General features: G+C 35.8%; 1 protein-coding gene across 4 annotated transcripts; it reads right to left on the bottom strand.

The window, feature by feature from the left end:
• Positions 1-9942: 9942 nt before the first annotated feature.
• On the bottom strand, positions 9943-57552 carry NBN (nibrin). 4 transcript variants are annotated; one of them, XM_045806003.2, is made up of 16 exons: positions 57397-57552; positions 55233-55363; positions 53964-54112; positions 53360-53519; positions 50898-51001; positions 41475-41592; positions 40279-40472; positions 37093-37190; positions 34107-34233; positions 32296-32571; positions 29901-30345; positions 23993-24064; positions 22692-22847; positions 19618-19731; positions 11502-11551; positions 9943-10146 (listed from the first exon to the last, which is right to left on the bottom strand). In XM_045806003.2, the coding sequence occupies exons 1-16, from the start codon at positions 57431-57433 to the stop codon at positions 10116-10118; spliced, it is 2262 nt and encodes a 753-aa protein (XP_045661959.1). In that variant the 5' UTR covers positions 57434-57552; the 3' UTR covers positions 9943-10115. The 4 variants fall into 4 exon arrangements, with proteins under 4 accessions (XP_045661959.1, XP_045661962.1, XP_045661961.1 ...); XM_045806006.2 differs by having other exon boundaries at positions 55295-55363; positions 57397-57480; XM_045806005.2 differs by lacking the exon at positions 57397-57552 and adding an exon at positions 56508-57333 and having other exon boundaries at positions 55295-55363.
• Between the last annotated feature and the right edge of the window lie 5488 nt (positions 57553-63040).

The raw sequence follows: 63040 nt of genomic DNA, 5'->3' as shown, positions 1-63040 counted from the left end.
TCCCTCCAACCTAGCTCTCCTGGGGTAAAGATAACATTATAGCCTTTTCTCTGATATACTATACTCTTGTACTCTTAACCAGTTTCTGTCCCATAATTGTAAATCTTTTATTCAATATCAGCTAGCTATTCAGGGGGTGGGGGGAGCACTAAATAACTGACTGTTCATACCATGGATGTCTCCTTCATCCCTGAAAAGTCTGGCTCTCGAAAAAATGTTTAAAAAGCAGAATCTCTGTGGGGTTTGAAAAATAAAATTTAGGCACAGCTCTTAGTGTTTTAGGCAGTCTTGAGTATGTGAACTTAGTTCATCTTTAGAAACTATCCAGACAGAAGCATAGAGAAGTTTAAAAGGATTAAAAAAACAGACTTAATAACATCCGGGATAAACAGCAAGTGATCTAACATGTACAGCTGGAACCCAGGAGAGGAAGACAGACGAAGGCAGAAAGGTAGATGTGGAGAAATAAAAGTTGAAAATTTTCCCAATTTGATTTAAAAAATAAGCAGTGCACAGACCCAAGAAATTCATACTGCAAACAAGATAAATACAAAGGAAATCACACCTATGCACATCATTACCAAACTGCTGGGAAACAAGATGAGAAATTTTAAAAGACAGGAAAAAAGACACATAGGGAAAAATGATAATGAACAAATGACCGGAAGAAATGTACAAATGGACAATTGTCTTCACAGTGCTTAAAAAAAACTGTCAAACTAAAACTCTGAATGCCGATCTTTACATAAAATTCTATATCCTTTAAATGTAATGAAAATAATCTGATTCCAGAAGACATGCACTACACAAAATATTAAAGGAAATTCTGCACGTTGAAGGTACACAATATCTGATGAAACCTATATTTTCGTTAAGGAAAAAAGTGCCAGAAATGATAAATAAAAATTATTTTTCTAGTACCTAAATTATTTTAAATCCAATTAACTTTAAATTCAGTTAACATAGTTTCAGGGGTACAGGTCTGTGGTTCATCAGTCTTCTATAATACCTAGTGCTCATTATAACACATACCTTCCCTAGTGTCCAACACCCAATTACTCCATCCCTCCAACCCCCTCCACTCCAGCAACACTGAGTTTGTTTCCTATGATAAGAGTTTTTTTTTTTTTTAAGATTTGACAGAGATAGAGACAGCCATTGAGAGAGGGAACACAAGCAGGGGGAGTGGGAGAGGAAGAAGCAGGCTCATAGCGGAGGAGCCTGATGTGGGGCTCGATCCCATAACGCCGGGATCACGCCCTGAGCCAAAGGCAGACGCTTAACCGCTGTGCCACCCAGGCGCCCCTATGATAAGAGTGTCTTAGGGTTTGTCTCCCTCTCTGGTTTTGTCTTGTTTCATTTTTTCCTCTCTTCCCCTACGATCCTCTGCCCCGTTTCTTAAATTCAATAATATTAGTGCAATCATAATAATTGTCTTTCTTTGATTGACTTATTTTGCTTAGCATAATATCCTCTAGTTCCGTTCAAGTCGTTGCAAATGGCAAGACTTCATTTTTTTATTGCTCTGTAATATTCCACACTGTGTCTTTCATCTATCTATACCACATCTTCTTTAGCCATTCATCTGTCAATGGACATCTGGGCTCTTTCCATAGTTTGGCTATTGTGGACATTGCTGCTATAAACATTGGGGTGCAGGTGCCCCTTCGGATCACAACATTTGTATCTTTGGGGTAAATACCCTATAGTTCAATTGCTGGGTCAGAGAGTAGCTCTATTTCCAATTAACTTTTGAAAGGAAAATAGTGTATTTAAAGCAATTTAAAGCAAAGTTTAAAAAACTAAAATTAAGGACATGTAGAAGTAAAATATATAATTACACCATAAAGGGATAAGTGGAGTACACATTTATGACATATATATTATACTGGCATAAATGGTACCTTATTTAAGGTAGGCTGTATTAAGTAAAGAATGTATATCCTTCCAGCGAGTATTAAGAAAATGTAAATGGTGTAGTTATAAAGCCAATAGAAGCAATAAAATATTAAAAAAATACTTGATTAATCCAAAGGAAAAAAAAATGGGACAAAGAGAAAAACATGGTAACAGACCTTACCCCAACCATAAATTATGTAAGTAAATTAAGCATCACCAATTTAAATGCAAATATCATCATACTGGATAAAAAGCTTCAACAATACTGTGTTTAAAGAGACAAAAATATAAAGACACCCAGAGGTTAAAAAAGGATTAAGAGAGACAGACATAGGATGCAAACACTTAAAGAGGTGACTTCAAGACAAGTAATACTAGAGATGGGTATTTCATAACAAAAGATACAGTAAGCCCAGATGATGGACCTATCTTATATATGCACCTAATTACTGAGTTTTAAGATAAATGAAGTTCTGGTCAAGACACTGACACAGGAGGCTCCTGAATTCATCTCCTTCCATGGACACAGCAAATCTACAGCTACACATGGGATAATTCCTTCTGAAAGACATCCAGAAACTAGCTGAGAAACTCCAACATGGACAAACAGGGAAAAACACACACACACCCCCGAAGTGGTTGGAGAGGCTTACACACTCTTGCCATAAACTCCACTTCTGGCACAGCAGCAAGCAGGAAGGAACTTACACTGCTGGAGGACTGAAGGGTGTGGCTGCAACATCTCCTGTCCCAATTTTTAAGATTTCCATCCGAGGAATGAGCCCCTGAAACACCTAGGTCTGAAAGCTAACAAGCCTGGTGCCCTTACGACCCAAAGGACTATAGCAAACAAAGAATGGTTCTTAACTGGCTTGGATTTACTGTGGATAACCCACCAGAGCAGCAGAGAAAAAAGCCCATTTCCCTCCTGTCTTTCCCTAAAGGAGACTTATTTGCATATCTCACAAGCCGCAGCCTGAAAGTCTGGTTGCTAATTTAGCACCCATCTAGGAACAGACTGCTATCTTCTCCGAGCCCGGCAGGTGTCGTGTCTGCATTCTCCTTCGCTCTGCTCTAAGTCACTCAGGTCTTCCTAAAAGAGGCTGGCACACGTATCTGGTGCAATAGCTCTTGTAGCTGCCACCCAGAAAACACACTCCTTGATAGCCTGGGACTGGTGGCCAGCAGGGCTTGTGTTTGTGGGTTAAACAAGACTATGGCTAACAAACAGTTTTTAACCAGCTATATGTCCAGGGCTCAATGAAAAATCAGTAGGCAAAAATGCCCTTATCTCAGTCTTTCTGTGACAGAGGTCTATTTGCATATCTTAAAAGCTAGAGCGTAAGGGTTAGGCTTCTAATTTACCTCACATCTAGGGAGAGACTGCCATCCTACTCAGACACCAGGCAAGCCAGCAGACACCATGGCTGCATTCTCTCTGTAGCCCAACCCACATCACCAACATCACTGAAGGAGTTTGTGTTTATGGGTCACACAGGACTGAGCTAAACAGAAACAATTCTTAACTAGCTACTCCCCCAGGGTTCAGTGCAGAAGCAGCAGACAGAAACACCCCGCTCACAGTTCCATGAAAGAGGGCTACTTAAAATACTTTAAAAGCTTCTGCCTGAGGGTCCAGCTTCCAGTCAGCCTGCATCTAGATGCTAAGATCCTCCCCTTCAAGACACTTATAGAACTTGGCACACCTTCAACTATGTTGTCTAATACTCAGAATCAACACAGGGAGTCAAGGAAAATGAAGAAATATAGAAACACGTTCCACATAGAATAACAAGATAAAAATTTAGAAGTAGACATTGGAGATTAGTGATTTATCTCATAAAAATTAATAAAAATTATGGTCATAGAGATTCTCACCAAGGTCAGAATAATACATGCACAAAGTGAATATTTCAACAAAGAAAAAAGAAGAACCAAGCATATCACAAGGCTGAAGAATACAAAACTGAAAAATTCAACAGGGGGTTCAAAAGAGACTCGACAGATGAAACAGGAAGAAAGAGTAAACTCGAAGATAGAGCATGAAATTAATCAAATCAGAGACGAAAAAAGAAAAAAATAATGAAAAAGAGTGGAGACAGCTTATGGGACTCATGGGACCAATATTTGCATTGTAGGGATCTCAAAAGAAGAAAGAGATAAGGGGGCAGAAAGCTTATTCAAAGAAAAAATGTCTGGAAATATCCCTAACCTGGGGAATGAAACTGACATCCAGTTCCAAGAAAACCAAAAAGTTTCAGGTAAAATACCCACACCAACAGATTAAATGAACTGTCAAAAGTTAAAGAAAAAGAGAGAATCTTAAAGGCAGAATAACAAAAGCAATTTGCTACTTACAAGGGAACCCCTAATAGATTATGAGATTATTCAGCAAAAATAAGACAGGCCAGAAGAGAATAGAGTGATATATTTTAATTGCTAAAAGAAAAAAATCTGTCAATCAAGAATAGCCTCCGGAGCAAAGCTGTCCAGAATTGATGGAGAGATTGAGTTTTCCAGATACAAAAACTGAAGCTTATCATCACTCAACCAGCTTTACAATAAATGCTAAAGGGACTCCTTCAAGCTGAAAAGAAAGAATGGTAACTAGTGACAGGATAATATGTGAAATTATAAATCTCACTGGTAAAGGTAAACACATAAATTGATAATACTACAATGTTGTAATGGTGATAGGTAAATCACTTATAAATCTAATATGAAGGTTAAAAGACAAAGCAGAAAATGTAAGTACAATAATTTGTTAATAGTTACACAAGGTAAAAAGATGTAAATTGTGACATCAAAAACATAAGGCACAGGGGAAGAGTAAAAATGTGGAGCTTTAGTATGCATTCAAAGTTTTAAGTTCTTATGGGTTTAAATTAGATTGTGTATAGGTGTTTTATTTAAGCCTCATGGTAAATGCAAAGCAAGTATCTACATTAGATATGCAAAAGATAAAAAGAAAGGAATCTAAATATACCATTACAGAAAACTGCCAAATCACAAAGGAAGACATCAAGAGGGACTAAAGGAATTTTAAAGCAATTTACAGAAATTAATTAGCCAGGGGCCCCTGAGTAGCGCAGTCGTTAAGCGTCTGCCTTCGGCTCAGGGCGTGATCCCGGCGTTCCCAGATCCAGTCCCACATCACGCTCCTCGGCTAGGAGCCTGCTTCTTCCTCTCCCACTCCCCCTGCTTGTGTTCCCTCTCTCGCTGGCTGTCACATAAATAAATAAAAAAAATTTATTAAAAAAAAAAAATTAGCCAGAATACAATTAGCCAAATGACAATAATAAGTTCACACATATCCATAATTACTTTAAATGTAAATGGTCTAAATCCTCCAATGAAGACAGAGAGTGGCTCAAGAGATTAAAACAAAACAAAACAAAGACGACCCAACTATATGCTGCTTACGAAAGACTCACGTCAGCTTTAAAGACATACATAGACTGAAAGTGAAGGGATGGGAAAAGGTATTCCTCGGAGATGGAAACAAAAAGAAAGCAGGAGTAGCTACCCAAAAAGTATAATAAGAAACAAAGAAGGTCATTATATAATATTAAGGGTCAATTCAACAATAGGAATAACAAATGTAAGTATTTATGCACCCAACATATAATTACCTAAATATGTAGAATAAATATTAATAGACTTGAAGGAAGAAATGGACAGCAATACAATAATAGCTGGAGACTTCAATGCACCATTTTATGCAATGGATAGATCAGACAGAAAATCAGGAAATACGGGGCTGAAGTGATGCATTAGACCAGATGGACTTAACAGACATTTACAGAACATTCCATTCAACAGCAGCAGAATACATATTCTTTTCAAGGACACACAAATATTCTATAGGACAGATCACATATGTTAGACCACAAAACAAGTCTCAAAATATTTAAGACTGAAATCCTACCAAGCAATCACAATGTGAAACCAAAATTCAATTACAAGAAGAAAATTGGAAAACTCACAATTTGTGAAGATAAAACAGCATACTATTGAACAACCACTGGATCAAAGAAGAGATCAAAAGAGAAATAAAAGTACCTTGAGACAAATTAAAATGTAAGAAAGTATACCAAAATTTATGGGATGCAGCAAAAGCAATTCTAAGAAAGAAGTTCATACCAATAAGCTGCCTACACCCAGAAACAAGAAAGATCTCAAACAAACAACCTAAATTTATACTTCAAGGAGCTCAAAAAGAACAAACTAAGCCTAAAGTTAGTAGAAGGGAGGAAATAACAAAGATCAGAACAGAAATGAGACTAAACACAACAGGAAAGATCAATGAAACTAAGCCTGTTTTTTTTTTCCCTCTCAAAAGATTAACAAAACTTTAGCTAAACAGAAAAAAGAAAAAAGAAAAAAAGAAAAAGGGAGAGAGAAGGGACTCTACAAAGTAATATTAGAAATCATAGAGGAGACATTGAAACTGATACCACATAAAGGATCATAACCGACTATAATGAACAATTATATGCCAAAAAATTGTAGAACTTTGCAACAGTGGCTAAATTTGTAGGAGGATATAATCAACACAGGTGCAGTCATGAAGAAATAGAATATATGAATAGATCGAGTGTTCCTAAGGAAATTGAATCAGTACTCAAATACCTATCAACAAAGAAAAGCCCAGGACTAGGTGACTTCACTGGTGAATTCTACAAAACATTTAACAAGAATTGAAGTCAATCCTTCTCAAACTCTTCCAAAAAACAGAAGTGAAAGAAACACTCATTTTATGAGGCCTGCATTATTCTGATGGCAAAAGCAAAAAATTAGCACTACAAGAAAATAAAATTACAGGCCAATATCCCTGGTGAACACAGACGCAAAAAAATCCTCAACAAAACAGCAAACTCAACTCAACAATACATTAAAAAGATCATATACCACGACCAGGGACACAAGGATGGTTCAACATTTGCAAATAACTCCATGTGATACATAACTTTAAGAAAATGAAGGTTAAAAATCATATAGTCATCTGAATAGATGCAGAAAAGCCATTTGACAAAATCTGACATCCATTCATGATACAAATTCTTAACAAGGTAGGTACAGAGGGAATGTAACTCCACATAATAAAGGCCATTCATGACAAGCACACAGCTAATATCCCACTCAATGGTGACAGGCTGAAAGCTTTCCCTCTAAGATCAGGAACAAGATGAGGGTGTCCACTCTCACCACTCCTCTACGACATAACATTAGAAGTGCTAGCTAGAGCAGTCAGGCAAGAAAAAGGAATAAAAGGTTATTGGGGGCACCTGGGTGGCTCAGGTCATGATCCCAGGGTCCAGGGGTGGAGCCTCACATTGGGCTCCCTACTCAGCGGGGAGGCTGCTTCTCCTTCTGCCCCTCCCCTTGCTCATGCTCTTTCTCTCTTTCAAATAAATAAAATCTTTTAAAAAAAGGTATCAGAATTAGGAAGAAATAAAATTGTATTTATTTGCAGACATCATTTTATAAAAAATACTAAAGACTCAACCAAAAAATTGTTACATCTAATCAATTAATTTGGTAAAACTACAGGCTACAAAACAAAATTAACTTACAAAAACGGGGGCACCTGGGTGGCTCAGTCGTTAAGCATCTGCCTTCGGCTCAGGGCGTGATCCCAGTGTTCTGGGATAGAGCCCCATCAGGCTCCTCTGCTAAGAGCCTGCTTCTTCCTCTCCCACTCCCCCTGCTTGTGTTCCCTCTCTCACTGGCTGTCTCTATCTCTGTCTCTGTCAAATAAATAAATAAAATCTTAAAAAAAAAAAAAAAACTTACAAAAACAAGTAGCATTCCTATACAGTAATAGCAAATTTTCTTAAGTAGATCCAATCTGAAATGGCACCAAAAACAAAATACTTAGGAACAAATTTAACTAAGGAGGTAAAAGATCTCTACTTTGAAAACTACAAAACACCAATGACATAAATTGAAGAAGATACAAATAGAAAAGTATCCCTTGTTTGTGGATTGGAAGAATTAATATTGTTAAAGTGTCAATACTACTAAAAGGCATCTACAGATTCAATGCAAACCCTATCAAGATTCCAATGGCATTTTTTAGAGAAGTAGAAAAAGCACTCCTAAAATTTGTGTGGAACCACAAAAGATCCCAAATAGCCCAAAACATCCTGAGAAAGAACAAAGCAGTAGGCACCCCATTTCCTTATTTCAAGCTATACTATAAAGCTATAGTCCTCAGAACAGTATGGTACTGGCATAAAAAGAAATACACCAAGACAAATATAAAATTGAGAGCCCAAAAATAAACCCACGTATATATGCCAACTAGTATTTGCCAAGGGAGCCAAGAACACTCAATGGAAGAGTCTCTTCAATAAATTGTGCTGGAATAATTGCATATTCACATGTGAAAAAATAAAGCTGGACCCATAAGAAAACTCCAAATGACCAAAGCAGTCTTGAGAAAGAACAAAGCTGGAGGCACCATACTTCCTGATTTCAAAGTATATTACACAGCTGTATTAATCAAAACTATTTGGCACTAGCATAAAAAGCCACATAGAGGAATCAAACATGATAGAGAGCCCAGAAATAAAGTCAAACGTTTTATAGTCAATTAATTCTTGACAAAGGATCCATGAGAATACAACAGGGAAAAGATAGTCTCTTCATAAATGGTTGCAGGAAAACTGAATAGCCACATGCAGAAGAATGAAACTGGACTACCATCTTGTTCCATATACAAAAATCCAACTAAAAATGGATTAAAGACTTAAATGTAAGACCTGAAAGTATGAAACTCCTAGAAGAAAACATAGGAGGGTAAGCTTCTTGACATGAGTCATGACAATGATTTTTTTGGATTTGATACCAAAAGCAAAATCAATGAAATAAAAAATAAAGAAGTGGAACTACATCAAACTAAAAAGCTTCCACACGTGAAAGGCAGCAATCAACAAAAAGGCAACCAATGGAATGGGAGAAAATAAATGCATATTATCATATAACTGATAAGGGATTCATATCCAAAATATATAAAGAACTCCTACAATTCAACAGCAAAAAACAAACCAATTTAAAAAATGGGCAGAGGAGCTGAATAGACTTTTTTTTCAAAGAAGATATACAAATGGCCAACAAGTACATGAAAAGGTGTTCAACATCAATAATCTTCCATGAGGATCTAGCAACAGTACATAGTAACTTACAATATAATTTTTCATGCTAGGCTATCTCTAACAACCTAAAATGTTTAGCTCATTAGGGTGGCAGAACCTATGTGAGACCATTAAGATTTGTTCTATTTCCCATAACTTAATGCATCAGTCCTTAGAGTTGATAAAATGTCTACTATAATTCTAATGTACATCCAAAGTTGTCTATATTACAAAATTTGGAAAAAAGATATTTTTTCTTACCATCTCCCTTTAACAAAGAAAGAAGACAATCTTATCATTTCTATTTTGCAGACAGGAAAACCAGGACTCTAAGAAGCTCAAGAGATACACACCCAGCTCAGTAAGACCACCAAATAAATCTTCCCATTCTAGTAAAATCCATCTACAAGCTTGATGAAGTCTTCCATATTGTCTTTTCTAGTACTAGAATAATATGTGGGTGACATCTTCACCCTTGAAATCCACTTCATTTGTGTCACTTCAGCTCAAGGAAGACTATGGTATAATGAGGGGAAAATGTATGCTCTGATGTGTGTATGATCTTCCAACCCATTTGGCCAAAAAGAACAACATCCAGAATACTGCATATGCTATGCTATCATTTTTGTAGGAAATTACTGGAAAATAATATGCATAGAAATTTAAAGAGGCAGCAAAAATCTCTGGAAAGACTCATAAGAAATGAGTATCATGGATTTTCTCGGAGGAGGGGAACCAAACCGCCAGACCAGTGGTGGAAGGGAGACTTTTTCATTTACTATCCTTTTATACTTTTAAAATTTTGAATTGTGACTATATTAAATATTCAATAAGTAAAAAACCACATTTAGAAATGAAAAAATTACCCTAAGAGATGAGACAACAAAGACTGAAAACTGGATAATACTGTCACATACAAAAGAATGGAGTTTTGTGCATTTTATTCAACAAATTAAGGCCATAAAACCTTTGGAATTTAAATCCTTTCTATATACTTAATGAATGTATCCCAGAGGAAACTTGATGTAAATGCTTGATAGGAAATGTTTTTCTCTGGCTTCTTTACAAAATCCTCAGTTACCGTCTCCTTTTTACATTAGGATTGTATCTGCAAAGAAAGAAATAATGTTAAAGGGTTTTCAAAACATAGTCACACTTTGGCAAACACAATGAGAATGCCAATTTTATCCTTAGGATCTGATATGAAGCACTGATGTTTTTACTTTCATTTATCCTTTTGATGTTGGTTTGATGAATATTTGGTAAAAATAAAACATCAACAATAGAAAAATTACTGTAAAAGCATTAAAATAATTAATGAAAACAGTTTAAAAATACATGGTTACACATATCCCAGTATGGCTTCAAACTTCTTCCACTCCCAAGTAAAGTATAACAATTGCATAAAAGAGTATAATGAGCCTAAAACACACACTTTATAGAATTTTCTCCTACAGTAATTAAACAAATTTTGCAACCAGATATTCTTAACTATTTATGAAAGATCAGCACCATTTGTCAACATTTTGACCAATGATACATACACTGTCAATAATGAAATTAAAGAATCAAACTGGCTGCAAAACAGATTCAAAAATATTTAGGAAAATGTTATTCTCCCCTAGTCAGTACCTACCTATAAGTAGATAAATAGTTGATAATTTTATTTTATACTATTTGCATTTGAGAGCTAATTATTATAAGGTTTTGGGCCTGGAGAAATGCTGAAAACGTGTTAAATCAGAATTAAATTGTAACCACCCATTATAACTCCTCTAAACCTCCCACAAAAACCCAATTTGAAACTCTAATTCGGCCTCTTGTTTTTATGCTTGTGCCAACTAAAACTGAACAAATGCTCTGGTATTTTATTTGTGTTAACTCAAAACCCATTCATTCATAATTCAACTCAGAGCTGAAAATCTCACAAATGTATCAGCCAAATTTACCAGTTCAGGACCCTTCTTCTGTGTGAATGCCTTCACAACAATTTTAAGTATCTTGAGATACAGTTCAACTGAATACCCCCAAACCTCAAAGATATATCCAGCAAACCCAACTGAGAGGTGCTCAAGCAATAAAAAGCAAAATAACACAAAACCATACATACATTAAAAACAAAACATTCCTTAGGTGAAGGGACTAAGTGTCTATTTTTTTTTAAGATTTTATTTTTTTTATTTATTTGAGAGAGAGAGCATGTGTGCCTGTCAGGGGAGGAGCAGAGGTGAAAAAAACAAGCAGACTCCTCAGAGCACAGAGCCTGATGCGGGGGCTCAATCCCATGACTCTGAGATCACGACCTGAGCTGAAATCAAGAGTCAGCTGCTTAACCAACTGAGCCACCCAGGCACCCTGTGTCTATTTCTAAAGACAGAAGAAATGAATATTTAATCTCTATGAATAAAACTGAAATTTATACACATCTCAAAGATTCATGAGAAAGATGAAATTAAACTTTACCTGAAGAGATCATCAGCAAGAGATTCTTCTTTCGCATGTTGATTTTGCACCTGTCAAAATTAACATAATTTCAAACATGTGTTCAATGATGAATGTGTGGTTAATCAACTGCCGTACCGGGTGGTCAGTCATCTCGGGGATTTCCACATCCAGGAAGTGACCACGTCTATGAGTTCTTGCTCTGCAGTATTTCCCTCATTCATCAAATCCTACTTTCACTTCATGCCAAGACTACTGCAAAAGTCCTCTAATCAAACAACTTTCTCCAGCCAATCCCCTCTCCATCAAAGGCAACCAACGTATGTATGTACTGCTAGCTTGAGTCTTTAATTTTTTTTTTCCAGAAAAACCCTTCTATTGAATGAAATATCATTGTTTTGAGGTCATAGGACTGATGAAGGGGATGAGAGGGCAAAATCTACCCCACTTTCAACTAGAGCAGTTCTACGGGTGAAGTGGCTCTCTTCCCCAAGGTCCCAAGTCAGGGCTCTGCAGCTGCGGCGTAACAAAGTAATTATAAACACAAACTCGTTAAACTCCTAACGCACCTTTGAGAGTTAGGACCAGAATAACTCTGTGCTGGGTGCCTCTTTCTAAAGTCTAGGTCCTATCATATGCCGATCAAAACCCTTCAATGACTTTTTTTTTGAACCTATCAAAGAAAACACAAATTCCTGAGTTTGACCCCTAACATGGGAAAGGCTCTTATAACCTGGCGCCTTTCTACATTCTCAATCACTTCTCACACCCCTATTCACGAACACTGTATGCCAGTTTAAAACTTAACCACAAAACAACCAACCAACCAGACTTCCTCTTAACAAATACCCTGTGTCCCTCTGCTTGTATTCACGTTTTCCCCTCTGCCCAGAAAATTACCTTTTCCTCCTCTTTCCATATCTGACAATCTCTCAGTGTGTATTCATTTCAATAATAATTTAGTGCCTACTATCTGTCCAGGAACATGTTCTTCACTACTTTACCAATGTTTTTTCAATCCTCTCCATTTAAAAAATAAAAATAACACCTGCTATGAAGAACTCCCATAAAACTTCAGCTATACAACACATAGATGCCTACCTATTTCCCTGTTATAATTCTGTATATCTTATCTTTGCTAAAAGACCATAAGCTCCTTAAAGGTACATACTATTTATTTTTACTGTTAATAACTTACATTTGTGTATTTCCAGATACTGTCTTAAAACTCCTTCTAAAAGCATCTCACTTAATCTTCATATAACTTCATTATTACTATTAGACTATTATCCCAGTTTTAACCAATAAGGAAGCAAAGACTTAGTTTAAGTAACTTGCAGAAGATCAAAAGGTTGTCAGATGGAAGAACTGGGATTTGACCAGGTCTCAACCATGCTATTATACTGATTCTGAATCTTTGGAAAGGGCCGAGAAGAATGTCTTGCAGGGATTCTTACAGAATGATTTTCTACTCAGAAGGTGATCAAAATGACATTACATTTTTCCACATTTTCTAATAGGTATAGCAGAACATAAATGGAAAGACAATATTTTCATAAACCAGCCATCAGTAAGCAAAAATCAGCTTTATTTTATGTCTTAGTAAAAACATTAAGTAATATTGTTTTAAGAAACAGAAATACTCATATTACTGGCATTTTTATAAAGGGTTGGGGAGAATTACATATCCAGTCTTTCGAAATTCAAATCAGGTTGGACAGTGTCTCAAAGAGTTATTACGTTTAACGCACAAAATGAAAATATCCTACATCGAAGGAAACTTCAGGAATGGATTAGGTAATTATGAAAAAGAAGACTGGTCTGAAGCAGAAGTAGAGCAAAAAAAACTGAAAAAGAATGAAAGGCAAAAAATACTTAAGAAGAGCAGCTGGGAAAAGCCTCGGGAAATGGGACATCAAGGCAGTAGCATACTTATACACAGACACCGTAAGTGCGTGAGAAAGTTAACTCTATTGTCTTACAGAGTAAATCCAAACTAATGCACCTAAAATTGCTTTAGCAAAAAGAGAGATCTGGTGGAATAAATCTACAACACAGGCTCCCTACTAATTCTAATCAAATAAACTAAAGACAGAAAAAAGTCAGCAGCGCCACTGTCATTCTCTCAACTCCTCTGTAGCTAGAAAGAAACAAAACCTTACAGCCATGGTAATCAAGAAGCCACAGACTTGAGAAAAGTAGCCTGCAGAGAACCAAAAGATTGCTGCAACATGTTCCTAACATTAAACAAACTAAAACCAAACCTGAGAATGCTTAGTAATGCTCCAAATTTGGGAAAAAGGCTGAGCAGAAAAAACACGGCTGATGGACTGCTGGAAAGGGACAAACGGCACAGGGAAGTGAGTGGGACTGACACTGACCCAAGCACAGGCTCCATGCAGCCCTCACAAATTAAGGTAAACAACCTACAATGGCAGGTTGTTGTCTTCTGGGATTAGATACACCCCATGGTACACATTTAATTCCAGTTCCAGGAAGGAGCAGCACACAGCTCCAGCTGAACCCTTCCTTTCCTGGATTCATAGTCTCCAGACAACAGAAATTAGATGGTACATGCAATTCGCCTCTGATTGAGCACAATGCCATACTAATGGTATGGAGCCACCAAGATAATTCTGTTCTCTACCAGAACACAAAGAGCTTGGGTAGGATTAATTCTGACTACATTCACTTTTGCCTCATAAACGGTCTTTATTTTTTTTTTAATTTTTTATTTAAATTCAACTTAGTTAACATATAGTGTATTATTAGTTTCAGAGGTAGAATTTAGTGATACATTAGTTGCATATAACACCCACTGCTCATTACATTAAGTGCCCTCCTTAATGCCCACCACCCAATTACCCCATCCCCCCCACCCAACTCCCCTCCAGCAACCCTCAGTTTGTGTCCTATAATTAAGAGTTTTTTCTGGTTCCCCTCCCTCTCTGATTTATCTTATTTTATTTTTCCTTCCCTTTCCCTATGTTCATCAGTTTTGCTTCTTATATTTCATATATGAGTGAAATCATATGGTATGTGTCTTTCTCTGGCTGACTTATTTTGCTTAGCATAATACACTCTAGCTCCAACCACATCATTGCAAATGGCAAGATTTCATTCTTTAACAGCTGAGTATACATACCACATCTTCTTTATCCATTCATCTGTTTTTTAATTTAAATTCAATTAGCCAACATATAGTACATCACTAGTTTCAGATGTAGAGTTCAATAATTCATCAGTTGCACAACCTGTCTTTAGATTGTAATTCCTGCACAAGATAGCATACGATGCTTCACAAAGCAGAGTACCTGGACAGGGTATTTTACTCTAAACAACTGCAAGATGAAAGAAACTGCAAACTACTCTACATACTAAAGGGGAAAAAAAGGACAGCAACTGGAATAGAACATGCAGGACAGATGAAGAACCTAGTCTGTAAGAAATAACCCAAGGATAAAAAAATGAAGTTACTAAGAACATGAAAGCAATAAAATAAAAACCAAAAAGTTAGATGACAAAAAACCACAATGACAATGAAAAGGAAACAAATGCTAAGTAAACAAACTGAGACTTATTAATAACACTATTTCAGAATCAAATAAATTGGAAATACCTAATAGTGACTGTTTCCACTGTTATAAATGCTTTACAAGTAGCGTCTTATTTAATCCTCACAAATATTCTGTGAAACAGAGGTATTATTATTGTTCCCATTCTACCCAGGAAGAAATGCAAAGCATAAGAAAGTAATCTGCCCAAGATCACATAGCTGATGAGGAACAGAACAGACACAACTGAAATGTGAATTTCTGACAGAGTAAAAAGAGCTTAGGAAAACCACAGTGAATGCAGAAGAAATGGATGTGGAGGGCAAAGGTGATCTAATAAAAGGACAGTTATGTCTTAAATGTGGAGAACCCAACAAATACAAAAATGCTTTCGAAAATGTATTAGAAGAGTTCTTTGAAATAAAAAGACCTGCATCTGCAAATCAAAATAACATACTGTATTCCAGGAAAACTGATCAACACTCAGACATATTCTCATTGTTACTAACTTGCAAGCCTAAGGAATGGGGCAGGCATGCCAGTCACCTTCTAAAAAGGGAGAAAAGGAAGGACTGTGGGATGGGGGGGCGGTTGGGAAGGGAGGAAGTACAAATAATTTCCTCACTGTTTACAGCAGGGAGCCAAAAAATATATATAAAATCAAAATAGGCAGTTTGAAACAAATATGGATTCTAACCTGACGATGGTTTTTTTTGGTTTTTTTTTTTTTTTTTTTGGTTATATTTATCACCCCTTGGTCTTAGAGGAATCTCAGGAAATAAAATACCTTGAAAAGAAGAAACATCTGCAAAAATTCAGCAATGCTTTCAGCTTTACTTCCTTCTATCAATCTCTCTCCTTCTCTTTCCACTCCCTGGCTATTACTCCTCTTCAATAAAGAAATATCTGGAATAATTCACTTCATGTTTAAATGGGTCATTTCTTGGCTTCAGGATTTTAACTTCATCATTCTTTTGTGTACCACCGTAATTCTTTGAAATGTACATTTTAAATAAGGCCATTTATTCATTCACAAAAGAAAGGAGGAAAGGATATGACTTCCATTCTTTCATTTTTTGACACTAAATACCCTGAGTGACCTTAAAAACCCTACTTTTTTTGGTGACCTTCCTAACAATTTTTTGATTAAAAAGCATTTTTAAACACAAATTGCTGAAGACTACATTAACCCACAATGAAGCAAAATAAAAACCCTCAGAAGTTAACAAGTACCATGGTCAGCTTTTGCTTTGCCCTGTGGGTATCTGCAAAGCATAAAAAAACTGGGCTCTGCTTTAATCTTTGTATGGGGGAGGAGCGATATGATAGAAAATCAAAGATGGGGAATCTAAGAAAAGACTCCAGTATTAGAGAAAAAGAGGAATAAACTGTATAACGCAAAAAGCAGGTAAGAAAGAAACTTGCCTGCCTCGACCCTAACACAGGGTGAAGGAAAATTTTTAAAAACTCTTAAGTTTATAGTGCCAAGCTGGCCTTTACTCAGGCTTCTGGTCCAAATACTTATTAACTACATAGGTGATCCAAAAAAATCACAAGTGGAGGCTAAAATGGTCTCATACTGGTAGAACAAGACTGGCAGACACAAATATATCTTTTCTAGAGGAAATAAACTTGAACTTTGGACTCAAGGAATTCCCACAGATCAAATTCCAAGGAAAATGAGCAGTTCACAACTATCACAAAATATATACTTGGAAACAAGGCTCCATAAGAGAAGAGTAGTATATTAACAAACACTTTAGGCAAAGAATACAAGAGAAGCTTAAAAATATCAGTAGGGAACAATAAGACCTAGAGATGAATGAAACAGACAACCAGAACTGAAAAAATATAATAGGCTGAATGAAAACTCAGTGGATGCGTGGGAATACCAACAAGACAGAGTGGAAAGAAAAAGTACCAAACTGGAAGATAATCTAGAGAAGTGACCAAAAAATACAATCCAGAGGAAAAAAGAGATAAAGTATATAGAAAATAAGATAGAGAAGAAAATGAAATTTGGCTTCTGTCAAACTGGAGTTCAAGAAAGATATAATACCCCTACCCACCAATTACCAAACAGCCCTACTTCAAATAGTCTGCTGACAGGACCTATCTGGAACCCACCTTTGGGTTCCAGGAGCACTGGATAATCAGGTAATACAAAGGCTAAGAAGAAAACTTTCTAACTTTGGAAGAGACCTCTGATTATCTCTCAATTCAATAGTCATGTGTTTCTGAAATCTTAACTTCCACGCAGTAACTTCCTCTATAGCAAAAAGTTGCTACTTTAATAAATTTTATTAAATTCTCTAGTTAAAAGTAAAGGGGCAGAAGGAATTATGAATCAGGTAGATGGTTGTTTTACATAATATCCACTAGGACTTTAAATACCCAAGAAGAAAGTAAAAAAAGAGAAGCATATTTTTATAATCTTCCCTGCGAGTTCTCATTACAGGGTATATAAATATATGTAGCTGATATATGTAAACAATGAATTCTTGAAAATCACATTCTAACACGGAGGGCTGTAAAGCAGTTCATATCTTCCCAGAAGACCAATGTTATAACTGAGGTTTGGTTTCCTGAGACTTAGGCAACATATTAGTTATAGATATGATCAAAGACATGCCATAAAACAAGTATGCAAAATTATAAAACTCTAAAGCAATTTCAAGTATCAAACTGATGCTGCTGGTCCTAGTCTAGGATTTCAAACAACATGAACTGATTATATAAGTATCCTACAATAAAAGTATATAGAAAAGCACACTCTGACATAATACATATTTGATCAGAAATTGGTGTATGTTTGAACATATAAATATAAATGAATTGATAAAATGACTGGGATTTGCTTTAAAATCCAGAAAGAAAAAAAGCTGGGAAAGAGAACAGATGAAGCAAGATGTGCAAATGCTGATACTTGTTGAAGCTGTGTTTTGGGTTTGTTTTACTACTCTCTTTATTTTGTATATGTTTGACAAGTTTTCATAGCAAAAAGTTTAAGAATTTGAACTAAATATAGTTACCACTTAATAATTTATCAACATTATTTAACAATTTCTCTTACTTTCTTAAAACTTAGAAAGACTCTGGGGAAAAATGAGATAGATCAGTAACAAGTGCCCATGGGAGGAGGCATTAAGGTGAGTTTCCCACAGGAATCTGTTGCCTATAGTATAACTGACTTAAGACTCACTCCCTCACCTTCGAGATGGTGTGCTCATTGATCATTAAACCAAAGTGTTAAAGTATATAACAGAGAACGAAGTTAAACTAACCTTATAACACCTATGCAAATTAACTCAAAATCAATTCAAGATCTAAATATAAGAGCTAAAACTATAAACACTTAGAAGAAAAAAGGGAAAAACTTCCTGATATTGGATTTGGCAATGATTTTTTGGATATGATGCCAAAAGCACAGGTATCAACAAGAAAATTGATAACCTGAACTATATCAAAATTTAAAATTTCTGTGCATCAAAATACACAAACAACAGAGTGAAAAGGCAACCCAGAGAAAGGGAGAAAACACCTGCAAATCATACATCTGATAAGGGACTATTATTCAGACTACATAAAGAACACTTCTAATTCAACAACAGAAAAGAAACAATCTGATTAATAATGGGAAGTGATTTTTAAATAGATATTTCTCCAAAAACGATATACGGCCAACAAGCATTTGAGAAGATGCACGACCTCACTAATCATTAGGAAAGTGCAAATCAAAACCACAATAAGGTTCACACCAGTTAGATGCCCACTATCAAAAACAAGAGAATAACAAGTGTTGAAGAGTATATGGAGAAACTGGACCCTTGTGCACTATTAGTGAGAATGTAAAATGGTGCAGTTACTTTGGAAAACAGTATGGCAGTTCTTTAAAAAATTAATCATAGGGGGGAAAAAAAGATACAAGAGAACAGGAAAAAGGTAATAACTCAATAAAATAATGACAGAAATTCTCAGAGCCACTGAAAGGTAATTTCCAGATCGGGAAAGCCCAGTACATTCATATACTATGTAATTGGTATTATTTGCAATAACCCCCATATGACTGCACAACCATCTTTTAATTGTTATCCTTTAGCTTTCTTTTACATTTTTTTTTTTTTAATATTTTATTTATGTATTTGACAGAGATAGAGACAGCCAGCGGGAGAGGGAACACAAGCAGGGGGAGCGGGAGAGGAAGAAGCAGGTTCATAGCTGAAGAGCCTGATGTGGGGCTCGATCCCATAACGCCGGGATCACGCCCTGAAGTGAAGGCAGGCGCTTAACCGCTGTGCCACCCAGGCGCCCCTCTTTTACATTTTTGTAGGCTAAGTCTCTCTTCTCCCCCTTACATTAGGATATAAACTTAATTCATTTGTTTTTTTAATAAGTCTAAAAGTCTCTTAAAGAAGTATTATGGAAAGGTACAAATTATCTTAATGCTCTGTAACTTAGGAATTTTCCTCAATGAAAGACCTTAGGTCAATTATCTTTAAGTCTGGTTTTAAGGATTTGCTCTAAAGAAACCATGAGGGACCAAAACGTAACAAGCAAATTACCAGGCCTCACTTCCTACTGACCTCCATTTCCTGCCTTAACCATTCTTCTAATTCTGTATTCTTCCGAGCATGATGAGCTATTAGATCTGATCCTCCAATGATGTGTGGAAGTTTTCCTGCTCCAAGGAATGTGACCTGTTATATAGTAAAAATAGTAAGGTTAAATGCATTAACAAATTAAGACCACCTCATTTTTTTTTTCTTTTAAGAGAGAGTGTGAACAAGGGGCGGGGAATGGCGCAGGGGGAGAGGGAAAGAGAGAATCCCAAGCAGACTTGCCACCAAGGCAGAATCTGATGTGGGGCTCAATCTCACAACCCTGAAATCATGGCCTGCGCAGAAATCAAGAGTCACACACCTAACCAACTGAGCCCCCCAGGCACCCTCAAAACCATCATTTTTTTTTTTTTTAAGATTTTATTTATTTATTCGACAGAGATAGAGACAGCCAGCGAGAGAGGGAACACAAGCAGGGGAAGTGGGAGAGGAAGAAGCAGGCTCATAGCGGAAGAGCCTGATGTGGGGCTCGATCCCATAACACTGGGATCACGCCCTGAGCTGAAGGCAGACGCTTAACCGCCGTGCCACCCAGGCGCCCCAAAACCATCATTTTTTTTAAAAAGCCAAATAAAAAAGCACGGTATAAATCATGTATAAGTGCCATCCATGGACGGGACTGGAGGAGATTATGCTAAGTGAAATAAGTCAAGCAGAGAAAAACAATTATCATATGGTTTCACTCATTTGTGGAATGTAAGAAATAGCAGGGAGATCGGTAGAAGGAAGGGAAGAATGAAGGGGGAGTAAACAGAAGGAGGAATGAACCACAAGAGACTATGGACTCTGGGAAACAAACTGAGGGCTTCAGAGGGGAAGGGGGTGGGGGATTGGTATAGGCCAGTGATGGGTATTAAGGAGGGCACATATTGCATGGAGCACTGGGTGTTATACGCAAACAATGAATCATGGAACACTACCTCAAAAACTAAGGATGTACTGTATGGTGACTAACATAACATAATAAAAAATAAAATAAAAAAACAGAAAAGACATAAGTGCCAAAGATGTTTATATCCTACAAATAGGAGTGAGTGAGAGAGAAGCACTATGCTAGATCCATGTTTTTGCCCTATTTTTTTTGGCTATTGCTATACCCAGATTTAGTGACTGTCACTGGGATTTATGTACAAGAATTTAACTAAGATTTTTAATTGGGAGTTTTTATTAAAAAATGGCCTTAGCTCATCATTTGGCAGTTAAAGCAACTTAAGGTGCATATAGAGACTATAAAGTATCATATTTTGTTCTGAAGATTTCAAGGTTTAAGCCTTGTCTAGAACTCATGAAAATTTATGTCTTCAAAACTTTCTAATTTATAGATCTAGCAAAAGATGCTGGAGATGGCAACAGTTTATATTTTTAATTAAAACTTTAATGGCTTATATAAAGAGGTGCTAAAAATATTGTGAAAATGCAAATGAAGCACACTGCTAATATTGTATTTAGGAAATAATAAATCCTTAATATCTATGGAACATACCTTTAAAATTTCAATATATGAAGTGGAAAGGGAATTTTATTTTAAGATTTTTAAATTAAATTTATCAGAGAAAGAGAGGGAGAGGGACAGAGGAACCAGGAGCAGGAGGAGGGGCAAAAGGAGAAGCAGATTCCCTGCTGAGCAGGGAGTCCAATGCGAGGCTCCATCCCAGGACCCTAGGAATCATGACCTTGGAATCATGACCTGAGCTGAAGGCAGACGCTTAACCAACTGAGCCACCCAGATGCCCCAGAAAGGGAATTTTAAAATAGTTTTCATCATTAAACACTGTTTTAAAAGCACAAATAGACGCACGTCATTGAATTTGGGCATATAAAGAAAAACAGACAAATTCTTTCATTAGAGCCAATCTAGTTAAATCATCCTGCTATATAATTTCGGTTTGAAATTCTTTTACAGTCTCAAAAAAATTCCTTAGTCAAAGATAGTAATATTTTTAAGAGTTTAAAAATTTTCCAAACTACTTTCAGAAATTTGTACTACTCTATACTTCTTTACCATGCCTGGGTCAACAGTGAGTATTACTACTTTATCTTTGGTTATTTCATTAAAAACAAAAAAATACTATGTCTTTTGAATTTTAATTTAACAATGAGACTCAGTAACATACTGAACATGAAGTAACCAAACAGTTAAGAATAACCCTGTGGTATTCATGAGCCACACCTGTGGGATGGAAAAGGGAAAGTGGGTGCCGTCTAAGTGGGAGATATTTCCATCTTCCACTCTAAGTACAAGAGATGGAGTTCAGAACCTTTTATACATTGCCATAGTAGGCAAAAAATCAACTGACAAATGTTAATAGTAGCTCACATTCGAGAGGAAAAGCTATAACACCTCACAGCATAGCAAGAATCATAGACATCATATTCTAGTGAAAAGCAGTCTTCCACAGAAATCACCTTTGACAAAATTAGTATATTCTGATTAAATGCTTAAGCAAAAGGTAGCGGTCAGTAATAGCTATGGAATAAGAAGCAAATATTCCAGAAAAGACAACAAAAGAATACAGACTAGATCAGAAATACTCTTTTAACCATACTGATAAATTAAACATCTTACCAGTTCCTAGAGGAGCAGCAGCTCAGGTCTGATGATAATACTCAGGGTACATATTTGTATTCTTTATATATACATATAATAGTAAAGTGCCTACTTTTCATTATTTAATGTGCTCAGCTATTTTCAACAGATCTGTTAATCTTCATAAATCCTGAGTTAAAGAACCCCTTCAGGTAGACATAGATGATTGACCCTATCAATACAACCCAACGCCTGCCACTTAAGGTGGGAAAGGCCAGGTAAACAGCACCCTTTATGGACTTCAGTCTTAATGAATATTCATCATATATTTATTCATATATTCATTACCTGTCAGTTCATGTCCTTCCTAGAGTAATTTTAAATGTTTTAAGCAGGAGAAATAACATCGGTTTTCAATATGAACTGCTTTTACTATTTAGCATCAGTGGTATTTCTAAAAACATTTCAAACACTGCCCTCTTGTGATATTTTAGTTAAAGGAATACCATACCTTTTTGAATTTCTTGAAATTCTTTAGTTGACTATAATCACTATTTACATCAGATGAATTTCTGGAGGTAGAGTTACTAACCACCAGTGATCTAAATTCAGTTAGTAATATCTTCCTTGGAAGCATATCACCATCATCCTGAAGTTCATCTTTGATCTTAAATGGATACATAAGCAGAAAAAAAAAAAAGGAAAAAGAAAATTACTTGTCATTTGGGGAGCTACAGAAAAAAGTTCAAATACCTGAAAAAATAGTAAAAAAGGTTTATTTCTGGCACGCAAACTTTGTATTTGGAAACAAATATCTACTTCAAACAAGAAAATTACTTAAATACTCTAATTTAGAAACATAACATCTATGCTAGAAGACTAAAAGCATATAGCATTTTAGTTTAGTAGTTTATTCTAGTATCATCTCAATAATTTATCTTATTGTATATATTTTCTTAGCAAGAAATCTCAGTATTGTCTACTTCTTTTCATTAAAACCATAAACTTTATTACAACAATCTGTTCTACAAGTTCTCATCGAATATATTTAAGCTTTCTTGGATTTTCAGTAATTTGTATTTTATTATTTTTGACACCTCCAAAAAATTATTAATTCTGGATACACTCCTCATTAACTGAAAGCCACTTTTTAATCGCAGAGTAATAGTTATTAAATCAGCCTAAAGATTCCTTCCTGTTTGGATAAGATTCCTTATGTCACTTACTATTACCTAGTTAGTTACATATCAACATTGCTACAGCTGCTCAAGGCTGACCAGCTTAGTTTTTAAAACTTTTACTATGTATTAAATGGAAAGTGGCAACAGGACTAAATAAAGACAGGGAGACAAAGAAAAACAGTGAAAAGTCAAAAGACAAGGTTCATCTACTAATGACAATGTCATTAGGAACTCTAATTTAGAGTTAACAACGACCTAATGCTTTTGTACCTTTTAGGGTTTCCAAATATTTTACATCCATTACTCTATTTGATATAAACAACCACCCTGCTGGAAAAGTGTCGACCTAATTTTATAAACTGAAGACCTGAGGTTCATAAATGTGAAAGTGACTTGTTCAAGATCACACATCTATGCAGTAGAAGGCAGGAAATTACACTTAGGCTTTTCTCCAAACTCTCTTTGTTATATCATGGTTAAATTTGATCTACCCATTACCAGAGGAGACATAATTATGAAAAAGATCAAAATTATAGAAAGGGAAATAATTAATCCTAAGAATGTAAACTGACAGAAACTGATGAGATGTTGGTTCTTAAGTCTTTATAAAAATTAATAAAAATTTCCTCACAGATAATTCTTCTTTAGTAGACCACAGTGGATCTTTCTTGAGCTCACACTTGTTCCCAATTTCATTTTCTTGCTAAAGAAATAAAAAAAACATTGTTCATAGAAATTATAAAATGGTACCTTTAAAGATATTTATGTTCTTGACCCAGTTATTTGATTTTCAAGTATCTTTCCTAGAGAAGCTATGAGAATAGAATATAGAGAGAAAAAGACACTGTAGTATGAGATACAAGAGCAAAGATTTGGAAACAATCTAAGTTCATATAAGTTTTTTTTTTTTTTTAAAGATTTTATTTATTTATGTGACAGAGAGACAGGCTGCGAGAGAGGGAACACAGCAGGCAAGTGAGAGAGGAAGAAGCAGGCTCCCATCAGAGGAGCCCGATGTGGGACTTGATCCCGGAACGCTGGGATCACGCCCTGAGCCGAAGGCAGACGCTTTAACGACTGCGCTACCCAGGCGCCCCATATAAGTTTTTTTTTAATATGAGAAATGATTATAAGCAAATAAAAAATAGCTACAGAATCGCATTAACAGTTGATTCTAAGTTTGCAAAATAAGATTTAAAAAAGAAAATACCAAAATATCAACTATGGTTATCCAGATTACGGTAGGATTATCAGCAATTGCTGTGTTTCTATTTTCTATATTTCTACACAATTATGTATTACTTTTACAGTCTAAAATAAAAACATTTTTCAAGGATTCCAGCATTTAATTTTGAATCACCCTTAATCCAGGAAAAAGGAAATAGGGCTACTTTAACTTCTCAAGATATTTGTCTGCAATAAAATGGAAACTGCTTTGCATAGTCATACTACCCCTCATATTCATATCTCCAGACCAAGTTCCCGATAAAAGCATATTACATAGATGGCTTTCTGATACTTTCAGTAAAAACTATAATCCCTTGGGATACAATAGGTGAGCATATTGTTTTACAACAAATTTCCAATGATTCAGTAATAAAAATTCAGAAAAATTATAGTAAGAAAATTGGAAAGAAGGGGCAGAAAACAAACGTACATACTTTGTTTCCCTACAGACTAAAGAGAATTAATGTCTTCATTTATCAATAGTAAGAGTAAAAATTTATACTCCAAGCCTACCATTTGCCCTTTCACTACTTTCGTATACATCATCCACTGAAGTTTTCACAGAACAGTTTACTCTCCCACACCTTGACCCCATCATGCCCTACTCCCTCAAATTTGCTCATCCTCTTGAACACGTTATTTCCTATCTCAGAGAATCATACTACAACCTACCCAGGCCCTCAGACTCTAAGCTTGGGAATTATCCTATACTCTTTCCTCTCTCTTCATTTCTCATGCTGAGTCAATCACCAAGTCCTGAAGATTCTACCTCTTAAAGCCCTATCAAACTTATCCTCTCATGTCAGCATGCCCACTGCATAGAATAACTGAATATATGACATTCTGAGAAAGCTGACAAAAGGAACAGCCTAAAGAGCAGAGTAGCCCTGTATTTTCGCCCTAGTTCAAAACCCAGCTACGCGACACTGCCAATTACTTAATACCTCTTACTGCCAATTTCCTAATCAGTTCAATACATATAGTACTGCTGCTTCACTGCAGGGTTGCTGTAAACAGAATGATGGTATCCAGTAAGTGGTAGGTATTACTACTAGACTTTGGAAGACGCTACAGTTAAGAGATAAAGGAGGAAACCTTAATTTAGAATAGGAGGGTGGAATGAGGTGAAGAAAAGATGCTCTGTAGATAGTGGGTGCATTTAAGAAAAGGAATGTAAACAAAGATGATGAGTCATGTTTGCATTTTATGGAGACTGGGAAATTTTAAGGCCAAGACTGAGGCACAGCTCTCATATATTTTTATTTTTATACACACACACACACACACACACACACACACACACACACGAGGATAAACGCCTAGCAGGAGTCTAGCCAACAGCTTTGTATTTCAGCTTACAGAAAATCTTACAGGGGCGCCTGGGTGGCACAGTCAGTTAAGTGTCCAACTCTTGGTTTCAGCTCAGGTCAGGACCTCAGGTCCTGAGTTCAAGCCTCAGGATGGGTGCCATGCTCAACAGGGAGCCTGCTTACGGTTCTTTCTCTCCCTCTCCCTCTGCTTCCTAGCCCCCACTCTCTAAAATAAATAAATCTTTTAAAAAAAAGAAAAAAATCTTACAGATGTGCTAGAATCTGTATTTAAATCCCAAAATAGAAAAAGTATAGTTCTACCATCAACATATTTTAGAAATTACTTTTCTGAAATATACATAAGGAATCCAATGTTAAAGAGAAGTATCACATCTTTGCCTTAAAATTGCAAAAAGTTTTTTAAATGAAAGGATTGAGAAATTTTTTCCAATAATCACTTACATAGCTAGAAAAATTAAGTGCAATTCCTTTAATCCATGAACATCTACAAGGACTTTCCAACAAATTTATAAAAATGAAAGAATTAAAAATAATCTCCCATTGTTTGAGTAAGACTGATGAATTTCATCGAAGTCAATTTCCTGGCTGTGATACTATACTGCAGTTACACAAGATGATACAATTAGGGAAACAGGATGAAAGGTATATTGGATCTCTCTATATAATTTCTCACAACTGCATGTGAATCAACAATTATCTCAAAATACAAAATCGTCAAAAATTATCTTACACTGAAAGCAAAAACACTTTTGTAACAGGTTCTTACTAAAAATGTATAGTGCTAGAACACAGTGATTTAACTTTTAGTATACCCAAAATGCATCACAATCAAATCACTATACACTCTCCAAAAGTCTTCTACAATGTATTTATTTTACACTATTTTTATTTAGAATGTTATGAATTCTAAATCAGTAAAATAAAGACAAAGGAAATTATGCTACAGAACCACAAAGCAAAATAAAATGACTGTATTCCCTGATATCATTACATAGCATGTAAACCTTGGCTATTAAATGAAAGGTCTTTTTAGATCCACAAAAGACTGTTTAATGGTTCCTGAATTACTGGTGCATAACACTCACTTCCTGGCTCTTCCACTCTGGTATCTAATGCCCAAATGCTTGGGTGACCATGAGCCCTGGGAGAATGTACAGTCAATGTATAGTATTCAGGAAGATTAATTAGCAGTCATATAGGAGGGACCAAAGAGGTCTGTTATTAAAATCACAACCATTTCCAGAAAGAGCTGCAGATACTGTGAGCAGAGGACCAATCTGGGAAAGAATTGAAGGGGGAAAAAAAAAGGCTATTAAAAATTGAAGCAGATAATAGGACAAGAAGACTAGAGAGAGAAACGAAGAACATGTCAGGAAAAAACAGAAATAAATACAGGGGGAAGGACATGGCAAGGGAAATGCATTTCCAAAGGTGTAAGTAAAATAATATAGAGTCTAACTTTCTAAAGATTAAATGCTTATAATACTAAGTGGTCTCAACACAGATTTTGGAATAGTCTGGAGCTAAAGTAACAATGTAAAGTTGTAATAGTAGTAAACATAACTTTATAAAGAGATGTAAATTTATTAAACGTAGTTAGGAAATCAACCCTTGGATTTCACCAAATACCACATTAAACTTACTTAACTTCCACTACAGTGGAAATTCCTAAACTTATAGGATGGTAACTTACAGGATATATAAACCCACCCAGTTCAATTTCTCTCTTCTGTGAAGTGCTGGCTAATCTTTGATAATAAAGAATCCCTCTTTCTCTGAAGTTCTCAACTTGACTAGAAGATATCTAAATATCCACTCTTTCTTCCTTACTTATCTAATGCTTAGTTTGTTAGGGACAGCAATGTGCCAAGCTTAAAACACTTCCCATACTCTCTTGAAGAGTGAAGGTGAGGGATGCAGAGTGGTGCAGTCCAGGACTAAATTCTGGCCAATGACCAGAGTTATAAAGTGGGATTTCTGAGAGAGTTCCTTACAAAGTGAGGACGAATTCAAGTGGAAAGGCCTTTACCCTATCCCCTCTCCACCCTGTTTTCCTCCCTGTAAAGCTGACATGATGGCTAGAGGTGTCACCTTGTAGAGAGAAAAACAGACACCTAAGAAATTAATACCATGAAACTTCCAAGCAGCTTCAGTTACTACTTCTGGGCTTCTTTTATAGGAACAAAATAACCCTATCTTCTTTAAGCCAGATTTTAGAATTTTTTAAAGACAGCAAAAGGAATTCTTAACTCATAAAACGAGGAAACTTTTTCTGGAAAAAAAAAACTGGATGTATTACATCAGGACCTTCTGGGGTTTTGGTCTGGGTATTCATATTTTTAAAAAAGCTCACCAGCTGATTCTGACACAGCTGGTCCACCGAAGGGCATTTAGGAGTCACTCAAAAGAAATAATGAGGATTCTCCAGTTCTTTGAAAAAGGCCATTGGTATTTTTATCAGGATAGCATTGAAAGTGTAGATTGCTCTGGGTAGCATGGACATTTTAACTATGTTAATTCTTCCGATCCATGAGCATAGAATATTTTTCCATCTTTCTGTGTCTTCTTCTACAGACGTAGTGAAGAGAAGGGCCATATGCACCCCAATGTTCACAGCAGCATTGTCCACAATAGCTAAATCGTGGAAGGAGCCGAGATGCCCTTCAACAGATGAGAAGGGCATCTCTGGATTAAGAAGATGTGGTCCATATATACAATGGAATATTACTCAGCTATCAAAAAGAATGATTTCTCAACATTTGCTGCAACATGGACAGCACCGGAGGAGATAATGCTAAGTGAAATAAGCAGAGAAAGACAATTATCATATGGTTTCTCTCATCTATGGAACATAAGAACTAGGAAGATCGGTAAGAGAAGAAAGGGATAAAGAAAGGGGGGGTAATCAGAAGGGGGAATGAAGCATGAGAGCTATGGACAGAAACAAACTGAGGGCTTCAGGGGGGAGGGAGGTGGGGGAATGGGATAGGCTGGTGATGGGTAGTAAGGAGGGCACGTATTGCATGGTGCACTGGGTGTTATACACAAACTAATGAATCATCGAACTTTACATCAAAAACCAGGGATGTACTGTATGGTGACTAACATAACATAATAAAAACATATTATTATAAAAAAAAAAAAAAGAAACAATGAGGATTCTCTGCTTCATATGAAGATGCCACTATTTTGGCTAAACAGGACATATTCTTTGTTTTTTCAACAGTAGTTATAGATTTTATAGTGCTTGATATTCACTAGGTTCTCAACAAATACCTACTGAATCACTGTACCTTCCAATCACTTAATTCTTACCCTTTTCCTTAGTCCTGTCCTTACACAGTAGTCATTTATAGGAGGGGATGACCACAACCATGAATGAGAGTGGAGCTAATGGACCTATATAAAAGATCAGAATATTACCTTTTAACTTCATGTGGTCAGTGCTCCCACCTAATGACCTAACTATTTACAGATGGTAGGCTTACTTACACATAAAATAGGAAATAATCTGAAGTGGTAAGACAAATTATCAACATTCAGGAAAATAGGATATTAAAGATCAAAATGAAAATAAAAATTCTAGTAATGTTACACCTATTTTATGCTAAAAATTTACTTAGTAGTTTGTTTCACCAACTTTCTTCATTTTTCTGTGTCTGTTTCCTCTATTAAGGCATCTCCTATACTTACCATCAAGGCCAAAGGTTTGATATAGTAGTATAGTAATAGTATAGTCTGCAAATCTATTAAAACAATCATGAATAACAGTTTTATTTGTTGTCATTTATTATATACTACCAAAGAAAAACCGTATTTTTAATGTTTACCTTATCAACTAACAAATTCTTGTACTTAATACTGGGTGTTGAAGATACTTTTTTCTCAAGGAAACAGAGTGAATACTTATACCGTCACAAATTTCTTTTTAACATTTTAAGTTTCTATTTGTAGTACTTCTCATTAAAAAATGTTACTTACAGATATTCTGTTACTTTCTGATATTACTTCATCATCAGAAGTGCCATTTGTTTCTATACCCAATCTTGGCCTTTTTCTAATATTGACATCTTCCTCTTGTTTTTGAACTCTCATTCCAATTTCTAACTCTGGTTTTGTGTCCTTGAATAACTGATCTAATACTTCATCTTCTATGGCTAAATCATCAATTTCTTTTCTTTTTTCTGATCTTAGTTTTTCTGTAGAAAGAGATTTACTGACAAAATTTTTCACAGTGGATTTTAAATCTCTATCTGTAAGTAAATTATCTGGTTTCTTTTCCACAGGCTTATTCTGAGATAGATGCTGCTCCTTATTTTTCCATACTGAGGGTGTAGAAGGTTGTGTTTGCTCTAAAAGAGAACAAGACATTTCTATTCTTGCTGATTTGGGTGAAGAAATTTCTTGATTTTCTTCATCTCTTTCCCTTAGATTTAAATAAGGAGAAAAGAAAGCAAAACAAAATGAACACAGGTAAGCAATTTTTTGGTTTGGCAATATTCACTCCCCCCACTTAATTCACAATATTTTTAATTTTATTAATATCACTGGAAATAAAAAAAATTGGACATCAGAAAAAAGGCATAATTCATATGGACACTAATGTTTTCATAGGACTATCAAACCAATGGCTAAAACAATAGGGAGAGGTCTATCTTCTCTGCTAAGGCAGAGTAGGATAAATCAATGTAGAGGAGAAGGTAGAAAGATATAAAAATACAAAGCACTTGTTGCCAGGAAGCAATAGCTTACTTTACAATGTAGGGAACTTGTAGGCAGGGAAAAATTACCTTGGGAATAAAATCTGATGGGTTAATGAGAGCTAGATTCAAGATAATAAGTCAGAGTGGCTAAATCTGGAATACAGTACAGACTATATACTGCAAGTAATACGTGAATATATGACTAAGAGTTTTCTGTACAATATTGTTTCACTCATTAAGTACTGAGTAAGTACTTTATTCATTTAAATTGTACTAAGGTTCAAAGAGAACATAAAAATGTGGATCTCTGCTTCCCAGAAGTTTACTGAATTCATGGTAAATTGGAATAGTCAAGGTGATATTTTAGTAATACTAACCTACTATCAGGGTACTAGACAGACTGATCAAGAGGTTTTTCTAATAATTCAGGTGGTCAGAGTTTGAGTCAGAGGGTGGGCAATACAAACAGATGAAAAGGGAGGAATTTATAAAACAATGAAAATAAGAATCATACTACTGTTTGGGGGAGGCAAAAGAGAAAGAGTCAAAAATTTTGACAAAATGAACTCTTAATAAAAAAATATGTATTCGATGACAGAGGGGAAAAGGTTTATGCCTATTATTTGGGAAAACAGCAGAAAATTCCTGTAGAAAAGTAGAAGTGAAGCTTAAGGGATAAGTTAGGGCCACATATATTGATCATTTGTAATAAAGTTATGAAACTCTGAAGGTACAGTATACGGCATATAAAAAGTAGTGTTAGAAAAAGGGAAAGAAGTCCCCAAAGGGGGCAAAGGGGAAAGTCAGACAGACAAAACAACCAGGAGAGGCCAACTACGACAAAAACCAAGACACTATACAGAAGAGAAAGGTTCAAGAGTTGAATAGCACCAAAAGGCCACTAGAGTTGGCAACTGTGCCAGTGGTTACTTTCAAGGACATCACATCAAGATGCAATATTGCTGGTTAAGAAATGGGAGCAATAACAATAACCTCCTTTTCTAAGAAGTTTAATAATTACTGTGAAAAACAAGAGGCAGTAGCTAGAGGAAAGAACCAAGTCAAGGGAAAGTTTTAAAATACAAAAATGAGATAGAGCTTTTGAATAGTGAACGACCTAGAATAATTAATAGTGCTAGAAAATGGGGCGCCTGGGTGGCTCAGTTGTTAAGCATCTGCCTTCGGTTCAGGGCATGATCCCAGAATCCTGGGATTGAGCCCTGCATCGGGCTCCATGCTTCGCTGGAAGCCTGCTTCTTCCTCTCCCACTCCCCCTGCTTGTGTTCCCTCTCTCACTGGCTGTCTCGCTCTCTGTCAAATAAATAAATAAAATCTTAAAAAAAAAAAGGTGCTAGAAAATGACAGAATAATTGAGGGAGCATGGTCCTAGAGGAAGTGAGAGAAGTTCAAAGAACTGAGGCGTGGGAAGCTCTTCTTCAAAAGGAGTACAGCAAAGTGAAACAACAGATAAGCTTAAGGTACACAAGAAAAAAGGGGTGAGGGAGAATCTATCTATTAAAAGACCTTAGTGAAGAAGCAGACATGGGACATTTCTGAGAGGGAATGAGGTCAAAGGGTCAGTTTTCTACAGAAGCATAGTCCAGCGCAACAGGCTAGATGCCATTCTCTTAATATTTTTCAGAGACACAGAGAAGTATTATTTACAAACATACCTTTTCTTGGTAGAAGGCTGAAAGTAGTTTTTGATGGAGTTGGTCTGCAGCTGCTGAGAAGGCTGACCTCCACTTTTATTTACACCTGAGAATTTAGTTGGTGAAAGCTGGTAGGTTGGGATTTTCAGCCTTTCCAGAGTATTTGATACTGCACTGTTATCATTAGAGATTATTTTGGGGGGTTCCCTCACAGTGGATATTCCTTGTGAGGGCATTCTGAATTTTTGTTCCACTCTGGAGATTTTGATTTCTTTAGGTCTTTCACTCAAATCCATACTGCAACAAAAGAAAAGAATGCAATGTAAACAATAAAATTTATAGCAATTTTTATCTAGAAAAAAAGTCCTCTAAATAGTACTCATGTGATACAGCTTTAGAACATAATTATCTTTAGACAATAATTAAGGGAATATATCTCACTATCCCAAAAAAACTTGCTCCTTTTTGATCAACGCTCCCTAACGACAAATGATAAAATTCTCGTCTTCATTCCCTATAGCACACAACGTCCAGCATACTCTACTATAAAAAACTGTCATACACACACTGAGTATCAACCTAGTATTCTATTATAAATTAAACTAGGTGATAATCTTAGATAATTTTTTCTTTGTTTAAAATTTTATAATTATTTTCACGCAAAAAATAAAAAAAGGAAAATCAGAAAAAGAACAATCTATAACTCCAGCATCATACATAATGAGATATTTAGATCCCATTTAGATCTAAATGAGGTGAATTTAGATTCAGATGAATTGATATGGTTATATTCCAGCCAGATGGCAGGAATATAGATGAATTGATATGGTTACATTTAAGCCAGATGGCAGTCCCTAGAGTAGAATATAACTCTATACTACCAGAAAAATATTTAAAACACACACGCATACACACACACGGTTCCACAATGTATGGTTACATAAACTGCCTTTAATATTCTTATTTCACAAAAAAACAAGTGAAGTGGTCATATACGTGACTTTCAAAATAATAGTTTCTCTTTAAAAACTTACATCTGGACTCAATATAAAAAAAGATGTATTAAAAATTTAAATATGATCTAATATAGTGATATCACAAGTATTTTTCAGTATGAATAGTTCACTATGTATTTAAAATATAATACACTCTCTTAAATGAAAAATACCACAGAATACAAGTGACCTCTGCTTGCTTAAAAAAAAACTCCCCAAAGAACAAAAAACCTCTTCAAATAGAAAACCACTAGAAAACTATCTTTATGAGCAAATATTAATTATTAAGATAGCCAGGTAGACACAAAGTATTGCTCCAAAGTTAAAGTAATATTCAGATAAAGGCAACATCGTAGTACAAATTTATTCCAAACTTGTTTCAACAGTCACAAATAAAGTAGTGTAATTCTTTACAGTCTTCCATGCACATTTGTAAGGAACAACAAAAAAACTTTACCATAAGACAGGGGTTAGCAAACAACGGCTTACAGGCCAAATCTGGCTTGCCACTTATTTTCATAAATTAAGTTTTATTGGAACACAGCCACACACATTCATTTACATTCATGACAGCACATTATGGCTGCTTTCATTCTACAATGGCGAAGTTGAGCAGCTGTGACACAGATCAATGACTCACAAAGCCAAAAGTATTGACTCTCTGGTCTTTTATAGAAAGTTTACTAATCCTTGATCTAATATATTATTTTCCCTGGCATCTCATTCTCCCATGCTTTATCTCCTAAGAGCTGATTTGATAAAGACACTGACTTTACTTCTTGAATATACTATTAATTTATTGATAAAATAACAAGTTTGTTAACAATGAAGCTTTACCATGTATCTGCTTGCTCTGATTCCGTGTCAGCTACGTATGTCGTGGTATTCACTGGGGCACTTGGCATTAGCTTTTCACTGACTGACAAGCCTTGGGAAAGGCCTGGCCCTGGAGTCATCTTCAGTGCTGTAAATCACACAAGTGAAAGGAAGAATCATAACTGTTAGACACAAGATGGACATTTTGCCACTTAAAATGGGTAGACTGTGCCATGCTGAGGGAATTAAGTAGGCAACATAGAACACAGTTATCTTCACTCAGTGGAACCAATAAATGTTTAATGAAACAGCCTAAAAGCAGCCTCTTGGCATCTGTAATGGGCTCATCTAAATCAAATCATTTTAAAGCTACATCATATCCTTTGTGAAGTATTACAACTTAAATAAAAATAAAATCAACTTAAGTTATAATTCAAATTATGGTTTAAGTCAGGAGACAAAAAAATTGCATTTCTTCCCCACAGAAAGAGTATCAACTCTACTGCTGACACAAATCAAAATTAATGTGAGTTTCAGTTTCTGAAGGCATACTATTTGAAAAGAAGACATAAACAGTTTTAGGCATAAATTCTGTGGCCACTCCAGAAAACCTAATGATTACTTCATCTTCTAATTTACTAGAATAACAACTTAATTCAAGTGTCACTCTCTGGCATACTTTGCTTGAACCTCCCACCCCACACTGAGTTAGGTATCCTTCATTTCTGCTTTCATACCACCCTTTACATCACTATGCTAACTTTCAACACACCTGTCATTAGCTATATGCCTTAAGTTATCTAACCTCTCTATGCCTTAGTTTCCTCATCCATTAAATCAGGACCATTTTGTTTTGAGGACAAAATGAACTGATACATGGATAGCACTTAGAAAAATGCTTGGAACACAATAAGTACAATGCAAGTATTAGCTGTTATTGTCATCATCACTTTGTACTACACTTGCTTACTTGTTACTTTCCCTTATTAGACTTGAAATCTCCTTGAGAACAGGAACTGGTTCTTGTTCATTTCTAAATCTCCAGTCCCTGAGCAATGTTTGGGACATGACAGATACATAAATAAGTTAATGGAATTAAGTCATTAACTGAAAATTTTTAAAAAGTTCACATCTAAGCTAAATCATCACTTGTTAGGTCATGACATAGGATGTGCTTAGTAAATGTTTATTACTAATTCCAAATTCTGCCACTTTCCATGTATGACCCTCTTAGAAGTTCACTGTCATTTCCTTAAAAACATATATCCCTAGAATTCATTTCAGCTTGCATAGAGGTTTGTAAAAAACAGTAATTATAAATGTTTATATTATCACTAAAAGAAACTGTAAGTTGAATCTAATGACACAGAATAAGGGATGTTTGTGAACAAAAGATTTACAATATTCCCCTTGCTAAAAACACTACAGGGGCAGGGCTTTGATTTGCTCACCTCTTTATTCCAAGTATTTAGAATAATTACAGGTATGTAACAGATGTTCAATAAATCCTTGCTGAATTCATTCACAAAAAAACAAACATGGATGGAAGAAAATAAGGAGGGGAGAACAGGAGGGAGAGACACATGCATTTATTCTATTCCCTACCAACGGGTTGTATTCTAAAATTGTTTGTATGTCAGATGTCTAGGACCTGGAGTCTACACAGACCCACCTATGAGTATGTGCAAGAAGTAATACTACTAATTAAAATGTTGATTTTTACTCCTTATGACTCTGTTTCTAAATGAAGTGAAACAACAGAAAAGGTACTGGTCTAAGTGTTCAGAAAACCCAAATTTTAGGATTGGCTTGGCCATGAATTATTTATGGAATCTTAACTGTTCTCAACCTTACGAGCTCGCTTACCTTTTAATAGAAAGACAGATTAGATGATCTCTAAGGCCCTTTTGGCCATGAACACATTTCCAACAGTGGATGATAAAACTTTGTTGCTCCACACTGGCAAAGATAATCCTGTGTGCCAATAATTTAGTTCAATTAAGCAAATATTCATACCTAGTATAAACAAGTACTATGCTTGGTGCTGTCAGGGAATCCAAAATGAATTACAGCTTATAACCAATTTAGTGGCTGAAAAGGCATGGAAACAACTGGTTATATTTCAAAGTAGGAAGAAAGTCTAGCTAGAATGCAAAAAAAAGTTATTGGGGTATAGAAATAGAACAATTCTGACTTGGAGGAGAGTTATGGGAGAGAAAACAACTTAGAAAAACTTCATGAAGGAGGTGAGCATCTGCCAAGTGAGTTAAATTTTGAAGAGCACTGTTGGCATTCTAGAACAGGGACCATGATGAGCAAGATCAAGGAGTGTGGAAACTCTAAATAATATGGCACATATAAAATGTAGGGAGATATATTTTTTAAAAAAATGAGGATGGGAGGAGAAAGGCTAAACTGTTGAGGGCTCAGAACTCTAGACGAAGGGCTTAGGGTTTTATTTTATAAATAATGAGCTAGTAAAAGGTTTTAAGAAAAGATGATTCTACTGGCAAAGTGAAATGTTAACTGTAGAGATGAGTATGGAGGCAGGACCATTACTGGGCACAATCATAACAGCCCTAAGGAAAGGAAGACAATGGAAGGTTCAAGTGGGGCAGTGGCTGTGAGAACAGGAAGAACACATCTTGAGCAGAAGCTCCACAGGGAGAATTTCAGGTCTTGTTTTAGCTTTATCTTGGTGCTTGGATTTAACTGAACTTATCAGATATGTCTGTTTGCTTGTTAACTGTTTGAAGCCTGACCTTTAGCATATAAAGTTCACAGTAACATAGTTGTACTTTATTCACCACTTCTTTAGAAACAGTGCCCTGTACTACATGGCAGCCACAAGTATTTAGCAAATAAATAAATGAAATGGTAAACAGATGAGTTTTAAAAGATGGTGAAATGGTCATCCCTCACAAATACAGAGTAATGTGCACACAGCCTGCATCACCAAGTTACAAATAAAGTTGTTAAAGAATCAATAAAATAATGCTTTAATTACCTGTATTGGGCTGGCCCTGAGGATCACAGTAAGTCTCTGTAGTCATGAAAATGACCGCCAATCCAATTTCTGCTTCAGGAATAGGTCTAAGCCCCTGCCTATAAGAATAAAATACTTTAAGCATGACAATATATTAAAACTAACAACTTCTATTAACGTGATGCCAAGTGGAATCTTTTTATTCCTTCCCCAAAGAGAGAAGACAATTTCATGGTATGGAGAGAACTTCAAACACACGGAGTACTGGCCTAATCAACTGGGGCAATGTTCTACTGGGCAAGCCCACCACCTTTAGCAATTCAGCCATCTCATCTATAAAAAAAAAAAAAAAAGGCCTAGCATAAAGGAGATAGAGCCTTCCATTTCTGAAATTCTATAATTTTCAGAATAATAAGAAAACAGTAATACCAGATGAAGCAATTTTTATAAGCACATCTATTACTAGGATCCAAAGATAAAACTTAAAAGAGAGACAGAAGAGGGGAGAAAGGGAAGGAGGGAGAAAAGAACAAAGAAATATCGTAAGCTGTATCTATACATGTTTTGTAATTTTAAGTTTAGTAAATAAAGTCATTTTTACCAAATTTACATGTATTAAGGAATCTTCTTAAAGGAATCTTAGAGTGAACCTACCTTCTGTTGTCTACTATGTGAATGAAACAAAGACAATTTAGTAACACTGCTATATAAAACTATATCTCAGACTTTAAGAACTACAAAACTCCTTTTAATATTTATTACAAAGATGTTTTAAGTGGTTGTAGTAGTTTAAAAGGTATTTTTCAAATGCTTAACATTTGCTTTTTGTATGTCCTAGGTTAATGTAACAGAACTCTACTATATGTGCAATTATGATAGTACTACATGAAAATATATTTTTAAAGTATTACGATCAAGTGATCACATATACCTATTGAATTCAGGCAATTCAATATTGGTGTTTTATTATCTTACTTTTTTGAAACTGTAACTACATTATGTAAATTAGTTAGAAAGACTGGCTCCATAAAATAAAAACATTTTAAATATATAAATAATAATAATGTTATACAAATACAAATAATTACATTATCCTAAATGGGAAAACATCCTAAATGGGGAAACACATCCTTTTAAAGTCAATAGTGAGATAAATGTGGCTACTAATACTACCTCTACACAACACTGCTCTAGAAGTACCAGTAGGTACAAAACAGAAAGAGAGAAAAAAGAGAAGTATCAAAAGTATAAGGATTAAAAAAACAGGATAGAAACATTATTATTTATAGATAATATGATATCATTTTATTTAAAAAAGGCTATAGATACATTAGAAATAAAAGGGGAGTCTAACAAGGTGGCAGGATATAAGATTAATATCTAAATGTCTACTGAATTTATATATACCAGCAATAAACAACTAGAAAATTAATTACAGAGATAATATTATCTATTTATATTCTACCTACCAGACATATATCTACCACAGAATATGTAATACCTAGGAATACATCTAATAAAAGGTACTCAAGATCTTTACTGTTAATTCTCACCAAATTGATTTGTGAGTTCAATGGAATTCCTAATCAAAACCCAACAGGGTTTTTGAAAAGATAATTCTAAAATGTATATGGAAAAATAAAGAGCCAAGAATGGACAGCATGCTTCTAAAGAACAGCAGAAACATTTGCAATACCAGATATGAGGACTTACTTGAAGTCACAGTAATTAAGACAATGTGTTAAATGCGGTGTTGGTACAAAGACATATTGACCAATGGAAGAGAGAAAAGCCAAAAACATTCCTATGCATGTATAGGACTTTGATATAAAGCAGAATCAATTCCAAATAGATTAAAAGCAAATTTCAACAACAAAGTATCAAAACACTAGCAACAAATTAGTAAAAAATATAGGTGAATATCTTTTTGATCTATGAATAGAAAAAAGATTTCTTAAAATACAAAAAGCACCAAATAAGAAAGAAAGAGGTTGTTAATTTTTAGTATATTAAAATTAAGGACTTTCATGTATCACATGGTAAAACATTAATTATGAAGTGGTAAAAGATTTTGAAATGTATACAAGTGAAAGAAGGATTAGTATCGAGAAAAAGAAATAACCTCTACAAATAAAAAAGAATACATAAATATACAATTACCATATGATCCAGGAATTGCATTCTTGGGCATTTATCCCAAGGAAATAAAAACTTACACTGACAAAGAAACTTGTACATGCATGTTTATAGAGGTGTTATTTTTAACAAAAACTGGAAAAATGGAAGAATGACTCAAAAACTGTAGTATACACATATATACACACAATACTACTCAGCAATGAAAAAAGATGAACGACTGATACACATAACTTAGAGGGATCTCCAAGAAATTGTACTGAATGAGAAAACCAGTCCTAAAGTGTATATGCTATGATTACATTTATACAACACCTTTTTGAAAGACAGAATTTTAGAAATGGAGAATAAATTAGTGGTTCTCCAGGATTTGGGGACATGGATTAGGAGGTGGGGAGGGAAGGAGGGAAGTGGGTGTGGTTATAAAAGAAAAACAGGAGGGATCCTTGTGATGGAACTGTTCTGTACCTTGACTAAGGTGAACATATGTACTGACAAGTGATTAAAATTGCACAGAACTAAAACACTCACACAAAAACTGGGATATCGTATAAAAAATACAATTAGAAAACTGTGTAAAAGACATGAGCAGATATTTCAGAACAGGGAAAAACAGATGTCCAATAAATAACGGTAGAAATGTTAAGCATCACTGGTGATAAGAAAAAGAGAAACAAAAATCACGGGATATGATTATATATCCATTCAATTAGCAAATACGGTGAAGTCTAACAATACCAAGTGTTGAAAACAATGTGCATCTACTTATCTCTTACATACTGTGGGTGGGAGTATAAAGTGGAAAACAGTTTGATACTACCTCCAGAGGTTGAGTATTCACATAACTTACGACCCAGCAGTTCTAAACCTTAGGTAGATTTTCTCCAAAGAAAATCTTGCAGAAGTACCACCAGGAAACGTACAAAAATGATCTCAGTAGCAATGTTTACACAATAAAATGTAATTCTTATATATCCTTTTACACTGTTAATTTGGTACAATAAAAAAGTTACAGATAAAATTGCCTTTCTTTCTTATTTATTTTTTTTACTCATAAAGATAATTCTGTACCTTTGGAGCTTATCCATGATTGAGTGAATCCATTTTTTCTGAGAGTCAGGAATTAGAGTCTGTGAATTTGTTATTCCTACATCAACAACACTAATTCCAGGAGCTGAAAAGAAACTATCTTCTTCTTCATTTTCTTCTGTTATCAACCTAGCATCTCCTCCTCCAAAAACAATTGCCGAACTTAACTTTTTATGCTAAAAATAAAAATAGAAAAAACATAATGAAATAGCCACATTCAGTTCCTTGAATATGTTCTTTCAAATTTATTTTAATTCCAGTATAGTTAACAGTGTTATATTAGTTTCAGGTGCACAATATAGTAATTCAACACTTCCGTTTACCCAGTGATCATCACAAGTACACCCCTTAGTCCCCATCACCTATTTCACCCATCCCCCCACCTCTTCCCCCCTGGTAACCTTCAGTTTGTTCTTTACATTAAGAATCTGTTCCTTAGTTTGCCTCTCTTTTTCTTCTATTTGCTCATTTGTTTTGTTTCTTAAATTCCACACATGAATGAAATCATGTTATTTGTCTTTCTCTGACTTATTTAGCTTAGCATTATACTCCAGCTCCATCCATGTCACCGCAAATGGCAAGATTTCATTATTCTTTATGGCTGAGTAATATTCCATTGTATATATACTACATCTTCTTTATCCATTCATTTATAGTAAGGAAGTAAAATAAAAGTAGAATTGAAATAGAATTGGTTCTACTTTTTGAGAAGACAATCCAAGCTTCCACTCAGAAAATCCCCAGTTCACCAGGTATCTTTGCAGCCCTGGAATTGTTATATTCTTTGCACTTCCTTGTCATACTTAATTCACAGTGCTCTAACTGTGGGCTTGCTTGAATTTTCCACCTACAACATAAACTCTCTGATCCCCATTTCGGCACACAAAAGACATTCAACAGCTGTTTACTAACTGACCAAGTAAGGACTTAAATCAGTTTTCTGTCCCCACCTCCTCACTTAAATATTCATATAAACTTAATTAATTGGCCAATTAACATATGTCAAAAAAATATCTCATATACATGAATACCAGGCAAGTTCTGGTGCCCAGACAGTTTCACTTCACACTTCTATACAAAAATCTCAAAAAAAAATAATAAAAAGTAACAACTGTTGATAACAGTAATATTTATCCTAGTTTACGTTTTCTTTAGGAAAATTTAGCTCGTACGATTACCTGTTTGGCATTTAGAAATACAAACGTTTTCCCTTTGAAGATTTGCTTTCTTTCCTGTCGTCCTGACAGATCAATGTTCTTATTTCCAATAGCTGGTTCATCAATAGGTGGGTAAAAGCTGTAAAAAAAATTTATTGTATATTTTAATTATATATCATTCTATATGTATACTGTGAAATTTATAAATAGAGTGGCTATCTAGACACTAGGAAGGTTTAATTTCCTTAACATCATTAATTCATCATTTTTTTTTTTTAAAGTAAGAGTTTTATCTGGGACAAAATGGTGACAGATACCATATAAAACAGCATAACTGTTCCTTATTTTCTGAAAAAATATGATCCAAGGGTAGACAATCCTAAAATATGATTTAATATACATGAGTCGAACAAGTTACGTGAAGTATAAAAGGTTGAAAGAGACACTGTTCATAAAGATCAAATTCTATTCGCAACTTGTGTTTCCTGGGAACCAAAGTGTGTTAACAATGTTCACATCCAACTCAATGAACTACTATTTTAAGTGCTTTATCCCTTTGGAGAAACTCAGGAAATTTTAAAACTTAAAATATTTGTCAGTTTAAATAAAATTTCCAAAGTGAGACTAGAAAACACAATCTTTGGGGGCACCTGGGTGCCTCAGTTCATTAAGCGTCTGACTCTTGATTTCAGCTCAAGTCATGATGTTGGGGTTGTGGGAGCATCAGACTCCGTGTTGGGTGTGGAGCCTGCTTGGATTCTCTCTCTCCCTTTCTCTCTCCCCCCACCAAAAACACAATCTTTTAGCTCTTTAACATAATGCTACAAGAACATCTTAATCATCCATGAAGATGAGGGAAAAGAAGAAAATACATAAAATTAACAGAAAATTTTTAAGCCTCACATCATTCCAGTTTCAACTTTCTGTATGATCAAATCTTTTGCTATGGCAATACTGATCAGTCTTTCAGCTTAACTCTCTACCTTCAAGTAAAAATTACTAATTACTAATGCTCATGGATAAGGAAACTCAACACTGTCAAGATGTCAGTTCTTCCCAACTTGATCTATAGATTAAATGTAATATCCCAATGAAACCCCCAGCAAGTTATTTTGTGGATACTGACAAACGGATTCTAAAGTTTATATGAGAGGCAAAAGACCTAGAACAGCCAACATAATATTAAGGAAGAACAAAGTTGGAGTACTAATATGACCCAAATTCAAGATTTACTATAAAGCTACGGTAATCAAGAAAGTCTGGTATTATGGAAAAAAAACAGATAAAAGAGAATAGAGTGCGCAGAAATAGACTAAATATAGTCAACTAATCTTGAACAAAGGAACAAAGGCGGTACAACGGAGCTCAGATAGTGTTTTCAACAAATGATGATGATACTGGATATTGGACATTCACATGCAAAATGAATCTAGACACAGACCTCACAGTGCCCACAAAATGGATCACAGACCTAAAGTAAAATGCTAAACTATAAAACTCCTAGAAGATAATATAAATAACATAGAAGAAAATCTAGATGACCTTTGTTATGGCAGTGACATTTTAGATACAACATTGGGCATGATCTATGAATATTAAGCTAGACTTCATTAAAATTTAAAACTGCTAAAAAAGTATTTTAAACTTCTGCTCTGTGAAAGACAATGTCAAGAAAATGAGATGACGTAACAGAAAGTGGGAGAAAGTATTTGCAAAAGACACATGTGATAAAGGACCGTTACCCAAAATATACAAAGAACTCTCAAAATTCAACAGTAAGAAAACAAACAACCTGATTAAAAAATGGGCCAAAATTCTGTAGCTACTTCTTGCTAGACACATCTCCAGAGGCAAGGGAAACAAAAGCAAAAAATGAACTACTGAGACTTCATCAGGATAAAAAGCTTTTGCACAGCAAAGGAAACAACAAAACTAAAAGGCAACCTAGGGAATGGAAGAAGATATTTGCAAATGTTTTATCAGATATCCAGTATCCAAAATATATAAAGAACTTATTAAACTCAACACCCCAAAAAACAAAAAATCCAATCAAGAAATGGGCAGAAGACATGAACAGACATTTCTCCAAGACACACAAATGGCTAACAGATGCATGAAAAAATGCTCAACAACACTCCTCACCAGGAAAACACAAATCAAAACCACAATGATACCATCTCACACTGGTCAGAATAGCTAAAATTAACAACTCGAGAAACAACAGATGTCTGCAAGGATGCAGAACAAGGGGAACCCTCTTACACTCTTAGTGGGAATGCAAACTGGTACAGCCACTCTGGAAAACAGTACGGAGGTTACTCAAAAAGTTAAAAATAGAACTACCCTACAACCCACAATTGCACTATTAGGTATTTATCCAAAGGATACAAAAATAGTGATTCGAAGGGACACATGCACCTCAATGTTTATAGCAGCAATGTCCACAATAGCCAAAATATGAAAAGAGCCCAGGTGTCCACTGACAGATGAATGGATAAAGATGTGATACACACACACACACACACACACACACACACACACACACAAATGGAGTATTCCTCAGCCATCCGAAAGAATGAAATCTTGCCATTTGCAATGACATGCATGAAACTACAGAGTATTATGCTAAGTGACATAAATCAGAGAAAGACAAATACTATATGATCTCATTCATATGTGGAATTTAAGAAACAAAACAGATGGAACATACGGGAAGAGAAGAAATATAAAATGAGATAAAAACAGAAAGGGAGGCAAACCATAAGAGACTCTTAGCTATAGGAAACAAACTGAGGGTTACTGGAGGGGAAGGGGGTACCTGGGGGATGGGGTAACTGGGCAAGGGGCATTAAGGAGGGTACTTGTTGTAATGAGCACTGGGTGTTATGTGCAACAAATGAATCACTAAATTCTATCCCTGAAATTAATAATACACTATATGTTAACTAAATTGAATTTAAGAATTTTTTTTAAAAAGGGCCAAAATATTAACAGCTACCTCACCAAAGAAATATACAGATAACAAGCTCAAGATGCTCAACACATCATGTTATCAGGAAAAAGCAAATCAGAACAAGACACTATTACACATACATTAGAATGGCCAAAACCCAGAACACAAACACCAAAAGCTTGTGAGAACATGGAATGACAGGAACTTCATTCACTGCTGGTGAGAATGCAAAATGGTAAAGCCACTTTGGAAGACAGTATGGCACTTTCTCACAAAACACATTCTTCCTGTATGATGCAGCAATTGCACTCCCTGGTATTTATCCATAAGAACTGAAAAGTTATGTCCATACTAAAACCTGCAATGAGTGTGAATAGCAGCTTTATTCTTAATTGCCATAACTTAGAAGCAACCAAGATATCCTTCAGTAGGTGAAGGGATAAATAAACCTTAGTACATTCAAACAATGCACTATTACTCAGCACTAAAAAGAAATGAGCTACCAAGCTATGAAGACATGGAGAAACTTTAAATGCATGTTACTAAGTGAGAAAAGCCACTCTGAAAAGGCTACCTACTATCTTATTCCAACTATATGACATTCTGGAAAAGGCAAAACTATGGAAAGAGTAAAAGTTCAATGGTGGCTGGGAGTTAGCGGAGTGGCAACGATGAATAGGTAGGGTACAGAGGGTTTTCAGGGCAGTGAAAATACTTAGTATGATACTGTAATGATTGATATATGTCATTATATATTTATCCAAACCCACAGAATATACAACACCAAGAGTAAACCCTAATGTAAACTATGGAATTTGGGTGATTATTGTCAATGTAGGCTCATGCCATTTTGATGGAGGTACTCCTATGGGGGACGCAATGCATGTGTGGAAACAGGAGGTATCTGGGAACCCTCTGTACCTTCCTCTCAATTTTGGTATGAACCTAAAGCTGCTCTAACAAAAAAAATATTAAATTAAAAAAGTTACTAGCATATCATGGTGATGAGAAGGAAACAATATAGGAGAGGGGAAATTCAAAAACCTGGACAATTAGTCACTAAACAATCAAGACTTAGCTATCTGCAGACAGCAACAACCAATATGGTAAAAATATTTTGGTCATAAGGATCATCATTCCATATTTTAGAACTAATTTTCTTACATTTTTTCCCTCAGATTTTTCCTTGGCAACATACATATTTCACAAAATTAGCTAAGTCATGATTAAACCACTACATTAATTTTTTTTAATTTTGATAACTGATTAAACCACAAATGTATGTGTTTCAACCTGCTACAATGGATATTGTACATCTATTCTAAGACTGATTCCTAGAACCTGCAAAATGAGTTATCTGCAGGCAACAGCTGACCTAGCCAACAGGGTGAAATGCAACCCACTCCATTATTCTGATTTTCTAAATAACTGACTTTACAATTCTATTTATTTACTTTTAAAAACACAGAGAATAGTGGAAACTATTTTAACCATTAAAGTTAAATCTACAATAAGAAAAGTTAGTGCTAGAAAATTAGTAAATATTCTAATTAGAAAATTAGTAAATATTCTAATTCATAAATAGAATTTTTATTATCTCTTTGAATGCCTTTTATCCTCTTCCTTTTAATAAGAATTCTCCCATATTTCACACTTCTTTCAGTGTGAAAGGCAACTATCACTTCACTTACACACAAATGGTTAGTTCACGAATTTGTGTACGTAGTACTGTTAACAGCGGATGATGGAGCCAGTCCTAAGCAAAAATGGTGCGTAAATGTTTAACACATACATATAGCTGAATATATGTGAGTCTTACTGCCTTCCAATGACAATGAAATATGATTTTTAAATTACTTACACCACTATTAATCCCACTGTCATTCTTAATTTTGCCCCAAATAATAGTTTACTATACCCAGAGAGCAGTTAATTATAGTTTAGTTCAATGAAGAGTGAACATCTGTTAAACCTTAAATGAGGTTCCTAAAGACAGGAGCATGATATATCCTTAGTTTTTCTTGATGGCACTACCAGAGTTCTAACTTTAATGTGTGTGATTTTTAATGTTTGGCTCTTCTACCAAGTGCCATGAGGGCAGAAACTGTAATACTTTTTGGCTTATCACTATATCCTCAGGTCTATCTTGCCTAATTCATGGTAGGCATTCAGAAATATTTGGTAATAAACTGATAGTACAAAATATAAATTAAAAATTCATCTAATAAATTAAAAGTAGACCAAAGTTTACATATCCCTTAATTCCCTTCAATATATAGATTGCAGCATTAAAATTCTGGGACTGAAAAAATATATTTTGGTTTTCTTTTAAAAACAGTGGTAAATTTGAGCCACTCAATAAGACTGATCTTGCAAAAAAATACATCACTGCATTGGAAGAATCTAACCAAATGTTGAAGTCAGGTACACATGTGTATACAGATATATATACATATATATACATGCATATGTATGATAAAATTGATAATCCAGTGATAAATACTACACTACACTCTGAACTTTATATACCTAGACAAGCCTTTTTCTCTTTAACAGTGTAAGGATGAGAACAAGAAAAGAAACTAATAATAAATGTGAGGGAAACATCACTAAAAATCTGAAGCTAAAATTCTGAAGCAATGTGTTCTGGAAGTTTTGAAGCATTTCTGAGGCTCCAGTGATTTGATAGCTAGTAAAAAAATTGGAAAAGAGTAAATTAACCTGGCAGAGACCAAGGTTAGAGGCACATTGACTAAATAATAGGCTACTGCAAATAAAATCTCCAATTTCTATAATGAAAAAATTAAGACCTTTTTTGGCACACTTATATAGAAACTATGAGAGCTACAAATAATGTTTTATTATATAATAATTAGTACATATAATTCAGAAATTCTATAAAATAATCTAGAAATACTTTTTTCCTATGTATATTTTATGACTTTTATTTAAATTCTTTTTATCATCTTCAATAAATTTCATCTTATTCGAAGCACATCATCTTAATTTCTGTCCCAAGATTTTTCAAATTCAGAATTTTTTTCAATTCATCTAGAATTCTGGTCATGGAAACTGTATTTCAAGCCACAACATTCATTTGCCCAACATCTGGACAACTGTTTATTTCATTTGTCAGTCCTATAAGCATATGTTCATGGTTTGTATAGGAACTTATTATACTGCTTCCTTTTGTTGATCTCTAAAAGGCCCAAATAACATTGACATTCACAACCTGTAAATATAAGGTTATATCGTCAGGAAAAAATTTCTGCTATATGTTAAATTTCTTTGCCTTGAATTTTGATTGATTATATACAGTCAACTCCATAAACTAAGACTGTTTCAGACTAATGTGTCTCTTGGGTCTGATACTTAATTACAAGCCAGTAAGTTAGCCTGTTCCTGTTTCTTGGATGTGGGCAGAAGACACAAGACTCCTGGATCAGAGACAAAGTGAGCAGCAAGCCTCAGCATATCTGTGGTAGATCTCCTCCTTGACCAAGTCCTGCCAGGATGATATAAAAGGCACATACAGTAGGTTGTGTTACAGGAGAGAGGAACAATGAACTCGAGAATCCATGAGATTCATATCAAGCTATAAGCAGGCCTGCTCTTTGTCCCGAAAAGGACACTATCTCTTCCCTTAAGGCTTTTCACTGCAAACCATGAGAAATGGCCTGGGTGTAGTCAGGGCCTTGCATTCTTGGCACATTCAACAAGTTGCATATGAATGCAAAGATTAACTTTCTCCCAACAGTGTTTTCCCAAAAACAATGCTTGTTATTTGAAATACAGTAATTGAGAGAGCACTCCACAATATAAAACTGTAAAAATTCAAAACAAAAGGCAACTCCTTCTCTTTTTTAAGGGTTCATTTCTTTACACTCAGAAAATACACAGTATTTTAATGAGCTTCCTTTAATAAAGTACTGATTATCAAAATATATATTTTAAATGGAGTCTTCTAAAAATGACTTCATGTACACTGGTATTTTGATGACAGTTTACACAAATGATATCTCACAAATCATGTCAGGTACATGAAGCTTAAACTCTGTCTTACCCTGTCTCTTGTTGACAGTGCAAACATGAAGACACAATTGCACTAAATAGAACTACACTTTTTGTTAGGTTAAAAATATCCCTTTTATTTTAAATACAGTGATAATGCTTTTTCAGAACTACTTTTAGTTACATTTTATTAAAGAGCCATCACAATTTCATAAACTTTTTGTAACGCATCCTACTATTTAAATGTAATCCTTTTTCTATTTGATAGTTGAGTACATAGTCAAATAAGACTTCAACAAGGACATCAAAACGGATCCCAGTAAGTCTAACGAATCTATTAAGGCAAAAAACCATATGTTTTAACATAATATTAAAATATGATCATCAGTTGCCATTATCAAGCATGGGCTCATATAAATGCTTTTCATGGTGAAGACTGAATTAGAAGTTATTAAACAATCTTACAGCAGAAATGTTTTATTATAACCACCTAAGTTAATACAGTCATAAATTGAAGCCAGAAAAAATTATGCTTAACCTAAAGTCAAAAATAGACCCAAGTTAAACATACCAGGGAGTTTGAACAGTAAGTAGAAATCAATGACTAATTCTAAAACTTTTAAGACCATAAAACACATATCATCAGTAGTAGAAACCTATCAGACCCCTCCACTCCCAAGTAATATAGGATTAACAGTCATTTAGTATCTGTAGCAAGGGTCATTATTTACGGTATTTATTGGCTTCCATAGGGAGGATCATGAATAGGCTTCAGAGGAAGGTGTGATTCTGTTGAAATACTATGCAAGTTGGTGGTATGAAAGTGAAGTTTCTGGAGGAAAGACTAGTGTTTTCACATTCTCGCAGGACTCTAGGATTCAAAAAAGGTTTACAATCATCTATTTTAAAATCTGAGGACCTCTTTCCAGAGTCCAAAAATATTACTCTATCAGTTAACCTGAATATAAAATACAAGAAACCTCCCAAATGAAAAAAATAAAAACAAGAAGAAAAATCTGACTTTCAGTTACTTTTAAAAACAGATACATATTATTAGGCATAAATAGCTCCCCCCCCCAAAAAAAAAAACCCCAAACAAACAAACCCGGCATTGGGCAAAACAGTTTATGACAGCCATTGATATTTTACAACTACTAATAAAATTCTTAAGTTGCATGACATTTTAGATTTTTAAAGCCTCAAATATTCAAAGTTGTCCCACAGAGATTAAGATGAGCTTATAAATACAACCTACCTATTATGCCATATAGACTATAATCTACTGACATATTTTAAGCAAACATGTTCTTATGCTAAGTTGACTAAAAACACCCACCATTTTATACTCACAGCAATTTAACCATACAATCTGAAAATAAAAACCCAAACATCTTCCTCCTCAACCATAGCTTATACTACTTCAAAGCATCACAAATACTATACAGTAGACAGATTCCTTAGTCTGGTGGTTCACAAATTTAGCAGAGCATCTAAAATCATCATCACTCTATCGTCATAAAGCTATTGTGACTCTTACCTGGTATTATTGCAATTAGCAGCCTTTCCTGTAACGAGCACCTATTATAGTGCCAGGCAAAATGCTCAGACTTTGTATGCTCTATTACTTAAAATAACTAATACTAATATTACTAAATACTTATATATAGGACAGGTATTAGTCTCATTTTTCAAAAGAGGTAACTGATGCTCACAAGAAATAAGCTCCATTCCCAAGGCCACAGTGCTGTTAATATTCCGGCCCAGGACTATGTGACCCCAGAAAAGGACTGCTGCACCACACGATTCCAGGGGTCCTGCTTACATGATGCCTGGCACTGGGACATGTCGTCTTTTGACTGTACCTCTGCGCCATTTGCTGGCCTTCAATTTTTTTGTTTAAATATTGGTACATATGGGAGCACCTGCGTCGCTCAGTCGATTAAGCACCTGCCTTCAGCTCAGGTTATGATCTCTGGTCCTGGGATCCAGCTTCATGTCAGACTCCCTGCTCAGTGGGGAGTCTGCTTCTCCCTCTCCTTCTACACCCCCCACTGCCCCATGCTCTTTCTCTAATAAATAAATTCTTTAAAAAAATAAATATCGGCACATATGTAACATTTGTTTCACTGAGATAAGGAACACCAACAAACCCTTCTTTTACATACTAACAACGACAACAACAATTTTGTTAAAATGAACACTACACCCCAAAACAGTCATTAAAGAGGGAATCAACCTAAATAAAATCAGTGCTATCGCATTCTGTTTGTCATATTATATTTAAAATACACAATACAGGAGCTTCCAGGTTGGTGAACACATGGAAGTGCGGGGAGAGTGGCGTGCCCAGAGAGAGCATGAAGCTCCTTGCCCTTTCCCCGTACCTGGCCTTGTGCATCTCTTCATCTGGTTGTTGGCTAGTATCCTTTATCGTATCCTTTAATAAACTGGTATAGGTTAAAAAAAAATACAGGCTATACCTTTCAATTTGTGGAGGCTGTTTATTGGACTTAACAGCTTTAAGAAATTCAGTAAAATATTCTGGCTTTACAATTGGTCGTCCACAAATGAGTGCGCATATTGTCTGGAAAGAAGAAAACATATGTGAATACAAATACTCACATGCTAGCTTTTCTTTAAAGAAAAGTCTTAAGTTAGAGACTACAAAGGGTCTGTTCTGTTTACTATGTTCTTCCCTTCATTTCTCTAAATTTATAAAGGAGCCACAATCTATAAAATTAAAGTATCTGGTCACTATTTAGTTTTAGTATACAAATCTGTACATAATCACTTAATTTTAAGAAGCCACCGATTATAATTTTAATTTAAAAACTGCTCTGGGGAGGGCAGAACAATGTAACAATGTAAATAATTCAATTATTTACAATTCAAGTCAATGTAAATAAGTCAATTTTAAAGTGCATTCCACCAATTTAAAAGTTCTTAAAATCTTAAAAAGTAGATCTTAGAATTAAGTAAATGTAACAACTACCCTAGAGAAGACAATATCAAGAGATAAACATGAGCTATAAGATCTTTTCTGCCTTAATGCCTTTTGAACAGATTGTAACTATACAATGAAGTATTTTCAAGAAAGTAAATAAAGGAATAACTATATGGGGTGGGGTAAAAGCTCAAAATAAGTACACAGAAACTGGGGTGTCGAAACTTCAACTAGCAAGTGAGCTAAGCTACAAACATCAAGGAAAATGTACCACAAAATCTGAAAAAGATTAGAAAATACCACCTCTGGAGATGAAAATAAAGATTCAGCATAATCTTGGGAAATAATCCAATTGAAGAATTTCTAAGTACGCTTCTAATAACACAGGGTATTACTAAAATATGAGCAAGCAACGTAGGTGTCTCTCAAAACTGGAATCTGAATACAACAACCTCGAATGTGAGTGAAATAATTGGCCTCTGGCAGGAAGCAAGCTCCATGTGATCCTGGGCAAAAGATTTAAGTGCTCCATGCCTCAGTTTCCTCTTCAGAAAATAAAAACTGCACTGAATGTTCCTTAAGTTTCCTTTTGGCTCTAACATTTAATGATTTTAGAAATATAAGGTAACCTGTACTTCTGGAAAATTTACCAAAAAAATAATGTAATAACTAGGTTTTCTTTTCTGGCACATGACTGATCAAAAATACTGAAAAAGGACTGCTCTGCCAAGTCCTTGCTGGTGCATATACGGTGACGCTCTAATATCCAGTGCCACTAGTATCTCAGTCACTAGAATAGTGTGTACTCTGGTGAATGGACGCTACCTCCAAGTCTGTCACAGACTCAGTAAAATATCTCTCAAGACCATCTAACTGCTTTTACTCTTATTTCATATCCACCAAGCGAGCGCATGATTACCTGAATTTCACTTCTCAGGTACCTTAGTATCTTTAAGGGGATTGTGTCGGAGTCCACACATATTTAAATATCTGCTCACTATAAAGTTGCATCCCTACTATAAACTAGTAAATGGACGTTTTGATTTATTAGCATAAATTAGTACTCAAGAGGCCAATCACTCTGCTGAATTTATAAATTTCATAAACTTGCAAAGATAGACCAATCCTTGATCAGAGATAACCCCACCAACGTGCAAGTTTAACTTGAGATTCAATTTGAGCAGCAAGCCTTTCTCTATGACACCTGTTTAGCTGTAATATACATATTCTAATTATATTAGATATTAAAGGATTTATGTACCATTTAATAAAGGAATCTAAATATTTGTTGCTTTTCACTATAGATATTAACCTAAAACAATCTCACGTATCTATAGTCAACCTGCTTAAAAGGAGACGAATCACCTCCCAATGTCATTCTTCAATTAGCTTTGGATATAACCAAATCTGATGAAGATGCAAAATCTGAAAACACACCAAAATATATCACTGTTTTAATGAAGAGTCAGCATCTTCTAATGGTACGTATCTACATATCTCTAGATGGTGAAGACACATTAAAGTAATATTAAACTCTAAGAACTTAAAAAGTCTTTTAAGGGCCTTATACCAAATAGAAACTTAGTAAGAGAGGATGAGACCATGAGATGAGCTGGAGGAAGACAACTTGATAGAAGGGACTAAAGATGCTAGCTTTGGAGACTGGCAGTGGACTTCAGGCATTTTGCCTTTAGACTGAAGATACCAATAATGCACTGTAATAAATTTACTGGTGAAAATATAGCGTAAATCATTTTTAAAATGCTAAATCAAAATCAAGTATAATTTTAAATGCTTTTGATTGTCTCAAATAATAATGTTATCTGAAATGCAATTCTAGCCTAAATGGTACACGAAGGCATGGGCTGACGTATATAAACCCACAACTAACAGTTCTGATAGTTTTAAAGTAAACGGCTTTAAAAATGTCTTGTGTATAGTTGGTAAGTTTAAATTCACAGAACTTATTCTCACATAATAACATAACATTCAACCTACTTTAATGGTAACTTTGACTGATATCATGACAAGATGAGTACATTCTTCTGTCCAATTGTTTACAGTAAGTCCTCCAAGTTGTAATATAGCTTGATTTAAAGCAGTTTTCCCAGAAACATCTAAACAAGAAGAGCATGCAACCAAAGGCTCATATTCTACTCTGTAAATGAGAATAAGTTACATGAAGTTATATTATCATAGCTCCAGAGATGGCAACTTATACTACTTTAAGCTCACATCACATGCTATTATTTTATGTATTATTAAACTTTCTAATTTATGAAATTATCACTTCCCAAGTTTTGAGTTGCACTTAAGAAAAAACAATGATCGAAGTTAACATTATACTTTCACTTATGTGGAATCAAACAAATGTAGCTCCTATCAAGGTTCTCAGCGACCATTCCAACTCTTATTCACTCTCAGCACTGTCTGCGATTGACAAAATGCACTAACCACACGCGATGCAAAGTGCACTAATGTGCTAAGCAGGAACTAAATTGAATGGTTTTAAATTCGTTATCCATAAATATCGTGTCCTTTAAAATTTAATCAGTGCAAAACCAACCCATCCATTTTTAATATCTATTTAAAAAATTCTTACCTGAATTTACTTTCAAACACTCCAAAAGTAATTCTATCCCCTGTCTTCAAAGCTTGGGAAAGGCCATTCTGCATTTTTTCCTCATTAACAAAGGTACCATACTTAGAATTATCTTTTATAGTCAATATAGGAGTCTCATCTGTTTGACTCTGAAACAAAAGAACAAAAAATCAATACAATTGAAGTCTTTTACCACTCAGTAAATACAATTCCAGGGGGAAATAATTTTGAATAGGTAATTGGATAGATGGCTAACCTCCCAACATAGAAGGGCAATAGTTACTGTTTCGGTTGTGGGCACAGAATGAATGACCACTCAACTAGAAATTAATGGCAAATGTGTGAATTCCAGGATCACACCTCTTAGAACATGCATTTTCTTTATTTTTGTAAGTCAGTGCAGGTTTTTATGACCCCTTAATTTCACACATTTGAGAATTTCTTTGCTTTTGATTAGTCTGTTTTATCCATGACAGCTTTGTCCTTAAGTTTTTTTTTTACATTACCAAAATAACACAGTAAAAAAAATGGTCCAATGAGAAAAGGCTAGAGTGTCTGACTTAAAGTACCAATTTTATTTTTCCTTTAGGAATTTGAACATAATGTTCTTTTATACCTAAAGGAGTACAGACACAATGCTAAATATTACTGGACAGATCCAGCATTTGTTGATATGTAGTCTTTGCTCAAAATAATGGGTTTTCTTACTATTACCAGTATTATCATGAGCACAGCCATTTTTATACACTATTAATTTTACCACCAACTGCTGTGATTGAAACTAACCAACCAAAACAAACTTAAAGCCATTCAAAGAACTGTGAGACATAAGCAAAAGCCGTTTTTCCTAGTAAAACAAACCATTTCCCACTGTGAAAACCTACATTATATGGGAAATGCCTGTGTTCACATAGCTATACAAACTCTTCAAAGCAGTAGTGTGACAGTCTGTTCACTGCTCTACTGCCAGGTTTGGCACAATGATGGCCACACAGTAAGCACTTAATATTCACTAAGTATAAATGTATACTACTTCCTTTGAGTTTCTAAATCACTACAACAGAGTAAAACACTGAAACAGAAACTTCAAATATCAAAACAAATGCCACCGTTACCAATACCAAAATAAAGTATTTAATTTTAACATAAAAAACCTAACACCTTTACGGAATTGAAAATCCTACAAACTCTCTCTTACATACATACCAAAGTAATCTTGTAATTTCAACCTCCTTACTTTAAGCTAGTGAAATAAAATTAGTAACATACCAGGTTGGTTACAGAAAAGTTAGCAGTTAACACAGCATGATTTCGACTGATTGACTGATCACCTTCAATTAGAATGCCACAGTTTTTCCTTCCAACAATGTATTCAACACCAGTCAGAAGTCTGAATGGTTCTACGAATTAAAAAAAAAAAAAAAAAAAAAAAAAGTAAATGTATAGACACACACATGTATATGTATACACAGGTACAGCAAATATTTAAGTAAAATATTTTTATTTTGCTTTTAAATGTTAATAATCAACTTCATATAAATCAAACTTGTGACTTCTAGTAAAGCCTAACTGAAAGATGCAAAAGACTATTTAAATAGATGGAAAGCTCTAGCATTTTCTAAAGAGAAAACAATACTGAAAAATTTCAGAGGTGATTGGCTCAGGGCGCTAAGCAGTTTCGGCTCAGGTCATGATCTCAGGGTCATGATCTCCAGGTCATGAGACTGAATCCCATGTTGGGCTCGGTGCTCAGTGGAGTCGGCTTGGGATTCTCTCTCCCCCTCTGTCTCGGCCTCCCATGCCACGCATGTGCCTGCTCACTTGTGCTCTTGTCCTCTTTCAAATAAATATATCTTAAAAAGTCTCAATCCTTGCCCAAATTAACTTACACATTTTACACGTTACCAAACAAAGCACAATATATGTTTGGAACCTGATACATAGATTTTAAAAATCCACTGGGAAAATATAATGTAAAAACCTGTAAAGAAAAATTTTAAATTTACAGCAACTTCCCCTACTAGATGGTAAACCATACCATAAAGCTATAGTAATTAAAATATATGCTACTGAATCAGGAGTAAACAACATAGGTCAATGCAAGAAAAGTTCAGATCTGATTTAAGTGTATATTTTGGGGAATTTTGTTTTTATATTAAAGGTAGCATTTCAAATACATGGGAAAGTGTTATTGTTTTTTTAAAAATGTTGAAAATCACAAATTGTTGTCTAACAGCTTATTAACTGGAGACTAATAGTTTAGTATGGGAGCCCACGAGTCCATCAGTGGTAGGGTAATGAGGGCAGATAAACTAGACAAGTAGAAAGGCAAGCCATATTTGGATCATATTTTGTTACTCAGAAACTCTTAGCCTAGAGTGGGCTGTTTCAAGGGGGAAAAAATTGTGCCTTAAGTTTACTTACATGTTTTTCTAAAGGAATGGGCCCATAGTGTCTGTTCGATTCTGAAAAGAGGTCACAATCCCCTACAAGTTAAGAATGCTGGCCGTTTTACGATACAAGCATTTTTCTACTGTTACCTACCTCTCTCTACAGGAACTGAGAGCCAGCCACAGACCACAACTGTTCCCGGAAAGGAACTAAATCCTGCTTCCCATCAACAGCTTAATGTTCTACATCCGCACTGCTCCAAGTCCTCAGGAATGCCTTATCTTTAGTCTTTTTACTATTTACTTTCCTAACCATTCGTTTGGCCCTCTTCATACACTGCTCCTTCGAGGTAGATCTTTTGCCGATCAGAATAAACTTCCTGAGGGCAAGACCTAATCAGAGGCTATCTGCTTATCAACTAGTAAGGACTTTGACCAATTAACAGGAGATAACCATCTGCCATTGCTGAAAGTGCAGAACAGAAAAAAAAATGTACTTTCTCAGTTGTTCTGATGACAAAAAAGGGCTCTAAAACAAAACTAAAATTATGCCTTCTCTGTGGCTGCCATTTACACAACTCATCTCTGTGGTTTTTCAAAAAATTAATGTGCTCAAAACAAAGTCATCTATTGCCATCGTGCGTCTAGCCTGGAATAACTTATTCTAGGTGTTTGGCCAAAAGCTTAGAACACTAGAGGACACAAAGATGGCCGGCCAAGACTCAATTCGGCAGGGCCTGTAAGCCAGTCAGCGCTGTCGCCGGACAAGCTGGTCCCAACCACCGAGAACTTGGTGGGAGGTCGAGAGAGGGCCGCGGCCGCTACTGACCGGCCCCGCGCCGCCCGGGAAGACAACGCGGTCCCTACACGCAATCGTACAGTTCGCGTATCCCGTTTCTGCAGCCTCCCGGGGCGGGGACGAAGGCGGCGCCGGAAGGCGGAGAGAGGAACGGGAATGGACCGGAAGCATCACTCCAGGACCCTCTGTCCAAGGCAGCTGCTCACGGGAAAACGGTCCCGGGGCATCTCCCTTCCACCCTTACCTCGGGCCGGGCCCGCGCCGGGTAGCAGCTTCCACATGGGTCTGGGTCCTGTGACTCCGGGCCGACTCGCGGAGGCGTAGCCGCAGCTGACCGACGTGCGCGGCCGCAGCTCCCGCAGTCGGCGTGGGCTCCCGAACGTGCGCGCTCCCGGGGGCTGGGGGGCCTAGGAAGAGGAGGGATAAGCAGGAGTGAGACGTGGGCTCCTGGTCGCCACCTGGTGGTTAAGGAAAGGAACAGCGCAATCTGTATTGAAATATGTTGTATTAGGTTATGAAGTACGGATCCGATTGGAAGGTGTTCAACAAATATACGATGAATTACGTTTTCTGATTGTGAATGGACATAATTTTTAAAATTAGTTATAAAGCAACGTAAGGAAAATTTCTAATTAAATACATTAATATACTAGCCAATTATGTAATTTCCTGCATTTGCGATTTCTAAAAAATTGCAGTTATTCCTTTGTGTGCATCCTAATGATGGTAGTAATTATGATGAAGATAAAGATTTTACCCCAAGTCAACTCATTATTTTTGCTCTTCTCCAAACAGAAATCAACTTCTCCCAACCTCTCTATTTCATAATGTTACCCTTCCATCTAATCAGGAGCTAAACGCTGGGGAGTCTATCCTTCCTTTTCATCTTTGCTTGTATCAAACTGGTCCAAGCTCTTCTCTTAATACTCCAGTAGACCGCTAACCCTTCAGCACCCATCTCCTGCATAATCCATTCTACATCTTGTACAGCACAAAGTAAACACCCTAGAGCGTGCTTGTGATCATATAATTTCTGGTTTTCTCAAGCATTTGTAACGAGAAGAAAAAAGTGTTACTTTAAGAGGCAGGTTTATCAATCCCTGTTATAAACATAGATGCAAAAATCCTAAACACGAAATTAGCAAATGGAATCAGGTGGTTTATAAAAAGGATAATCATGACTAAGTGGGGCTTATTCCAGAAATGGAAGGGTGGGTGTTTGTGGTGGGGGCGGGGAGCCCAATATAACTCATTAGAATAACAGGAAAAAAAAAAAAGGAAAATCGTATGGTCAGCTTGGTAGTTGCAGAAAAAGAATTTGATAAAATTCAACATCTGCTTATGATAAAAACTCTCAGAAAAGTAGGAATAGCAGGAACATCCTGAATCTGATAAAGTGCATCTCTGAATAACAAGAGCTTACATTATACTTAATGTAGATTATTGAATGTTTCCTCCTGAGATCAGGAATGAAACAAGGACATATTTGCTATTACCACCTATTTTTAACATGATATTGGATGCTCCAGCCAATGCAGTAAAGGAGAAAAAGAAAAGGCATATAGATCAGAAAGGAAGAAATTACACTATTATTCACAAGATAAATGATTGTGTCCATCTAAAATCTAAAAGAATCTATTGACAAATTATTTGAAATAATAAGTGAATTTAATAAAGTTACTGGATACAATGATTATATATAAAATTAAATTGTATTCCAGAAAATAAGTATGACACATGAAATAGACAATCATAAGAGCAACCAAAGTCCTCAAATACCTAGAAATAAATCTATCAAAAGATGTGATACAAAGTATTACTGACCTCAAAACATTGACAGAAATTAAAATAAATCCTAAATAAATGCAGTTATAACATACCATGTTTATGGATTGTTCAGATGTCATTTCTCCCAAAACTGATCTATAAATTCAATGGAATTTCAATAATGTCCCAGAAGATTTTTTGAATGGAAATTGATAATCAGATTCTAAAATATATATGGAAATTCAAAGGCTGAGGCTAGCCAAGGTAATTTCAAAAACCAAAGCCGTAGTACCTATACTACCAGATTCTAAGATCCATTATAAGGCTAAGGTCATTAAATCAGTGTCTTTTGGCAAAATTTTATCATCAAATGGGCAAATGGTCAAGAGAGACTAAAAAAGATCCACACATGTAGGGTGATTTGATTTTTTTAATTTTTATTTTTTTCCTACAAATACCACCTCCACATGTGGTAGAGTCACTCTAATTAGGGTTATTACTTGGTTGAATTGCAGTAGTCTATTGTTTATTTTCCAGGAACCGTTAGGTCTTTGGAGGGACGTGTATGGTGAATTAAATGGAGATACAATGGGAACCAAAAGTGGCATTAATATCTACCATTCTCCTATACTGTTTTTATTTAATATATTGACTGTACAATTTCAGAGGCTCCCCTTTCCCACTTTGATAACTCTTATCCTATAGGCCAAGGAACTGATGTGGGTGTTATACTACCTATCAAGTATGTCTGTTTCAATGATACATTTAGGACTGGGGAAATGACCACCACATAGGCCCATAGGCCCACATGGGTGCTTAATGGACCCGCTGTATGCCAGGTCTGGGCAAAAATTCCATTCATTATTTGGCTCCTTTATACCTCTACTGTACTTGGGGACCATAATAATACTCAGAATTCCTAGGTATCAATAATGATTGTGTCCAAAAATCTTCAAAATGTTTAGACATTCTCTTTTCTTCAGCATATGGTTTTCCAAGGGCATGGCTATAGGTCCCTTTGGGGGAAGAATTGGGGGGGGGGGTGGGAGAAGTCATTACCATATAGTCTCACCACAGTGTTTCCGGGTCCACCCTCCTGGCATTCCAGCTTCTCCTTCAGCCACTGGGTTCTGGATTGCTGAACTGGTTCAAGCCAGGAAATTGGGGAGGAGACTGAAACTTTTTTTTTTTTTTTTTGGATTTTATTTATTTATTTGACAGAGAGAGAGAGACAGCCAGCGAGAGAGGGAACAGAAGCAGGGGGAGTGGGAGAGGAAGAAGCAGGCTCCCAGCGGAGGGGCCTGATGTGGGGCTCCAGCCCAGAACTCCAGGATCACACCCTGAGCCGAAGGCAGACGTTTAAGGACTGAGCCATCCAGGCGCCATGCGACTGAAACTTTTTACTGAGGCTGCTGCTGTCAGCCTTGTGTTCATCCATCCTTTTTTTTTTTTCATTGAGCACGTTCTTGTTGGCTAGCTTCTATCTTTTCCCCTGGGGTGCCATATTCTATTAATCATCTTCACAACTCTCTCTAGGTCAAGACTGCTGATTGCCACTCCAGTCTTGCCACTCAGTAGAACAGGTGTACCCTTCCGATGGTTAAGATTGTTTCAGGATTCTATTATCCTTGTTGCTATCTTTGAACCAAGTTTGGTGACAGCATCTTTTATCATCAGCCATGACCCGCACAGGAGAACCACCACTGAGCTTCTCAGTGATGGGGTACCCCTCTCACCAGAAGATTCCTGGTCACTTTGATAAATGGAGAATCTGAATCAGAACTTTGTCATCTGGGGGCGCCTGGGTAGCGCAGTCGTTAAAGCGTCTGCCTTCGGCTCAGGGCGTGATCCTGGCGTTCTGGGATCGAGTCCCACATCAGGCTCCTCCACTATGAGCCTGCTTCTTCCTCTCCCACTCCCCCTGCTGTATTCCCTCTCTCGCTGGCTGTCTCTCTGTCACATAAATAAATAAAATCTTTAAAAAAAAAAAAAAAGAACTTTGTCATCTGATGGGATGTCCAGCTTTACATGGGAGAGCCACTCTAACATGTGCATTTTCCTGAGCATTTTGCTCCCCTGCTTCCACCATCTGCCATGACAATTCTATTTCTCCTTCTCTCAGTGTGGACCAGCACTTTATGCAAGCTTCTAAGAGCCATCATGGAAGTATGATCGTCGTATTTTCCAGGATCCTTACTAGGGCATACATTCTTCTCTTTCTGATGAGTGCTCCCAAAGCAATAAACTCTCCCTTACTCAAATTCATTTTCCATTGGCCTCTTATTCAGCATCCTCAGAATACAGTCCCAAAAGTACTCTCCTTGCTCCTGCTGGCACATGTTGATGACCCTACAGCTCCTTTACTGTAAAGTCACATCTTCCCTCATCAGGCCAAGTCCTTCCCCGGCTGCGTTATGTTATCTTCACCCTTTATTTTTTGGTTGCCAGAAGGGGAGATGGGGCAATGCCAAAGTAATAAAGGAAAATTTATCTGTTGCTTGGCAACAGCATAGGTCTGATAATCAGAGCATAGAAAAAATTTGAAAAAGGGGGCACAATGCAGATAAAGTTTTAGACTGGTAGCAAATTGCTTACTATTCCCTGCCCCCTGCTTCCTGTAGCTTACTGGCATCTGCTATCACCCCCTTTTCTGTTGTAAACAAACACTGCTAGATTTTTTAAGTCTCCATGATAACTTTCCTCTATTTTGCTTTAAATTAAACATGGCTCTCATCCTACATCAGTTTTTCTCTACTGGTTCTAGGATAGTTGCTTCAGTGCCTCTCCCATAGTTATGGACCGATAGGATATCCACCATATTGTTTTGGCCAGGAGGATTACTCTTTCTCCTTAAACCCATACCTTCACTTTCCATGTCAGCATCTTACTCTTCCCTGACTTGCAAAATCTCTCCTAGATAGGGTTGTTATGTATGAATACCCACCCTTTCTGAATCCTGTTCCTGCTACCTGTTGCATATATAGCCATGTCACTTGTCCATATTCATTCTCAATATTCATTGAGAAAATTGCCACCTGCGTGAGAGCTTTCTGCTCCAACCCAACTCCTGCCATTATTCTCAAGTAACTGTAAGACACAAGCGGAAAACTCATTTTACCCATTGGGCTCACACTTCTTTGACTTTCGCAAATCTTTTGATTTTCACCTCTACTTCACACACACAACCTCTTCGATGGCCATCGTTTAGATCTTTCCATCACCAGAAACTTCCCCATCTTTAATATCCTACTTTCTGACTGGAGCTGCCTAGCCTTCTAGGTTTCTTATATACTCATTCCATAATACCTGCCTTTTAGCTTCATCCAGGTGTCTCACGACTTGATCCCTACATTTTACCGAGGTGATCAGTCTCCTGTCCTCCAACATATTCGGGCTGGATACCAGGATCGGAGCTTGAACTACTTTTACTCACAGCTCTGCTTTCAGTACTAGGAGCAGCTCTCAGAACTACTTTTAGTCTCAAAGCTCTCAACTCGATAGCTCACTTGTCTATGAGCCCTAAGAAGCCCCAGTTATGAGCCAATTATACAACCACCCTCTATACTAAAGCGTCTGGATTAAAACTGCCTATCTTGAAAATGTGGAATCAATGAAAATTCATAAGCTGTAATATCAGTTGAACTATAGAACATGACTCATCAGTCCCACTTCCTGCTTTAAAAAAAAAAAAAAATTATCTGGGGAACCTGGATGGCTCAGTCAGTTAGTCAGTTGCCTTAGTCTCAGGTCATGATTCCAGGATCCTGGGAATCGGGCTCCCTGCTCAGAGTGGAGTCTGCTTCTCCCTCTACCTCTGCCTGCCTCTCCTCTTGCTTGTGCACTCTCTCTCTCTTTCTCTCTCTCTGTGCCAAATGAATGAATGAATGAATGAATGAATGAATGAATGAATAAATAAATAAATAAAATCCTAAAAAAAAAACACACCAATTCTCTGAAATCCTGAAGAGCTATTCCACACCTTTGCTAATATCTACTCAGATCTGGTCATCTCCTGGCCTCCTTCAAAGAATACGGTGTTGTATCTTACTGAGGTAATTTCTGTAAAGACTTCTTTACAATTTCTATCTTCCTCTGCCCTTATCCCCACCAAAAGAGAAACT

The sequence above is a fragment of the Ursus americanus genome, chromosome 9, assembly GCF_024610735.1.
Source record: "Ursus americanus isolate L20-20 chromosome 9, mUrsAme1.1.p, whole genome shotgun sequence".
Taxonomy (NCBI): Eukaryota; Metazoa; Chordata; class Mammalia; order Carnivora; family Ursidae; genus Ursus; species Ursus americanus.
This window is presented reverse-complemented; position numbering and strand designations above follow the sequence as displayed.

Excerpts from the sequence above, each read along its gene's own strand:
- NBN (XM_045806003.2), bottom strand. The coding sequence starts at position 57,433 with ATGTGGAAGCTGCTACCCGGCGCGGGCCCGGCCCGAG. Across the intron at positions 19,732-22,691 it reads ATTTCAAGAAATTCAAAAAG|GTCACATTCCTTGGAGCAGG; the intron begins GTATGGTATTCC and ends ACTATATAACAG. Across the intron at positions 10,147-11,501 it reads CTTGCTGATGATCTCTTCAG|ATACAATCCTAATGTAAAAA; the intron begins GTAAAGTTTAAT and ends CTTTCTTTGCAG.